This window comes from Tiliqua scincoides, chromosome 7 (assembly GCF_035046505.1).
Source record: "Tiliqua scincoides isolate rTilSci1 chromosome 7, rTilSci1.hap2, whole genome shotgun sequence".
Classification (NCBI taxonomy): Eukaryota; Metazoa; Chordata; class Lepidosauria; order Squamata; family Scincidae; genus Tiliqua; species Tiliqua scincoides.
In genome coordinates, this window is record NC_089827.1 from 40,059,788 (window position 1) to 40,130,926 (window position 71,139).

The 71,139-nt window shown below is 45.8% G+C and overlaps 3 protein-coding genes and 1 pseudogene across 4 annotated transcripts in view; 2 read left to right on the top strand and 2 right to left on the bottom strand.

Annotated features, from left to right (window-relative positions):
- Positions 1-10,024: 10,024 nt before the first annotated feature.
- On the bottom strand, positions 10,025-16,413 carry LOC136657143 (perilipin-3-like). Its single transcript, XM_066633794.1, has 7 exons — positions 16,402-16,413; positions 14,750-14,945; positions 13,503-13,585; positions 12,384-12,567; positions 11,751-11,968; positions 10,532-10,591; positions 10,025-10,414 (listed from the first exon to the last, which is right to left on the bottom strand). Exons 1-7 carry the CDS (start codon positions 16,411-16,413, stop codon positions 10,025-10,027), a joined length of 1,143 nt encoding a protein of 380 aa, XP_066489891.1.
- Positions 16,414-30,028: 13,615 nt separating this feature from the next.
- On the top strand, positions 30,029-52,002 carry LOC136656812 (perilipin-3-like). The gene is made up of 8 exons (XM_066633136.1): positions 30,029-30,095; positions 31,300-31,386; positions 36,388-36,467; positions 37,906-38,101; positions 42,033-42,115; positions 44,173-44,437; positions 49,285-49,481; positions 51,580-52,002. Exons 1-8 carry the CDS (start codon positions 30,029-30,031, stop codon positions 52,000-52,002), a joined length of 1,398 nt encoding a protein of 465 aa, XP_066489233.1.
- On the bottom strand, positions 50,158-50,275 carry LOC136658256 (5S ribosomal RNA; annotated as a pseudogene).
- An 11,701-nt stretch (positions 52,003-63,703) lies between the features above and the next one.
- Positions 63,704-71,139, top strand: part of LOC136656944 (aldo-keto reductase family 1 member B1-like) — a 13,457-nt gene continuing 6,021 nt past the window's right edge. Inside the window, exons 1-7 of one of the 2 annotated variants that reach the window (XM_066633456.1) lie at positions 63,706-63,837; positions 65,228-65,395; positions 66,872-66,988; positions 68,092-68,169; positions 68,819-68,941; positions 70,247-70,344; positions 70,814-70,895. In XM_066633456.1, coding sequence (XP_066489553.1) covers positions 63,772-63,837; positions 65,228-65,395; positions 66,872-66,988; positions 68,092-68,169; positions 68,819-68,941; positions 70,247-70,344; positions 70,814-70,895 — 732 coding nt within the window. In that variant the 5' untranslated portion in view covers positions 63,706-63,771. Of the gene's footprint in view, positions 63,838-65,227; positions 65,396-66,871; positions 66,989-68,091; positions 68,170-68,818; positions 68,942-70,246; positions 70,345-70,813; positions 70,896-71,139 lie in introns of both variants that reach the window. The other variant, XM_066633457.1, reaches the window with a different exon arrangement.

Below are 71,139 nucleotides of genomic sequence, written 5' to 3' on the forward strand. Positions count from 1 at the left end.
TGATTGCAAGGCCAGGAGGCTACTAGAGTTCAAGGCTGGGATCCCGAGCATGGCTTGGCTCCTGAAATCTCACTGATGGCAGCGGACCACAAGCCAGACCACTGCAAGAACAGTGGATTTCATTTGGCAAACATGATGAGCCAAGCCTTAACCTAAACTTGGAGCTGGTGGAAAATAAAACAAGGCTCAGCCCTGCAGCTGCACTGAACTTCTGAGCACCCACCAAATGCAACATAACTCCACAAACAATTCCTCCATTTTCTTCTCCAGCTTCAAGCATGTTGAAGGCACAGCACCCAGTCAGGAACAAAACTCTAGGGCAGGGCAAGGTTCTTGGTGATCACAGTTGGGTTTGCTAAAGTGCCAACCCTGGCCCTCCAGTCAGTGGGATTTCAGAAGTGCAACTATGTGCAGGACTGTTGCCCTAACCAGTCCTGACCTCCATTCATGGAAAGTAGTTTACAGCCAAAGGGGAAACTGGTTCTGCCCTTGGGGTCCCTGATGATACAGTTTGAGGCATGAGCCAGAATTGAAGGAGCGGCTTCACCAGGCAAAGATTTCTAGCAGGGCTAGCCCCAGGATGGAGGGTCCTTAGGAAAGTTATTTTTGAATGATGTTTATATGGGGGGGAATGGCAGCCTCCACTGGCATCTGACATTTCCCCCCTACAGGGCCTAAGAACAATACTTCATTGATGGTTCTGTAGAGAGAAAAATGACAGTTGCCAATGAAGTGTCAGTTTGATCTTCACCAAGGGGACCAAGAGCAGTGGACTCAGCGATGGACCCAGCCAGGGCACCAAGGCTCTGGCAGTTCCCTAAGGGTACTGCACACTGTTGCCAGACCCAAGTTAAACTACCTCAGAGGCTACTTACTGCCTACCAAGCACAGTTAGGCAGTACTAAGGGAGTGCTAAGTTACACTCCCCTATTCCATTCTGCTTCTGAATGGTGCTTAGGCCTGAGCACATACATTCCATAGGTCATTTAGGATATGCCCCAGTCCCAGGTCCTTAGTTCTAACCTGGGCATCCCTGACACAAACAGCATCTAGCACTTCTTCATTAGCTTGCGAGGACCTTGACTAGACTTCTCCACTTGGAATCCTCCAGAACTCTCCCATTCCCCCTGGAATAAATGGAGTCTTGCATTCATTCTAAGGGAGAAAGACAACACTGTTCCATCCATTGCAGTGAATGAGGAAGTGGTGTGTCTGCACACACAGGGTCTCCTTGCATGCATCCAGATCTGAAGGTGGTCTTTGAGCTGCAGGAATAAAGATCAAATCAAAGTCTAAACAGCCAGGGCAACACAGTGTACATTTGTCCTATATATATATATATATATATATATATATATATATATAAATAAATAAAAGGAATAAGCTGGGAGATTTGGTGGATTTTTATACACATACAAGAGTTCTCAATGATCGCAATGTTTTGACAGGATTTTGCGACAACAGCCACACATATGGTAACAGTTTGCGGTTCTTCCTGAGTACAGACACTTGGTGAGCAAACCGTCAGATATTAAGTTTGTTATTTCAGAAAGGTGCCAGCTAAAATCTTTGGCAGTGGGTGCTAGGCTTGAAGTCCATATAATATAGTAGACATTCAGCTCTGCTCCCCCCTCTTTTCCTTAAAAGAGCAACAAGTTGCAGATCAACACATGCAGTTCCCAAAAAACATACAGATGAATTTTTAAAACTAACAAGGAAATGCACAAGTCTCTTCTGCAAAGGAAAAAAAAGAACCACAAATATTCACAGAAAGATGATTGGAATTGGCAGCTTGAGGGCAAGAGATTTCATTTGGGGGAACAGAATGACTTAATTTAAAAGGCTTTGCAAACAGACACTAGCAGAAGGATGTAACGGACGCTCCAAAGAGATATTTTTTCCTACTCGAAGGGCTTGTGCTCATTGGTAGAATTTTTGACATCTTTGCTCAAAGTGGCAAGCTCTCTCTGCAACTGTTTCTTCAACTTCCTTTTGTTTCTCAAGTCGTTTGCCATATGGATCAGGCAAGCAGCAGCTCAAGAAACACAGGTCCAAATAGTCCTGGGTACACTAAACTTGGGTTCCAGCCCCTATGTATTAACCACAGGGCTCACAAATCCTTTCTTTGGGCTTGGTACAAAGACATAACTTGAGTCTGTTTCCGGTCCCAGGGGTGTCAGGCTCAATGGGGTCCATGAGAGGTCATGGCTGTGAGGCAAAGGGGGCAGCTCCCCTTTTACAGATCCAGAGTGATAGGCCTCAGGCTATGGAGGAAGGGGGCTGCTTCACCCTTATCCCCACTCGTACGTAGCTCCTTATAAGTTCACATGCCAGCCAGCCTCCTCACCTCCACCGACCTTCATCTCTGGCCTGCTCCTGCTTTATGAAGGGTTTACCAGCCCCCTCTGGATCCTGCCTTTCCTCCCTGGTATAAGGTCTGTTGCAGGATCCTGCCCCCCTTCTCCTCCTTGCTCCCTCAGTGCCTCTATTCCTCCTTATACTCTCCCCATGTAGCTTCTCTTCCAAAGCCTCAACCCCAGTTATGGCTCTTTCGCCATGCTCAGCCTCTACGGGCTGTGGACCCTGTTGCAGGGGCTCTGCAGACTTGTCAGAGGGGCCACCAGCCAGGAGGGAATCGCTGCCCCCTGGGACGCCTCCAACCAGATAGGTGCCCAGCCAGGACCCAGACAGTCTGCACTGTCACCCTCCCCAAAAGGCCCTACTTCCTCCAAAGAACTTAGGGTGGTGTACATAGTTTTAGTTCCCTTTGCTATGCTGCTTACAAAAGCAGACAGCCGGAAATGTATTTATCACCAGACACAGCAATATTACCCATGTGCACAGACAAGGGTTCATCAAATGCTGTTCCCTATCTCAAGGATTTAGTGTCATTTCTTCTAGAACAATCTGCTGCACACTCATTTCCTCAATATATAGTTGAGGGCTATTAATCCTCAGGACCACTGACTCTCAGCAATCCTCAGATCTCAATACCTTTGAATACTTTGGTGCTTGTCTCTCCCTCCTTCTACCTATGCACAGGAATTACAAGCAGGAATAGGGAGACTGATGGATCCAGGGAGAGTATGGCAAGTTAGAGTGGCCAATTTTCTCTGCAATGTAAACATTAAACACTAATGGGCTTAATTTTTTCCCCCTAAAGAGCAGCTGGATGAACCCTACCATGCTGCTGTAGTCCTGATCAAGTGCTCCCCACCCTCACTGCTATTTACCCAAGAAAAAAAATGTTCTTATGAGCATTATTCCAGTATCATGTGAGGGGAACTTCTTTCTAGCCACTGTTTCTCTACTATGCATAATTTTATACTACACAGCTATACAAGGCTATGACATTCATCCATTTTTGACTTTCTTCCATGCTCTGGTCCCTAACCAAACAAAAGTGCAAGGTATTCCTCATATACCCCCACCCTTGGGCTGCAATCCTATACAGATTTACAAGAGTAGGTTACTTCTAAGTAGACACACATAGATTTGGGTTGTTCACATTTTCTAACACTTCAGCCCTTCCTTGTGTCACAGTCCATTTGGGTTACCTTTTTCTGAGGCATGGCTGCATAGAGAGTGATTGACCAACCATACACCTGATGCAGAGATGTGGCAGAAACACCTCTCCCCCCCCCCCACCAGCTGCTTGAAAGTGGGCAAAGACAGAAATCCATCACACAAAGATGCCACAAGCAGCTTCCACTAGGGGTTGGTTTGGCTGGCTCACCAGAGCCTGTAATTAACTCATTTCTCATGGTATACTAACTGCCCTCCCATGGCAAATGACTGTGACTTGGCAAACAGTTTGGAAATTACAGCCACAAACAAAAATATAAGACATTTCTGTGAGATTGGCTCTAATGGGTTGCTCTTTTTGCCAAGAAAGTGCCTCTCTCAATATCAAGATGTAAATGCATTTGGAATGCAATTTAAAATACAAGACAGCATCAGAGCAACAACCCATGGCTGGCTAGGTTACATTTCTTCAAATCAGTTTTCTCCCAGTGGGGAAACATTGTTCTAACATACATTCAGAACATTTAGAATTTTACTTTGTAATCTACCAACAAGATTTCCAAGAACTTCAGTGGAATTCCTCAGTACATTGTGTAGGTGGGTTTTTGTTATCTTTTCCCACAGGGATGCTGCACATTTAATACAAACAACCACTTCTGCCTGTCATGTAGCTTTAAAGGCATACGAATTTGCCAGGAAAGGATAGAAACTGTATGGGCTGGCAGCAGGAAGCAGTACCCTCAGACCGTGGAAGGCAAACTACCTAGGCCCAAGGTGCACTGCATCATGGCACCAGTAGTATCACTCTCTTTTCCACTTCCTTCCTACCATCCCATCCAAAGAAGCACTCTCTCTCCCAGAGGTCCCTGTAGCTCTGCTGGGCCACACTCCCATTTGTTGGTAGTCAATACCACCAACTTCCTCCTTTCCATCCAGAAATGGGAGCTTCCACTAGACCGGTTGAGTGAGGGCAACCATCCCTGCAGGACGAACCCACAGAGGGCAATTTGCCAAGGGCCTCTTCAGACTTTAAGCCTGTTCTCTGTGTAGCTCAGCATTTTTAAAACTTCCTTCAGGAAACCTTTTCCGCATTGACCTGTCTGTTGAGGAATACCTTAGCCATCCAGAGGATTCTGGGGCACCTTCTAAAAGTATGTACCCCATTCACGCCTGGTACTGCTAACCAGGCCTTTGAGACATTCGTTGAGCACGGCTTCAGGTTGAGTTGCACAGAAAAAAATGGGCCACATGGAACATGCAAGTCTGTTTCCAAAATACTTCTCTGAATTTCTCCAAGGCCAATACAGCTGGCTTATACTGGCCCAGAACTATCACTCTTACACAAAAGCCCATCCTGCTCCCTGTGCAAAAGTGACATTTATAACTCACAGAGCCATTTTTACATTCCCCCCATTGCAAAGAAAGCTAAGTAATGCTGAGCAAAAATATCTTGCAGGGACACTTATTTGCCATTACTGGTCTTCTCATTTATGAACCTTCAAGGAGTTTCTGAAGAAGCCATGATTTTCCCAAGAACAGTTTGAAATCCCACTGGCGTCAGCAATCAACAAAAATGTGCTCAACAGCTGTATCGGTGTATTAGACCAGTCACACCTGCTTATCAACATAATATCTCCAATTCATGGCTTTCTATGTCACGTACTCTATGTTTTGTCCATCACTGCAATTGTCAGTGATGGACAATTGCAGGTGCAGTCTGATGATTCCAGGTGCCTTGAGATTTTACAGGAAAACTACTCACCATGAGAAGCAGAGATACTAGTCATCATCAAAAGATAACCCTGCATATTTGAACCTACAAGTGTGTAGACCACAGAAAACATAACATCCAGGCTCAGCTTGCCTTCTAGGATTTTCAGTGGGCATGTCATTCAAAGGCTATATCAATGTACCGATAACTGCACCCACTCAGTGACAGTTCTTGGATAAGGTTGAAGTATAGAGTTAACTCAGTTCTTTAGTTTTCATTAATACAATGGGAGTGTAATAAAATTACTGACTTAAAAAAACATGGTTTGGACTTCATGCACATGGCACAGACATTTTATGATGAACATACATAAGCCTTGCATAGGCTATTTTTCTGAATGTATGCAATCACTAAAGGGATAATCTTAAAATTAAATGCTATGTCTCCAATAGCTCTGTCTGAACTACAAGGCCTGCATGCCCTTGCCCAGAACCCAGGTGAGGAAAACAATTATACAGTTGCTCAGCAATCACAGAGTAGAACACTTAAGGCTGAATCCTATCTAACTTTGCAGCACTGATGCAGCTGCGCCAACAGCTGTCTTCTGCATCCTGCAGTGGGGTGGCAATCACTAAGGCCTCCTCAAGCTTGGGGAATATTTGTCCCCTTATCTCAGGACTACTCTGTGGTTGCACCGAGGCAAGAAACTTGGATAATTTGGGGCCTTAGTCACTACTGGTCCAAAATCCCTATGAGCCATTTTCCTGTTCATTGAACAGCATTGTGTCAGCTAACTCGACCCCCAAAACTATCCATATTCATTAAAGCAACACATCAACAGTCAAGCATGAACTGTGAAGAGCGCTCTGTGCCCATGGTTGGGAACTCTGAGGAAAGCAGGGCTGGGTGTGGCCCACAACTCTTTTTAGACAATACAATGAACGTGTCTTGCTGAATATCTGCTTCTACAAACTTCTCATCACTCCTTCTGTGGGTCAAAAGATATCCTATTGCAATTTCAGTAATAGAAGTAGCTGCTCAGATCTTTTAAAATTCTTGCTAACATTAGCAGAGAAGTCATCCTGAACTTACAGACCCAAGCCGTTTTTCAAATGCTAATGTATGAACATGGCTATCACACCAGTGCCCCTTAAAGGAGACAGCCCCAGTTCATATATTCAGCACAGACTAGGGTTAAAACAGTATAGAGATACAAGCCACCCCTACAAAGATGCCTCTAGTGCAGTGGTTCTCAAATTCAGTTTGTGTAATGATGCCCTGTTCCCTTTAAGGGGCAGAGGCAGCCAAGCTATCCCCAGGATCATGCCCCTGCAGGGGAAGGGGGGGCTATTTTTCAACTACCCATACATGCCCCCAGCATCCAGGGGGTGTGGAGAGCCCTGTGGAGCATTTGCAGGGTCCCCCTGCGGTTTCTAACCTGTGAAAGTTCCAAGCACAACGAAACCAGAAGTTCCACTGGGAACTAGAAAACCAGAAGGATCCTGGGAGCACCTATGGGTAGTTGAAAAATAGCCCCCTTCCCCCGCAAGGGTGCAATCCCGGGGATCACTTTACTGCCTCTGCCCCTGTAGAGACTTACCCTGGGAGTAAATCTCCCAGGAAGTTTGAGAAACACTGCTCTTGATAACAGCATCCATCAGGTAAATGCTTGATCTCCTGGAACCATTCTCCATCAGATGTCTAGTACACATGATTCTTCCATATCCTGGTCTAAACCACCTTAGCACAAGCGTGCCAGCTTTAAAATCTTCTAGATTCAACACTACAAGTGGCAGAAATGCCTTTTTCCAGCTTTAGTTTAGTCCAGCTTTAGTTTAATGTGCCAATTGTGTTCTTGTGAGAAGAGCACTGATCCGATTAATGGCTGGCAACCTTCAGTCTCAAAAGACTATGGTAAAAGCCTACAGCACCCAGTATTCCCAGGCGGTCTCCCATCCAAGTACTAACCACACCTGACCCTGCTTAGCTTGCAAGATCAGGCATCTGCAGGGTAACAGTTGCTGCCGATCCAATTACAGCTTTACATACTGTGGTAACACCCAAATTAGATTGCATTAAATACCATTGGCAACTCAGCCCGAGCCTCACTGTTGAGTGCTTCCACAGCCCTTACTTGCCCAAGCCATGTGTTTAAATTCAAATAAAGTTTGAGGTTTATTTTACACACTTTCCCTTAAAGTTACAGCCCAGTTTCATGTTCAATACTAATTAACTCCACATCCATCATAGAATTGCTGCATTCCAAAAAATGGGGCTTGGTGACAGCAGTTGGGATGGGAAAGTTTATCTTCAGCTCTTGAATTAGTTTACTTGTACAATATACAACCTTCTGTCTCCCTCTAGTGGTCACTTGACCAGCAAGTCAGAATCTAATAGCCAAGGAGCAACACTTGGTCCTTACTTAACTGGATGGATTATAGCTAGTGGAAGATACTTGCTTTACCTATGAACAAGCACTGCCAACTTCCATCTCATACTTTTTCCAATCTGAGGCTTAGAATGAAGACTCCATATGCAACATTGGAGTATTGAGAGTTCAGCACTTACAGAAGCTGTCACGCCTGTGACCAGTTAAAATATCTTGCCACTCAAGAAATTTATAGCACTATAAACCTTACCTCACAGATAGACATTTGTTTAGGCTGTGATCAGGCAACTAGCTCATGCTGCTTTAGGGCCACATTTTTCAGAGCAGGTTGCAATTCAGAGGCTGTTTGCCTTGAACAGACCCCCTTTGACAGATCAAGTGTCCCATCAGGTGCAACCTTAGATTGCCCACATTTACAATATGATGCCTAGTTTGGTGTCAACCCTTTCTTCAAATCAGTCACTGACTGTAGAGGTGCATATGACTGGGCTTTATAGCTACAACAATACTATATTTCAGTGTTGTAAGGAGAAGGATTCCAGTGCTCCTGAGGTAGTAATCCTCATCTCCAAGGCTTCATTCAGTACTTCGGGCTAGTGACCATTGCTCAAGGTCAACCCATTGACTTTTCTGAAAGAAAGTGTTAATTGCCCTGAACAGTTAGTCACACCCATCAATTCCTTTGTCTCCCACCCACTGAACAGACCACTAACTTGGCTGAAAAGTAGTGCCATTGTCCCAGTAGCAAGAAATGCTTTCTGACTCCTTGAGTTCCAAGTAGTGGTGCCAGCTTTCCTCTCTAGCTCTCCAGACCCCTAAACAATGAGGAAGCCCAACAATTTCCATAATTGGAAGGGCAGCCAGTGTCCTTTTGTCATGAGTCAGAGTACAGTTTTCATGTTTGCAAAGTTTCTATCAAGTGCTCTGCTTTCAGGAGCCAAATCAGCTACTCCTACACCTAGCAACAGAATTAGCAACTTTCTTCCTAGCAGGCATCAGCTGTTTCTAGCCTGCTCCAGTTTGGATTATGCTGATGCATAATCTCCCAAATTTGGAAAGTTGAGAACAGCTGCATTTAAGAGACTTCGCCAATTTACTTTTCTAAGTGCATTGAACCAAGCCACCAAATCTGACAAGAAATGCTTTCACTTATTCAGCCCCTAGCTGGGGGAACCAAAGATCTGTTTGTCTAGCAGCAATTCAGATTTATACCCAAGTAGTTACAGGAATGTAAATTTTAAACCATAGTCTGTATTATCCCAAACTACTTGCATGCTTTTACATCTTTACAATAAACCTTCCCTCTCCAAAATTATATTCAGTTCTAAATTCCCATTCAGTGCTCCAGGTCCTTTAAGACAGCAATTTTCAACCTCTCTCATCTCACAGCACATTGACAAGATACTAAAATTTATCAAGGCACACCATCAGATTTTTTGACAATGGACAAGGCACACCATGCTGTTGGTGGAAAGCGCACATCCCCAATGTCCCTAGTAATTAATGACCCTCCCTCAAACTCCCATGGCACAGCTGCAAACCATTCATGGCACACCAGTGTGCCACAGCACAGTGGTTGAAAGTGGTTGCTTTAAGGAAACAGCACAATTGGACCACAGCTAAGTTGTTTTGGTTGCCCCTGTCTAGATAGCAACCACCTTTTCAGATCCTGAGTGAGAAAAAAGTTAAACTAGTCAACATTCTCTAGTCTGAATGCTTCTTTGATGTGGTTCCATTGTGCATTGCACCTACATATTAATCCAAGGGATACTTTTCCATCCAGTGGCTGGAAATGGAACAGCCCCCAAGAATGCCATTGTCAGGACTAGCCTTGCATGTTTAGATTTCCAGGCTTACGTTTTCAGGCTAGAGAAGCCCCATTTTCTTCCTTGTGGGAAAAACTTTGCATTTGTGAGAGAGGGACAATGCACTTCTCTTCCCTGCCAGTTGACTTTGGTAGAAACAGTTGTGGCGTCTAATATTACACAAGTTAGAACTTGCACTAACAAGCCCATTTGCAGCTACCACCATGTCACAAGCTCTGAGCAGCCACCATTTCCAATTAAATTTCAAGAAGGAAAACTTGAGTGCAACAATGTTTATTCCAAGTCATAGTCAAGTCACAAGTTTTTCAATATATGTAGCAGATACACATGCTAGCAACAGAAACCAATGACTGTACAGACAATGCAGTTTTACTGGGTACATCTGAAGCCCCTGGGGGAGAGGCATTAGAGTTTTCTATAATGGGCAAGTCACCCACTTTAAAGCCATTCAGAAGTGAATTCTCATCTTCTGTTGCTCAGCATTCACGGCAAGAACAGAAGCCAACATGACCAAGCCAACTCTTGGATGCCCTTTAAAGACTCTGGATTCTATTCTCTGGAACAAGAGCCAGGTCACTGATCTGGCACTGATGCTTCCGAGCCTTCCTCTTCCACAGCTTCTTCCACATCAGGTTTTGCAGGCGGAGATTTTACTGCAGGAAGAAGTGGCCCCACAAGCCAGGATAGTGGAGTATTCTGCAATACATACTCCAGGATGTCATCCACGTACTGCTGGGCTTTGACAGCCCTCTCTTTGGCTTGCCTTAGAATACTGCTAGAAATATCTTTGAAAGACTGAGCATTGGTAAAGTAACTATGAAGCTCCTCCATGTGATGACATGCCTGCTGCATGTTTTGCTGAAAAGCAACAGGCAGGCCTTGAATGCCAGCAGTCAGCTTCTTGTAAGCCATCTGCAACTGTTGGGTTATTTGGGAAGACATGGCCAAGGTCTGAGATTCTACCTGCAAGGAGAAGAGCATTACCAAGTAGTAGGTTTCATCCTCAGCCAAATCCCATACTAGGCATGGCAGCCTCCCCCTGAAATTTCTGCAAGTTCTTGGACAGCAGTCCAGCCATACCTCATGGAGTTCCTCCTCTTCTTCTTGAGGCTTTTCATCACTTTGTTTCGTGTCCTCTATCTAGGCAGCAAGATAATTAGTCACTAAAATAGTGAATGACTAAGATGTCTTCAGTTATTGCTGCAGTGCAGGAATGTTTGTTGGCTCCATAGTTCAGAGCCTATTCTAAATTTTCACCCCATCTTTGTGGCTCCCCTCAATTGACCAATGGGAACTCATTACTCCGAGTTCAGGTATGTAGCACAAGGCTATCCCAATGGTGCTGTGTTTAGTCCACCCAGTGCATATTAATCCAATTCTGCCTACAGTTCCATTTCAGTATTCTTGTTTTGGTACTGTTCACTTCTAGTATGCCCAGTCATATAGTCTAGTTTCTGGCATTCAGTTTACCTTGCTAGTTGTGAAAAGAAAGTGCCACACAACTGGCATGGAGTTAGCCCAATGTTAGATTTCTAGTGAACACTCTAGATCAGGGGTGCCCAAGCCCCAGCCCAGGGGCCACTTGTGGCCCTTGGAGACTCCCCATCCAGCCCTTAGGGGCCCCCCAGTCTCCAGTGAGTCTCTGGCCCTCTAGATACTTGCTGGAGCCTATGCCAGCCCAATGCAACTACTCTCAGCATGTGGGTGACCATTCACCTCTTGTGTGAGCTGTGGGACAAGGGCTCCCTCCACTGCTTGCCATTTCCATTCTGTGATGCAGCAGTGGCAGTGAAGGAAAGGCCGGCCTTGCTTTAAGGCCTTAAGCTATTGCAAAACCTTCATTTATTCATACAAGTTTCATATCTAATATTCATTTATGTAAATTTATTCAAATTTTAAAAGTTATTTTCCCCAGCCCTCCCCCAGCCCAGTGTCAGAGAAATGATGTGGCCCTCCTGCCAAGAAGTCTGGACACCCTGCTCTAGAACAATGATTTCCAACCTCTCTCATCTAATGGCACACTGAGGTGGTAGTAAATTTCAGGGCACACCAGTTTGACAACAAGGCATACCATGCTGCCACTGGGAACTTACATCTCCAAAGGCCCAACAAACAAGTTACACTCCCCCAACCCCTGTAGCACACCTATGGATCACTTTAATATCTGTAAAATGGTCAGTAACCCATTTTTGCCTGGCCCACAGGTTTACACATTTGGCCCCTGTTGCATATATGCAACATTGGGGAGAAATGGCTTAAGGGTACATATACAGCAACAGTTAGAAAGTTAAGCCCCTACCTGTCCAATGGTGCCATGCAGCTGACAGAAAGCCTCTTTGATGTTATCCCTAGCCATCTTCAACTTAGCTACAGCATACTGGTAGGCACGGTGACGAAGCTTAGTTGACAGGGAGCCAAGACGTACAAAGTAGCCCAGCTTCTCAGATGCTGCTGCAGCTGTATCTGCCCCCTCTGGAGTAGATTCTGCCCCTTCTGGTGCAGATTCTGCAACTTCGGCTACAGAGAACAAGTGTTATACATCCTCATCATCCAGGTGCCCTAGGCAGTTTGTGTTTATCATGCACCTTCCAAGTCCAACAAAATCAGACAGGCAAGAAACTGGCTTACATGACTATTTACAATTTCAGACAAGATTTACTTTGCAGGGAAACCATGTCAACTGGACCTCTGGAGACTTCAAAGGTAGGATACAACCACTGATAAAGCCCCACCTAGGTTCAGAAGTTAGGGACAGCCAAAGCCAGCTTCAGTCAACGGGTAGAACACGGTACTCCCCCCATGATCACATTGCATGTTGCTCAAAGCGCAGTTTTACTGACAAGCAGTAGGCCCTTGACTTGAGAGCAAGGTAAAGCAGAAGCCTAGCAGATCAAGGATGCAAGCATATCATAGCAAAGAGTGCAGTTCTTACCTAGCTCTTCATCCGTCATAGGAAGGTAGTAGTCCAGCAGCTGTTCAGATTTGTCTAGTACTGCCTCTGCTCCACTGAAGGCTGTTTCTACAACCATCTCTTTGCCACCCTGCACAGTCTTGGCTACTACTTCTTTTGCTTCTGCTACTTTAGATGACACCAGCTCTTGTGCATCAGAAATCACCTAGAAGGCAAAGATATATATTGATGTCCCAGAGTTTACCTTGGGACAAGTTGTACCACCCTATGCAACAGATTCTCTCAAGAACACAAGTCCCACTATTTGCTTATATTTGTGTACAGGCAGGAGGAGCCAACAGGCATGACAACTGGTGGGAAAGACAAGCACCAACGTTCCAGGGCAGTGGTGTCAATACCTTGACTAGGATTTAGAGGATCCAGAACATGTAGACAGATGCTTTTGGTCTCCTGACCAAAGAGAACTAGCCCCCAACATTAAACAGTGTTCCTGCCCCTAGAATTTAGAGGACAATTGTCTAACAAAGGGTTCTCCAGATTCTGCCCTGCGGGCCAGATCCAATACCCCACCTCTTCCCTCCATGAACAGTGCTTCCTGTTCCATGGGGAAGCCATCCTTCCATACTCCTGATCCCCTGAGCTCTGAACCACCGCTTCTGGGTTTTGTTGCCCCAACAGCCACTGCGCCCAAATTTCTGGGCATGGCAGGATAGAGCTCAGTTTGGGGGAGATTGGTGGCAGGGAAGGATGGCTCCCTGACAGAATGGGACACCTTTCCCACTGCACAGCAGTCTCCAGTTTGGAAACCACTGATATAACTTATCTATGCCACCTCAATAAGGAGATATCAGGGAGCTAGAGGGGCAATGAGCTCGGATGACAGGCAATTATGCAAGGAGCATGTTAAAAGTTAGTACTAGAACCAATGCTTGCAGTGTGCAAGTTCAGTTTGGTTGTTAATACACACCAGTGCCATCTGTTCCACTGAGCCATATGTTCTTCGCAATCCAACCATGGTCTAAACACATCTAGATTCTTCTGCAACATGCATGGGTCCAAGACACAAGTTCCCAGAGAAAGTGTCACCAACAATTAGATGTTGAGGAGCATGAGCAAGACAGAACAATTAGGTGCAAGTACCTCATCTGCTGTCTGATGAAGGATTGGCAGCTTCTCCTCCAACTTGTCCAGGCCCATGGAGGCATAGTGACTTGCAGCTGCAACTAAAGGGGTTTCCCTTTGTTCAGTGCATACATATGTATTAACATGGACTACTTAAGAGTCTGTACTATAAGCATCCGAATCATATTCACCAAATCCTGAAAGCCTCTCAAGTCCTAGTTATTATGGAACCCTTCAACACTGGTCTTCTAAAATTGTTTCATACAGTTTCTGCAAGGTTTGCTTTCCTTTCACTTGGAAAGTTTCTATATAGGGACAGCCAAATTGGCTCTCCTGCTACCACCACCACAAGCCCAAGAGACAGATAGCCATTTATCATACAGTCTTTCAGCATAATACGGGCAAGGGCATGTGGTCACACTAGAACTCCCAGCATGTCTTGCACTTTAAATAGAGTGGCTGTTTAACCACTTGAAGCTTAAACATTTAAAGGACTGTGCAAGAAGAAAAGGTTTAGTGGGTAGGAAAGCAGACCAATGTTGCCCTACCCAAAGCAAGCTGGAGGGAGGGAGGCAGTAGCCACCTATGGTGAAAGACTGCCACTCCCCAGTAGTGACATCGTGTCATGGTCCAGCCCTGTTTTGTGGCCAGTCCCAAAGAGGTAGCCATAATTATCTGCTACAATATGCACTGTAGCACCTCAGAGACCAGGTCCAATTAGCAATAATTAAGCAGTCTACTGAAGTCTTGAATTAAGCAGACTACAAGTTATTCATGATCTTTTAGATATCCATGTGGCAAAGTCATGTCTGTCAAGACAAAGACAAGCACCACCTTCCCCATATAATCCTGCATGTTGCCTTTAATCAGGGGGTCCTTCTTAGGTTACTACTGCAATCTGAAGCCAAGGTGATGGCAGCAAGGTGCAGGGCCTTCTCTGTTGTGGCACCACATCTCTGGAATCAATTACCAGAAAACTCAATGACAGCCCCCTCAGCACATGGCTTCCAGCAGGGTTAAAGACCAATTTTTTTCCCCACTAGGCTTTTCAGACGAGGGGAACTTCTCAAGACCCCTTTAATTCCTGTTGCTGCTTTTATGTTACATAAGAGCAGGGTAAAATGTCTCATTTTTTTGCTGTTTTAATATTTCTATTTTAATGCTTTTTATTCCAATATTTTATTTCTGTGTAGTACACCAATTTTGAACACTAATAAAGCAATATACAAATATTTTAATAAGAGTATCCAAGGCAGCCTACTCACTTTGTGGTTCCAGTTTACTCAAAAGAGGTTGGGCACTACCAGCTGCAACATCAGAGACTTGCTTCACACCTTTCTCTGCCAAATCCAGGACTGCTTTGATATAAGGGTGGTTCTCTTTGGTTGAGGCATAAGCAGCAGCCGCCATGTCATAGGTAGAGCTTACCAGGGGTATATTGGATGCTCTTGTAAGCACATTCTTTACATGTGATAAGAGAAGAATCAGCCAGTTATACCAATTGGTAGCATCTACCTCCAATCCATTTCATTCCCCAATAGCTAAGCTTCAGGTATAATAGACTCAGCCACAGTAATTCAGCACCAGGTTATTTAGCACAAGAATTAGGACCCAACGGTGCAACAGATTTGCTGTTATCCTGCACCCAGAGCTCTTGGAACAGTCCAGGCAGACATAGCTCAGCAATAGAGTACAAGTACTTGTGTGGCCAATATTACAAAGTCAGCTTATACAGAGACAGGCCACCAATTTAACTATCTTTTCTACTGCGACAGAGGGTCTCCAAGGTCTCAAGCAAAAAAAAAATCTCCCAATAGTATCCAAAATCTTTTGGCTGGTGGTGACAGAGACTGAACATCTCTGTACCAAATACCAGTTTTAAGAATTAGAAATGCCAATCTCATGTAGCAGAGCTGAAGCCTTAGGAGAATGGCTCCTAGCTGGAGCAGAAGCACTAGCCTACAAAGCTCTTTACAATCATGAGCCTCTCATTTTTACTTTATCAGCAATCTAAAGTGCTATGAAAGTGTCTGATTATTCCAAACTGGTTTTCAGGAGACTTATCTACAGTAGTCAATAATCATCTACTCATGATGCCAAGAAGGTTTTCTAGGTCAGTGGTTCTCATACATTTAGCACCAGGACCCACTTTTTAGAATGAGACTCTGTCAGGAGTAAGTCCCATTGACTATCATTGTTAAAAGAATATTCATAGTAACTTGTTAGAAGTGCAGGTCTAACATTAGCTCCAAAGCAATCACATACCATACATCAAGTCTAATATATAATAAAAACAAAATATTGAAACAAATGGGGCCCACTGTAATTGGCTCACAACTCACCTAGTGGGTCCTGACTCAGTTTGAGAAACAATACAACCCAGGGTTAAGTTAGTTCACAGTTCAAACATTCTTTGTCACTATTCCTATTAACCAGGTAGGGGATTTCTGGTATGCCTACTCATTTACTATATTCTAAAGATCATGGGATCACAACAGCCTCTCACCTACATCAGGGATGGACAACATTTCAACATTAAGGCTCCTGGACCTTTAGTTGTGTAGACCAGGGGTGGGCAAACTTTCAGTTTTAGGGATCCTGGTCCTTTAACAATTGTATAGAAGAGGGAATTTCAGCAGGTGCAGCTCATTATCTGGTAGATGACAAGCTGCATCTGCTGAAATTCCCTCTACTACACAATTAAAGATCCAGGAGATCAATTCCCACATCAGCATATTCCTTCAAAACTGAGATTTTTGAAACAGACTTGCTTTTTCACTGCCAAAAGATCCCCCTGTTCCAGAAAGGAGAAGGGAACAGAGTTCATTAGGCAGGAATAAGGAGCTTTTTATTCCAGTTGCTTTCCCCCTTGCCATTCTATTCCCCTTCCAGTGAGTTTACAGGTACCTATTCATACCTTATCATTCATGCAACATTTTGGATAAAAAAAAAGCATAACTCTTGTACCTCTCCTGTAGTCTCAAGGATGGAAGTGTTTCCCTCTTCTATGGTATCAGGGGTGGGAAGGCTTTCCTCTTGGCCTTCAGAGGTCACTGTATGTTCTGCCCTGGAAGTATATTGCAATAGATACAGCCATTTCACTGAAGTTTGCAATGTTAGCAGGCAGTTACCAGGTTTAGATCAAACCGAGGTATGTATCCTCTTTGGCTTCCATAGGAGACACTGAAATCGGTGCAAGCCTTTGAGAATCAGCAAGGAATGTTTCAAGTAGTATATATAGCTTTTGTCCCTTTCCCAAGATTCTCATATTTACTCCCCTAGCAGTAGAACCTCACTGCTACAGAACTGGTCAGCTTCTCAGGACAGTGATGACAGCTCCACCTGTTGGACATTACATTTGTTTCACTGGTGACAAACTCACAATCCAGAAGCTAATGGACCTTTTTTGGTAGGCCAAGGCAGTATTAGCCATTCATTGCAAGTGCGCAAGTGTCCAGATGGGCATCTATACCCTTCATAGACAGAAACACTTGTAGAACTTCAAGTGTTACCCAAATACCTTGCAAGTCTGAAAACTTAAGTCTTCTGGAAAAGCAGCAATTGTTAAGCCAGGATTTTAAAAAGAGTTATTGAAAAAATGCAATCAGATCACAGCTTCCGTGAACAAGATGGTAGGCCAGGCATTGCACAGCACCTTGAAACTTGTGCTTATACATTTTGTAAATACAACTTCTAGGTAAGCCTGGGAAGAGACAGTCAAACATTAGTAAATGTTTTCACAGGACATTTTCAAACAATAGGTCAGGGGAAAAAAAAAAAAAAGAGGGCCATGTGAGCTTGATAGGGACAATTGGAACACAAGCATTTCTAGACAGTGGAACTAGATCTTATGCTCTTCCAAGTTTTATCCTACCTGTGAAAGCACTTCTCCTTTACTCCCTGTTCAGGACTTGTTGGTTCTTCAGCACCATGTTTTTGTTTAGGTACATTACTACAGCAGCTAGGATGTAGTCCTGGCACACCAAGGTATCAACAGTAGTGTGTTTCCAAACCCTCCATCTTGGATCTAAACACATTTATGCCTTTTGGGGCAAGTAGTTACAGCAGGGGTGGCCAACCTTTCAACTTTAGGGCTCCTATATCTTTAACAGATCCAGGTGGGATAATTTCAGCAGGTGCTGCTAATCATCTGTAAGCTTATGAACTGCACCTGCTGAAATTCCCTCCCCTGCACAATTGTTAAAGGTCCAGGAGCCCTGAAGTTGAAAGGTTGGCCACCCTCATGTTACAGTAGCCTGATTTTTCTCAAATGGTATTAATGACACTTACATGAGCAAGGAGGCTCCCTGCTCCTAAGGATGCCTTACAATTTGGATACCAACAAGTAGGAAAGCAGCAGCAAAGTGGAAATGGGGCAAGATAAAACCAAGGATGTATATGCAATTGTTACACATGCCTAAACTTTACAATACAGAGTTTGCAGTTTAGCAAGAAGAGTACCAAGAGGGGGTCACTACAGGAGACTCAAGTTCCCAGATCACCCTCATTGAATGATTACTATACTAGTTTAAGTGTAATAATAGAAATAAGAGTCAGGATTCAGAAGCTATGGGAACATTAGAAATAGCAGTAAAGCCCCCCAGAAGATCTTTCAGTCTCAGACTCACTATGAGTATCTGCTAGGTGGTCATCCAGTTCCTACAAGGTCACAAATCCTTCACAGCTTTACAAGTTTTATCATTACAACAACCTCAACAGCTGTAAAGACAAGACACCAGGAGCCTTCCTCAACCTCTTCCAAGGTCAGTGCCAGCAGCAGGTTGCTGGTACAAAGCCCCACCTAGGCCCTCATTACCTACCTTCAGTAGGTTGTTCTGAGTACTCTAGGGACAAGCTGAGAAAGATGGAACAGACAGGTTGACATGATTGCAAGGTCATATTCAGGGGAATAAAACCTTCACAGCAAACTGGATTTCCAGAAACAAGCTAAATCAGAGTCTTATACTATCTAAAGCTTTCTTAGTGAAGTGGACCATCAAGCAAGAGCCAGGCAAATCTTAACATCCTCCCTCAGCATCATAGCACCCAACACCACAACCAAAGTGTACACATACCCTTATTAGCAGTGCAAATACATGTTACAAAAGCAAACCCAACATTTGTTAAATACAGTACTCACATTTTTTTTCTTTCCCAGCAAGCAGCTCAAGCCAAATCCAGTTGTATGAGAACCCTGGTAAGAATTCCTCAAACTACTACTATTCCCTCACCTTTGTTCAGCATATTTATACACCAGGTGGTACCCCTAATGGTCAAACCATCCCACTGACAAGGAGGAGAACCAATGAGAGCAATGCATGTTCTTGTCTAGCCAATGAGAGAGCACAGGGGGAACTGCAACATTTGCCAATGTTACTAATTACTTCTCCAGTGCAGGACAAACTCAGGGATAGGTGCCACAGACTAGCTGATATAGGTCAAAACAGTGGTGTATGTTTGAGCCTGATCCTGTAAACACTTAGCAGGCCTCTGTGGTAAACAACTAGAGGACTTTCTGAATGTATGTGGCAGTGCACCCATGGCACAGAGTGAGGTGCTAAACTGAAGTGGGAGAATTCTGGACTGTTCCACTTCAGACTGCATGTGTGGAAAGTTGTATTTTTGAAGCCTGCCCAATGCTAGAATATCCTGCATGTAGTAATTCAGCAAATTAGGTAGAGGTCTGTACTAAACCATCCCTCCAATGCACTCATATGACCCCACACCTTCCATCTGAAGCAGAGCAGTCCAGAATTCTACCACCTTATGCTGCGTGATGTCTATAGTGGGTCCATATGAAAGAACTAGTTGTTCCTGGCATATTTAGGAATTGCCAACTGAAAAGAAGCCTGGTTGGTCCCTGGGCCTTTAATAGTAGCTTGAAGTGCAGAAATCAGCAGGTGGAACTTTTAACAGTATTGAAATGTGTGAGGTATATGCTCTTAGAGGTACAACTGTAAGATCCAATTCAAAAATTGGTAATCCCACTAATATTTACCAGTCTTTCCTAATCACATCATCTTTACATGAGGGAAAGTTTCACCTTCTGGATGTCTGCGGTGAAACAGACTGTGAGCCCAATCCTATCCAATTTTCCAGTGCCAGTGCAGCCGTGCCAATGGGGCATGCACTGCATCCTGTGGTGGGGAGGCAGTCCCAGAGGCCTCCTTAATGTAAGGGAACATTTGTTCCCTTACCTTGGGGTTGCATTGGAGCTGCACCAGTGCTTGAAAATTGGATAGGATTGGGCCCTGTGCCAGTAAAAGAAGTTGGCAATCTTAGTTTTTCAAAACCTTCCAAAACTAGTTAAAACCAAGGGAAACATCTATTATTCAAATCGAGTTGTGGGGGTTTATTTTTGCACAGTCTGATTATACTGAGAAAATACTGAAAGAAGTCTGATAAGACTGAGAAAGTGCGTACCTTTGCCCACTGAAAGTACCCTGCTCAGTTGCTAAACTGGGACCACTTATATAACTGCTTGGAGAGAAAATGCAGTTCTCGGATCCTCATAAGCAGCTTTTGGCAAATGTCAAGGTCATTAGTAGCTTAACAAAGGGAAGTGATTTTGCATGCCTTTGATACAGCAGTAAGTGGAAATCTCCCCAACTGCAAAGGAAGATGATAACCATCTTCTCTGAATTTGGTCCTGAAGTACCAATTCTAAGGTTTCTTGGAAAAGAAGCTGAGATAGAGAAGAAACCTTGAAAGAGTTTTAATATTTGCATTGCTTCATACAAAGAGTACTGCTGTATTTTTTTTCAACCTTGAAATATAAAAGGATGCATGAAAAAGGGATTTAGTCAACTGTCAGACATTATTTTATTTGAATGTTTGACTGTCAGAGTGGGGTCATGTACCAGCCTGTGTTTTTAAAAAAATGCAAAATGCAAGGGGAAATTAGGGTGCCCAGATGCACAGGGGAAGGAATGACATTAGTCGTTTGAAGGCAAGAGAACTTCAACAGTGGACGTATTTTTCAGGCCTGTATGCAAAGCAAGATTTGCTGAAATTTTCCTCATTTACAAGAACTGTTCCATGCTATAGAAATGCACACATGAAGTGCACAAAGTCAGACCACTGGTCCATCTGTGACCCAGTCAGTACTCTGCAAATGTAGTTGCTCTCCAACTCCTGGGCAGAGCTGGGTTTTCCAACCCTGAGCATTCACTGGCTGTGCTGAAGACTGAACCTGGGGCCTTCTGTATACAAAGAATCTAGTTTACCAGTGAACTACAGACCCTCCTTTCAATGCCTCTGTGCTGCCTATGTGGGTAGCCAGAAGTTGAAATATGCCAAGACTTCACTGAAACAACCAAAGGCATAGTGACATCTTCTGAGGCCTATTCTGTGGGTGTCATGATATGCCTTATGATACTTTTGCAACACCTTCCACCAGCTCAGGGACTGCTGGGCTGGTTGACCTTCAGTTTAGGATTGGACTCTCATCAGACCAGCTTCATTAGCAAACAGAAAGAAATAACAGGCATTGCTGGGAATTGACAGAGACTCCTTGGGCCCCTTAAAAAGAAACAACCCAGGATCCCTCTGGACTAATGCGAAAGTTCCAAAGATCCCCAATTCAAAATTGCTACTTGACTTTTTTCCCTGACTGCTGCGGTTTTCAAACTCTCTGGGAGTTTGAAACCCACAGTAAGTCTTTGTGGGGGCAGGGGGAAGGCAGCAAGGTGATCCCCAGGATTGTGTCACTCAGGGGGCTGCAGGGATCACCCCACTCTCCCTTTCCCTGACCTGGGGCGCCCTGCAGGCGCTCACGCATGGCTCCCCACACACAGGGACGGCTGCTTCAGGGACTGGAGGGTGCCCCACCGTCCCTGCAGCTCTGTCAGAAGGGAAAGCAGAGCAATCATGCTCCGCTTCCGGTTTTGCGGAGTGGGGCGCGATCGCTCCGCTTTCACTTTTCCTGACCTGGGGAGCCCTGCTGAAGGTTGCACAGGGCTCCCCGCACCCCTGGGAGGCTGCAGGAGGCTTGGGCAAGTGCACCCAAGCCCCTGCAGCGCCACTGCCTTCCCCCTGTCTCCTGGCTGCCCCCACCCTTTAAGGGGGCAGAGGCCAGGACCCACAGGCTGGGGTATTGCAACGCCCCAGTTTGAATACCACTGCCTTACTGGGTGGATGTTTTCATACACAAAGCTTTAATTACCTTTGAGACTCTGCAGCTGTTATTTACAGAGCCAGGTATACTAACAGGTGACCTGGGCAGCTGCCTTGAGAGTTGCCTGGCTTCTGAGTTATTCTTCAAACTGAAATGTTTTTGTAAGATTCCTGAGGAAGCACATTTGCTTTTTATTTGCTTATATGTGACATGAATAAGTATAGGCTTCCAGAGACGTGTGAAAATATAGCTTCTTATGCACAGGGATAAATCATGCATGCAAATTGTGCTTCAAAGCTGTGGAAGAGGCAACAAATGCAATAAAAAAAAAATCCCAAGGCATTTAAAAATGGAAGATGCCCAATTGAATCCTGCCAAGGTGCCATTTGGTCAAAGCCTAGGCTTGGCTGTTTACTATTTGATCACTCTTCATGCAGAAGTAAAAGCAGAAGAGAGCCCTGTGTAACGTGAAGGAGCTTTCTGATCAATATAGGTTTTGCATTCATGGAACTCCTACATGAACAAAGTGGCAAGAGCCACTTGAGCCTCACCTGTGAAAAATGCCCTGTTTTTTCATACTCTGAGCAGGCTTTCAGAGACTAATATGTATCTGAAGATTGTGTGGCTTGTATCTGGCTTGTATCTGAGGCTAATATCCCCCTTTAAGGGTTATTTAAGGGGGCAACACCACATCCAGTTGCTAAGCGACTGGAGGATCCAAACTCTGAAACTCAGGAGTAGCATCTGGAAGCTTGTACTGGAATATAGCACTTCTGGATGCCAACCATTTCCAATTCAGGCTGCAGTCCTATCCACACTATCTGGAATTAAGTCCCATTGATTACAATGGGACTTACTTCTTAGTAGACTTGCACAGAATTGGGCTCTCAGCCCCCAAAGTACACCAGGGTAATCCTGAAACAAAACTGAATTCTACCTATCTATCAATTAAAGGAATTGTTTGTAATTTAAAGGTGTCCTGTTGCAGCACACAACTGCAGAGGTGATATGGGTAAGAAGGAATATTTTCTGCTCAGCACTTGTAATTCTAACTGACTACTTGTATTACTTTTACTCCTCTGGAAAGCAGGGAGGTGAGGTGGGTGGGAGGCAGGTGAGGCAGAGCCTCCCCACCAGAGTCTTTTTAAAAGTGCTGCCACTGTGAGGCGCCCAAGCATCCACAACCCACACGCAGCGCATTTCGAAGGACTCTGGTGCGGAGGCTGCATCTCACCTGCTTCCCCACACATCCCACATCCCTGCTGAAAAGCAACATTCTGTATACCTCCATGCTGGTGCTGCTGCAGGGTTATTTTCTTTCTTTCTTTCCCCTCAGTAATCTAAGTGGATGACTCAGAGCCTAATGTAGGCTGCAGAATGACCTGTGAAGATGACTGAGGAGCTGAAATTGTGCTGATACGAGCCCCCATTGAAAATGCTCAGGACTAAAGAACATACTGACTTGCTGAAGGAACTGGAGTGAAGCAGACAAACAGCAATTACTTTCTCAGGACCGATTTGTGCCACTCCAAAAACCAGTTTTCAGCCTTAGGTCTGTATGACAGAATGTTTGGTGGAATAATGATAAAGCAAAGAACTTCTAAGCATGCACAGAATGCCCATCCTCCAACTGCCTGCCTGCTTATGTGAGTTCTGATGTAAGCATATAAGGGCCCAGTCCTAACCCACTTTCCAGCACCGACACAGGGACAATGCAGCTCCCAGGTAAAGGAACAAATATTCCCTTACTTTGAGTGCCACCCAATTGCAGGACGAGGCACACGTCCCACTGGCACAACTATGCCAGTGCTGGAAAGTTGGTTAGAATTTGGGCCTAAGTGTTCTGTGAGTGGTTAAATGGAGGGAAGCAGTTCTATGAAACATTGAAATATCACACCTGTGCAGAAGACCTGATTAACATTTAAAGGCTAGGGACAAGGCTAGCAAGCACAGTGCCTCTCCCCTGGATAATTACCCCTGGGTTTTTTTGTTGTCTGCTCAGTTCTATAGTGAGGAACATAAATTTAGAGCTGTGGCCATTTTAGAAACATTGGTAAACAATTGCAAGTCAGGTTCAGGGTAGGTTTTTGGTTGTATATTCTAATTTCCTTTCTGCAGCACATTTGCAGCAGGGATTCCAGGGCAGATGATGTACCCTCCTCCCCTAGATTCTCTTAAGCCTAGCACCTCTCTTTTTCACAATGAAGCACCTGCATGTTTTGTTTCTTTTTTAAAGTATGTCCTTATGGAACAAATTTATATCTGCCCTTCCACTGTTTCTGTCTTTAAAATGGCTTTCAAAAGTATTTACATCAAGTTTGTAGTTTTGGCAGGGGTGGATTTTCACAGGCAGCTCTTTCATGGATCGTGGAACAACAAACCAGCTGATTCCTACCCTGTTATGAGCTGCCTCTTTTTAAGCAAGGCCTCAGGGTGAGAAGGCCTTGTGTGAGAACCGGGGAATGGTGTCAGTTTTGTAGCAGGAATCTGAATCAGTGGTTGGGGCTATACAGTGGCGTCTCCAGGGGGGTACAGGGGTGCAGACTGTACCAGTTGATGCATTCAGAGATGTGTGTTACACCACTACTGCCAAAATTGTGAAACTCTTGGTATTTTTGAATAATACCAACATGTTCTATATCATTCAATGCATACATTAATGTAGAATTAAATGAAATAACCACATTGAAATATCTGTATTCCATCAGAAGTTATAGCAAAAAGACCAGAAACAGAAAACACAACTGCCTTATGTAACAAAAAGTGGATTTTCATAATTAGAAACTAATGAGACTGACTGTTCCAAGAGCCAATGAGGTGTTTTTATGACACAGTAGGGAACCAATGAAGTGTTAGGATAAGTCAGCTCTCATTTCTGTGTATCAGAACAAATACTAGAACCCTTATTCAGTTGTGTGCCATCAAGTTGTCCACTTGATGGTTTTTTGTTGCTTACTGATTTGTTGGGTAACTTGTACTGTTATCTATTAAAATAAATAAATAAAGTTAATGAGGGTTACACCAGTCCTAGCGATGCCACTGCATTAGGGCTGTATGTATGATATTGTAATTTATTCTGTATGGTCTTGTTGCAGGGTCCAAAAAGCAAGACTCAATACTCAAGGGTGATCTTTGGAAGCTTTTACTTCATTGCCAGCAATGGGCATCTCATGGGACTAATGTCCAAAGCATTGAGAGAACAAACCTGCACCAATCCCTCTAAACATACATTTCTCCATTTCAGTTGCAATTCAAACAAAGAGACTTTAAAAGCAGAAGTTTGTGTTGTCCTCTGTCTTCTAGAATTCATCCCTTGCAGGTGCCTGTGGTTAGCTAGCTAGACACTTTGTTAGCCAAGAAGCATTGCCAACTGATAAGCCTTATGTTGAAACTTTTGTCTAATTTTAAGGCTTTTCTAAAATCAAGCAGTCGAAACTTACTTCTAATAACTACAATGTTTCCATATATGTGTTTTCTCAGCATTGTGATGTCCTTGGTAAGATGTGTGCTTCTGCCAAGATGAAGCCTGTCTCCTTTGCCTTAGATACGACTCCCTTTTCCAGATTCCAAAGTGTATCAACATAGCCTTTGAGGCCCCAAAATCCCAGCTTCTGTGAAACTTCTGTGAAACTAGCAAAACAGCTTTTAAATAACCTTATTAACACAGCCTTTTCTGTGAGACTAACTATGATTTTTAGATGAAAACAGCTTTTACTATTCTGTATGCTTTTCATACTTAAAAGCAATGTGGCTTTTAAGCTTTTGCCCCAATGGCATATTTCCCTGGTTATTTTGTCACCTTCCATCAGTCTGGTATGGAAAAAGGTCCATCATGGGGGTGACGCAGTGAGGGTGATACAAACCCTAGTGATGCTTCTGGAGCTATACACCAGGGGTGTTGAACTCATTTCATTCCAGGGGCCACATTGGATTCATGGCACCTGCTGAAGGCCAGTGTTGTACATCGTATTTGTACAACATGAGACACTGACTGTAGAGCGGGCTATCGCTATTCACAGCCATTATATATTATAGCTATATCCACCTACCCTTACAGTGCTGTAACTCACAACTAAACAATTTTGAAACAATAGAAATAAATAAAAAAGCATCACTGTTGTACCATGATGTAATTGCTGTTTATGTTGCTATTTGCACATGACTGCAACCTTCAAAACAGCATTCAAACTGAGCTGAGAACAATACTTTGCCCATTCGTATGAATACAGAAAACAGCAGTTAACAAGAGTAAGTTGTGCCAAACATGGACATAAATTCTTGCAGCAAAGGCTGCCAACTGGGGGTATTTTGAACTTGCATAGCAGTAAAATGCTCCCACATCAACCACACTGAATTTACCCCTCAGTACAGAATTCTGGCACCTCATTCACCTGGGCAGAAAATGGGTTTAGCAACATAAAAATGTACATTGCTACTTTCTTCCTGATGCTTGACACCTCTAGCTCAGACCATGGCATCAAAGTTGGCAGCAAGTGACTGAGCGGTGGCAACCTTCAGAACAGCTTTCAAATCTCTATCAGAACTGAGAATGATATTTGGACTTATTTATATTCATTACAGAAAACAAGTGTTCACAAGTGTACGTTGTCCCAAACATGGACATAATTCTTGCGGCAAAAGTTGTCAACTTGGGGTATTCTGAACTTGCCTATCAATAAAATGTTCCAACATCAACTACACTGAATTAACCCTTCATTACAGAATCATATGGCATATTTAGCCCATGGATCTGATGGCCATACTCTACAACCCCGCTCCAGAACATAAAACACAGATTGAGTCATTAATTATCACATCTGGGTAAGGGGGTGGGAACAGTGAACAGGAAAAAGCACAACACACATATAGAGATTAATTGTTCAGAGGCAGTGATGCACACATAATTTGACACATAAGCATCATCAAAGTGGGAGGGTTATAATAAAATTAAAGCTACTGCTTTGCTGTGTATTTTGGAACAAGCACAGACACACATGCACATGGCCTGAATATATATATATATATAGCGTCGGTGTGGGGGCAAAGCCCAAGGGGGAGGCAGAAGCATAGCAGTTGGGCGCACAAACTCCAAGGGCGGGCAGAAACATTGGTTGGCGCACAAATCCCAAGGGGGGGAGGCAGGAGCGCTGGTGGGGGGGCAAAGCTCAACTGGGAGGCAGTAGCGCTGGCAGTTGGGTGCACAAACCCCAGGGGGAGATGCAGGAGTGCTGGTGGGGGGGCAAAGCTCAAGGAGGAGGCAGGAGCGTGGCGGTTGGGTGCACAAACCCCAATGAGAGGAGGCAGGAGCATTGGTGGGGGGGGGGCAAAGCCCAAGGGGGAGGCAGGAGCATTGGTGGGGGGAAGCAGCAAAGCCAGGCGTGACCTAAAGGCCTTCATAGGCCTCAGAACGTCATGCTGAGGGCAGCGATGCCTCCTGCAGCATCTGTGGCCCTCTGAATTCTCCTCCAGAGGGGACCTTCGGGTCAGCTGTAGGGGTGGGGTGGCCCTAGAACTCCCCAGGAGCACAGGGGCTGCCTGTAAAGGCTCTGCAGACTGTACTATACACTCCCTAACAGACTTGGGACAGAAACTAGAGACAATCTGCAGAAAAGTTGCAGTACTTGAATGACCTTTCCCTTCCCCGTAGGGTAGAGTTTCTCTCAGATTTAGCACCGGGACACACTTTTTAGAATGAGAATCTGTTGGAACTCACCGGAAGTGATGTCATGACCGGAAGTGACATCATCAAGCAGGACCATTTTTAACAATCCTAGGCTTCAGTCCTACCCACATTTACCCAGCAGTAAGTCCCATTGACTACCACTGTTAAAAGCAAATACATACTAGCCTGCTAAAAGTACAGGTCTGTACAACCCACCTAGTGGGTCCCGACCCACAGTTTGAGAAACACTGCTGTAGGGAATTGCAGTACGGAAAGTGGAACATTCCTTGGGCAATGATTCCTCTGTCTGCCCCCATGACAGTGCTGTAATCCTGAAATCCTGAAATCCTGTCTTCACGGCAAAAGACCTCTGGTAAATACCACTGCCCGAACGGCCCCTCCTGACCAAGGAATTAAGTCAGATAGAGGTTAAAAGAGAAGATGTTTCAGACCTCTTTGAAAAATTAAAGATCAATAAGTCACTGGGCCCTGATGGCATCCACCCAAGAGTTATTAAGGAATTAAAGAATGAAGTTGCTGATCTCTTGATTAAAATATGCAACTTGTCCCTCAAAACAGCCACAGTGCCAGAGGATTGGAGGATAGCAAATGTCATATGATATTTAAAAAGGGAAAGAGGGGGGACCCAGGAAACTATAGGCCGATCAGCCTAACATCTATACCAGGTAAGATGGTGGAATGCCTCATCAAAGATAGAATCTCAAAACACATAGACGAACAGGCCTTGCTGAGGGAGAATCAGCATGGCTTCTGTAAGGGTAAGTCTTGCCTCACAAACCTTTTAGAATTCTTTGAAAAGGTCAACAGGCATGTGGATGCTGGAGAACCCATGGACATTATATATCTGGACTTTCAGAAGGCGTTCGACATGGTCCCTCACCAAAGGCTACTGAGAAAACTCCACAGTCAGGGAATTAGAGGGCAGGTCCTCTCCTGGATTGAGACCTGGTTGAAGACCAGGAAACAGAGAGTGGGTGTCAATGGGCTATTTTCATAATGGAGAGAAGTGAAAAGCGGTGTGCCCCAAGGATCTGTCCTGGGACCGGTGCTTTTCAACCTCTTCATAAATGACCTGGAGACAGGGTTGAGCAGTGAGGTGGCTAAATTTGCAGCCGACACCAAACTTTTCCAAGTGGTGAAGACCAGAAGTGATTGTGAGGTGCTCCAGAAGGATCTCTCCAAACTGGGAGAATGGGCCACAAAATGGCAGGTGCATTTCAATGTAAGTAAGTGTAAAGTCATGCACATTGGGGCAAAAAATCAAAACTTCACATATAGGCTAATGGGTTCTGAGCTGTCTGTGACAGATCAGGAGAGGGATCTTGGGGTGGTGGTGGACAGGTCGATGGAAGTGTCGACCCAATGTGCGGTGGCAGTAAAGAAGGCCTATTCTATGCTTGGGATCATTAGAAAAGGTATTGAGAACAAAACGGCTAATATTATAGTGCTGTTGTACAAATCGATGGTAAGGCCACACCTGGAGTATTGTGTCCAATTCTGGTCGCCACATCTCAAAAAGGACATAGTGGAAATGGAAAAGGTGCAAAAGGGAGCGACTAAGATGATTACCGGGCTGGGGTACCTTCCTTATGAGGAAAGGCTTCGCGTTTGGGCCTCTTCAGCCTAGAAAAGAGGCACCTGAGGCATACAAAATTATGCATGGGAAGGATAAAGTGGATAGAGAGATGCTCTTTACACTCTCACATAACACCAGAACCAGGGGAATCCACTAAAGTTGAGTGTTGGGAGGGTTAGGACAGACAAAAGAAAATATTTCTTTACTCAGCGTGTGGTCATTCTGTGGAACTCTTTGCCGCAGGATGTGGTGACGGCAGCTGGCCTGGATGCCTTTAAAAGGGAATTGGACAAGTTTCTGGAGGAAAAATCCATTACGGGTTACAAGTCATGATGTGTATATGCAACCTCCTGATTTTTGAAATGGGCTATGTATCAGAATGCCAGATGCAAGGGAGGGCACCAGGATGAGGTCTCTTGATATCTGGTGTGCTCCCTGGGGCATTTGGTGGGCCGCTGTGAGATACAGGAAGCTGGACTAGATGGCCTATGGCCTGATCCAGTGGGGCTGTTCTTATGTTCTTAAGAAAAGCATAAGGGCTTTGGATGAGTGTTGGCCTGCAGTAGCAATAACCAGAGTACCTGGCATTCACCAAGAGGAATCAGGCAGTCACTACTATTAGGTGTTTCCAGAAAAAAGAGAATTGATAATACAGTTTATAGCAAAGACACATTTGAGGGAGGGGGGTGGGTCAGGCAGAGCAGCTCCGCTGGATCCTGGTGTTGGACTGAAAAGCCTGACACTGAGGATGCAATCCTAACCACACTTTCCTAAGAGTAAGCCCCATTGAACAAAATAAGACTTACTTCTGAGCAGACGTGGTTAAGATTGTGCCCTGAGTCTCTCAAGTCTGCACCGGCAAAATAGCCAGCATAGACTTGAGAAGCCCATTGCATGGCTTGGGGCTTTCCCCAAGGGAAGGGGACAAAAGTCCCCTTCCCCTGAGACGACTCCCGGCAGCTTCCGAGTGCCACTTTGGCACTGCTGCTCCAGCAGACACTGGGAAGCTCAGGATTGGCTGTTATAGAATGTTGTCTTTGTATAGAAGAGCCTTTGTATTCTAAGCAGTTGGGGGATTGTTGATGCGTTCTTGTGTGGGGGTGGGAGAGAAGAGGGAGGGTTCAAAATTCTATAAATGACAATGTTTTCCTCCATCTGTTTAAATGGAAATGCCACTTCTGGGGTGCGGAAAGGAGAGAGACATCTCTGAGAAGCTACAGAACTTCTGGAAAAAAAGTGAGACCAAATTTATAAAACTGTTGCTGGGTATCCATCCTACACATCTTGTAAGCTGCACTGCAAAAATTCTCTTCTCCCAATGTCAGGAGTGAGAGGAAGAATCTTGAATTTGGATGCTCCATTTTGTTTGAGAGATCTGTGGGTGTGCGAATGTTTTGCAAAGTTTTTGTCGGGGTTGGGCCCAGCCACCCTCCCCCAATCCGCTCCAGATGGGCCCAAGGGGGGAGGGGGTGCAGCAGGTTAGCCCAGGGGGTGACTGGGCAAGCTCCCAGACAGGGTGGGAGCCCCAAGGAGAGACTGGCTGCAGGCACAGGTCGTCTAGAGCAGGGGTGTCCAAACATTTTGGCAGGAGGGCTACATCATCTCTCTGACACTGTGTCAGGGGCAGAGAAAAAAAGAATTAATTTAAATTTAAAATTACAATAAATTTACATAAATGAATTCATTAGAGATGGAATTTAAATGAATGAATGAAGGTCTTGCAGTACCTCAAGGCCTATAAAAGGCCTTGCACAAAGCAAGGCAAGCCTTTCCTTTGCTGCCACTGCTGCATCACAGACGTGAAACAGCAGTAGTGGAGGGAGCCCTCATCCCACAGCTCAGATGAGAGGTTGAACAGTCATCCTCATATTGAGAGCAGTTGCGTCCCACTGGCTCCAGCAAGTCTCTGGAGGGCGAGAGTCCATTGGAGACTGGGGACTGCCTGCAGGCTGGATTGGGAGCCCCTGAGGCACCCCTGGGCACCCCTGCTCTAGAGTTACAAAGGAATGGGAGGATGGGCTGAAGGCCCCGCTCCCTCTTGAGCCTGCCAGGGAGGAAGGGGTGGAGCAGGGTGGGGCAGCCAGGCTTCCTCAAAAGGGAGAGGGTCTGTGATGACAGAGGAGAGACACCACTGGGAGTTGGGAGACACCACTTGAGAGCTGGAAGCTCTATCCCAACACTTAGGAGGAAGTACAGGGTGAAGTGAACCCACTCCCCCTGTGGCAATCTTGAGGCCCTACTCTGCAGGACCAGCCCCAGGAGGAGAACCACAAAGGCAACCCCACGCTGAACCCACCAAGCTCTACAGGTGCTTCAGTATCCTCCCAGCAGGGGTGCTTGCCCCTAGTAGATGGGGTGTGACAGTTTTCAACTCAAAATATTCAACATATTTTCAACATATGCATAACCGATTTACCCCTCATATATTCTTTAAATCTAGAAAAGAAGCTACATAAACTACATCAAGTTATTGCCATGGTGATTTCACCCCAGAATTCTGCTATCTCTAATGATTCTTCGTCAGTAGGTAAAATGAGATTCCTTTTGTTTTATTTTATTAAATTATTTTATGACTATGTTAATTATTTTCAGGAAATAGAAATTTATTTATATGAATATAACCAGAACCATGTAAAAATAGATACATTTGAAAAGAATATTAGGAAAAATATTAAATCACATTTGGCACAAATAAACTATAAAATGCACTTAAGACATTAATCAGAGACAAAACTTCATTTGATATTTTCATTAGAAGTATAGTTTGATTCCAATATGTAATTAACAATTCCAGTCCTGCCTACAGATGTGTATGTGATGTTAGTTTATAGATAAGCATACTATTCCAAAGCCTTCATTTCCAGATACCTATTACTAGTAGCTGAGACTTTATTCATTGCAAAGGCTTATGTTTATAATCCCTTCGGGATTCCCACTGCTAGGGCAGCTAATACAGCATGTAAGATAGATAATGAAATCCAGTGGCATAGCTAAGACATCTAGTATCCAGGGTCAAAGAAGATTTTGAAGCCCCCCATGATGAAATCAAATCTAACTGATTGATTCAATGTATTAATTTATTGATTAAATGAAACTGGTAGTCTTCCTGGGACCACTACTGGAGGCTGGACAGAGTTCCACTTAGGGCCACTGCAGCCCCCAAGAAGGAAAGGTGAGGAACTATGGCTCCATGCTCACATACCCCACAGCATCACTGCATGAACACACCTCTGTAGCACCACCTCCCTCATAAACATTGACTATGCAGTTCTGTCCAGGAAATAGGTTTCACCCATGTTCACATCAATCACTTGTCTCTCTCTCTCTCTCCCTCCCTCCCTTGCTCCCTGCAGGCAGCTATCACACAGGTGAAGACAGTGTAAGCCTCCCAAGCGAGGAGACAGGTGAGACTGATTATGTTACCTATGCCTTGCTATTCCTCCACACTGCTGGGGGTAACTACGCAGCCTCCCTATGACCCAGAAGAGCTCTTGCAGCCTTTAAACAGGGACTTCTAATTTTTGCTAAAACAGGACATCCCTGTTTAAAGTCTCCAGCAGGCATTCTGAGTCATGGGCTCACCTGCAGCCTGGAGCCTGGAGCAATTGCCTCCCAGCGCCCCTTAGCAACGCCACAGATAAAATTACATATAATCAATATAAATTGTAGGACAGTTAAAGTATGAAATCATTGCAGCAGCATGAAACCAATTCCACTAGAGTTTTAAAAGTCCACTTGAGAATTGAGAGCAGGTGCCAGGCAAGCTTCCTTGAGGACAGAATTCCAAAGACAGAGTACCAGGTAGCTGTTCAGCTGACCTCAGAGGGTGGGGCCCCAGTGTAAGGCCTTTGTGGATGGCCTTTACGGTCCAATCCAACTGGGCCAGAGGAACACTATTCTATTGGACACTATTCTAATAGAACACTGTTCTAATGGCAGCAACTGTTGCATAAGCACCTTCCAGCAGCACGCTGAGTAGCGCACTGCCAGGATGCCAGCAGGAAGGCCAGAGCCTTCCTGCACATGTTGTCAGCTTTCCTGCCTCTCACCAGAGCAGGTAAGCCAACGAAAGAAGTGTGAGGGTGTGAGGAAAGGTGTAACAGGGTGGGGATGTGAAACTGGGCAGAAAGGGGTGAAACAGGAGCGGGGAGGCTGCAGAAGGGGGTGGATCCGGCAGTGATGGCATGTGCCAGATCCTGTCCCTTCTGGCAGCAGCCTGCCTGGTCCTGTTTTCTCCTTGGACTTGTGCTAGTGAAATTGCTAGCGCAAATCTGAAGAGACCCATTGCAGAACTTACCCACAGGCAGGGGGCTTTAAATTCCCTTTCCCTACTGAAACTTCCTGATCCATCTTCCCCCTCACTAGTTACAGCATACCCATTTCTGGTGTGGCTGCATCACTGCGAGTGGTGGTAGGACTGGGCAGTTGGTATGCAGGGCAGTTTCTTGTGGGAATAGACATCCTTTCAAAAGTCCAGGCCCTAAATGGTACATTTTGCTGGTGAACACTAGCACTGTGAATTCCGGTCAGAAACTGGCTGACAGCCAGTGAAGTTGTTGAAGAACCAATGAGAGATGCCCCCATAAGGAAGTCCCAATTACTAACATGCTCTCCATCAACCACATAAGCAGCCAACACTGGTACAGTGACCTTACAGTGCATGAGGAACATGATGGTATCAGACCTGTATTACTGGACAAAAAATTCCTACAGCAACCAGTCAGAAGCTCACAAGGAAGACATGGAGAAGGCAGCTTTCTCTGTTAATTGTCTCTCGCTTCTAGTACACATAGGAGCATGGCTGCTAAATATGCAGTTTCCATTTCATTATCAGGCCTAGCATCCTAGATCTATGGATCCATCTCATTCTTTTCTGATACCCTCTAAACGTGTGGTCCTCAGTCATCACCCCCACATCAGATGACAGTGGGTTTCATAAGGCAAAAGGTAGCTTTTTATGGAAAAGAACTCTGAGACTGAGGCTTTGTTGACATCATGAGCCCATGTGATTGAAAGCCAATCAAAACACATTTGGGTTGCATCTGAAGCTGAACAAAAGAAAAGTCAGTGGATACAAGAAGCCACTTGGTCAGGTAAGTGGGAATTAACGCTTCTAAGGAGTTTCTGGAAGGGGCATCTGGGTCAACAGCAGACTGGAGTAGCTGTGGAAAGGACACTGTGTGCACAGGGAGAACAAAGGATGACCGGGTGTGACAGACTGACAGCTTCAGGTTAGCTCTCATGACTTCAAGAGAATTATCCAAGTTAATGGACCAAGTATGCATTTTCATCCCAGACATGCTCCTTCTTGATCCCAATGGAGAAGTCTACAGATTAAAATTCACCACACAATAATCCCTCATCCACATCTCCAGGTTTGGAAGCGAACAATGCTCCTTGCTCCTTCAGTGGCATTTTATAAATCACAACGTGTTGCATAAATAGGTTGGTGGGCAAAGTGCATAGCAAGGCTTCGACTGCCCTGATTGAATGCCAGATCCAGTAATGAAGAAATATGTACAGACATCCCTGCAGGCACATGCCTGACTTGAGAATAAAGCTAGTTGCAATGGTGGGTCTGAGGTGAATATTAATAAGCAATTCTCCTCCTCCTCTCATGTAAATAGGTGACTCACTCCAGTCTGAAATAACTAGGTGTGGCTCATAAACTTTATTAAAGTCCTAGTAATAAAAGGGGATTTTATCTCATCTAAGGTGCTGGCGATGAGAAGAATGTATCCTGTAGCAATATCATTTGAAGAGGTCAGACAGATGCAATCTCTCAAACAAATATGAGAATCTCTCAAACAAATCTCTCAATACAAAGCCCGTATCGAGAATAAGCAACATACTTTTAACCTGCATTTTGTAAGAGCATGTTTTGGTTTTAGATCAAGAGTTGTATTTAAAGTTGCTCGGAGAGTCGCTGAGAGTTCTGTTTTTAATGGAATTTTCTAAGCAAGCAAACCAGGGTTTGACGGGGCTCAACCCCCAAACCCAGTGGTTCTCAAACTCTCTGGGCACACTCAAACTCACTGGCACACTCAAACTCTGTGGTTCTCAAACTCTGGGCACTCTCAAACTCTCTGGGCACACTCTCTGGGCAGCGGGGGCGGGGGAAGGCAGCGGCGCGATCCCCAGGATCATGCTGCTCTTGGGGGCTGCAGGGGCTTGGGTGCACTTACCCAAGCCTCCTGCAGCCTCCCCAGGCTGCGTGGAGCCCGGCGTGAACTGCAGCAGGGCTCCCTGCAGCAGTGAAAGTAAATGCGGAGCAATTGCGCCCCGCCTCCGCTGAAGCGGAAGTGGAGCGTGACTGCAAAGTGCAATGTCAGCACTTTCTAACCCCTCTCCTAACAATCCTAACCCCTTATGTTAGCACTTTCCAGCACTGACATAAGGGCAATGCAGCTCTGAGGTAAGGGAACAAACATTCCCTTACTTTGAGGAGGCCTCCGTGAGTGACACCCAACAGCAGGACGCAGCACACAGCCCATTGGAAAACACTGACATAAGGGGTTAGGATTCCACCCCTTGTTGCCCATTTTACTGTTGGGAAGGGAAGCTTTGCCAAAAACTAAGTGAGTATATGATGGTGGAAGGCCAGGTCTGCCAGGTTCAAGCCTATTCATTGTTCCTCAGAAATAAGTTGCTCCTAATTCAGTGGAGAAGAATCCCCTAGCAAAAGGATTTCCATCAGCTGCTACTGAACAGTCACAATGAAACCAATTTGCATATGTAGCATGATTGGTTGGCATTGCTTCCTACTTCAGTGCTTTCCAGACTGAAGGAATAATGGGATGGAGCATCATGACTTGTCATTGGTGGTTTTTTCCATGACTGTTTCAGCCAATGGGAAAACAATTGCCATAAAAACCCTGTGGATGAAGTTTTGAAATGTGCCTCTGAAAGGGACTTCCTCAGTGCCAATGTAGCTCTCTATTCATGAGAAATGCCCACAATGAAGTCCTAGCAAGCCACTGAAAGGAAGAACAGTGCTGATGGAATCATTCAAACATCTTCCTGCCATTCTAAACTCAGTGCTGTTCTACAAAAGGTAATGAGATTTGCTGCTTTTGAGGCTGGCTGCGCTTTGGAAGACACCCGTTCCATAGGAAAGACAATCTTGGGTTTTAGACCCCTTCGCCAGCTAGTTTTGCACTCATGGAGGGCCACTTTGAGTAGGAGATGGTGAATAGTGGGCTACTAATACTTTACTACTAGAAAAGAGAAATTTTGTGCAGCAGTTAACAGAAACCTAGTTCGAGACCATGCAGACTTTTCAAGCCTTCCCTAATAACTGATTTATAACTGGGGATGATGCTCCATTCTTTGCAATTTGTCATTTACCAAAGGCACACCTTGAGATATCTTGATCCATGGAAGTAGATTTCCACTTGAGAAGGAACAATCCCGTTGGTCACCCACCTTCTGCTCCTCCAGTCACACACAGCTGTTGGACCCTTTTGTGGCCATTAGACCATAGCTGTCCTTTTGACATAACCATCTTCTTCTTCACTGTGTCCAGGAGCCAGTGAAACCAACATGTCTTCCAAGAAGCTAGAAAGTAACATGTCCATGGAGGCCTCTGACGAAAGCACTGAAGATGAGGTAGACACGTACTCCAGTTTATTTGCATATTATGTTTCTATCTGGAAAATTCCTGGCAAATATTTTCTCCTAAAGTTTTCCCATATGGCCTAGGAATCGGGATCACCCATGTCTGCTCCCCACCACTTGCGCAGGGGAGAGGTGACTTGCTCATGATTTGCACAGGCATTTAAAAACAAGAATTCCATTAAATGAAACTCAACTGGAAGAATTTGGGCAGAACTCAGAGTTTCAAAATCCTTAAGAAAATCTTCCAACAAAGGGAAAGGTTGTGTGGCAGGGTAGAAAAAAATCTGATGTGCCTCCATAGTAGAGCCCTTTAGCACTGATAGCCACAAAGCTTCCTGGGTGACCTTGGGCCAGTCACTTTCTCTCAGTCTCACCTACCTCACAGGGTTGTTGTGAGGACAAGAAAGAGGGGAGGAGCAGCTGTGTAAACCGCCCTGAGCTCTTTGGAGGGAGGGCGGTATAAAAATGTGAAAAATAAATAAAATAAATAAATTCCACAGTGAGCTGCAAGTCAAATTGAAACAGGGATTCCACATAATAATAATAATACAGGTATTTCTATCCTGCCTTTCTTGGTCCTCAGATTTCTCCTTAGACTTTATTCAAGGCGGTTTACATAGGCAGGCAAATTAAATCCCCGTAGGGATTTTTACAGTTTGAAAGAAGGTTTCTATCTTTCAAGAAACCACAACACTCAGATGTTTCTTACTTGATCTGGTCACGCATTCTGGCCTCCAGCCTCCCACGCTCAGAGCAGATGGAATAGCCCGGCTCAGCTTGTCAGCTGCTTCAAGGTCGCACGTTGCCGGTGGCCTCGAACTGGCGACCTTCGGATATTATCTTCAGGCAAATGGAGGCTCAACCCTCTAGACCAGACCTCCTGCCCATGGCATTTCATGTAGCACTGCATTTACCAGTAATATCCCTTCCCATGACTAATATCCTTCTAGAATGTCTACTCACAAATCAGCTCCATTCAACTACAGGCCTTGGCAATATCCAATAAACATTTTTGCTTGAAGGTTTTATTCATTTTATTGCTTCCATGAGTCCCAGCTGGGGAATTAATACATGTATTACATGTATGTAATTGTTCCCTGAATTCCCCCTCTGTGAATTGCCTCGGATCAATTTCGGTTCACACATATGTAGGGATCTTGATTATTAATTCCCTTTCATGTTTTCTTTTCTTTTTTAAATTAGCAAAATAGTGCTATATGCCATTTTCCTTATAAAAAAGCCTAAAATAGTGAGAGGTGACTGCTTCAGTTGGCCTCATGGGTGGGCTTGCTCTGTCTGCAAGCCTGAAATATGCCCCCCCCCCATGAGAGGAAAAGTCCAGCTGAAGTCAGTGCAACTTATTTCTGAGTCAACAGAACCATCCAGTGACTATTGAGCTGATGCATCTTTTCTGGGTTTTATCTGTCAGAATATCTTGAAGAGAGTCAGCAGCCTGCCCTTGGTGAGCTCTGTCTGTGACTTGGTGTCTTCAAACTATACCTGCCTCAAAAGGAAAAGCTCTTGCCTTCAGATAGTGTGTGATGGGGCAGAGAAAGGCGTGAAGACCCTAACTGGTGCTGCAGTCAACAGGGCACAACCAATATTGAATACGCTGGAAGTTCAGTGTGAGTAAAATGGAAACAAAGGGCATGGTGGTTCATGTGTGTATCATTCAGAGCAAGATGCTGCAATTGCAACGAACACTTACAGCTAACAAGTGAGCCCATAAGCTTCCTCAAATTTCTGCTCCCACCACACAATCATATACACACGCACACACACATGCATGTAATGACTTCATAAGCATGCACTGAGATCAAAAGTCCTCTGTACATTTGTGGTAATGACTAGTGCAGCATGTTCATTTGCTGGAATCTCATAGAATGAGATCTCGTAGAACTGGCTGTAGAATACACCAAGATAAGACCTGGAATCCACTCCAGATTGTGTTGGTAACCCTGCCACAAAGCTTGAGCCATAATTGTCAAAGGTGGGGAATATGTGTCCTGTTGGCCACAAGTTTTTCCTCAGAGGCACTAACCTGTCTGACTGCCCAATCCTATTCAGACACCACACCACCGTCACATGGATGCTGGTGCAGGACCCATCATATCCTAAGCCTGTCCTGACAACGCCACACTGACAGTACATTTATGCTGATGCAAAAAGGGCCAAATGCTAAATCTGTCCTGGCAAAGCAACATTGGTGCATCCCTTCCCAGTGTGACCAAAATGGCTATGGGCGCAATCCTAACCCCTTATGTCAGTGCTTTCCAGCACTGATATAAGGGCAAACAATCCCTTACTTTGAGGAGGCCTCCGTGAGTGGCCTCTTCACCCCTTATGTCAGCACTTTCTAACCCCTATCCTAACAACCCTAACCCCTTATGTTAGCACTTTCCATCACTGACATAAGGGCAATGCAGCTCTGAGGTAAGGGAACAAACATTCCCTTACTTTGAGGAGGCCTCCGTGAGTGACACCCAACTGCAGGATGCAGCACATGTCCCATTGGCTGGAAAGCACTGACATAAGGGGTTAGGATTGCACCCTAAGTTAGTTAACAGCAGTGTAGGCCTTGCCTGAAGCCATCTTAGCCCTAGCTGGGTGTACTCTGCGTACTGTGAGGAACTGCCTCACTAAAATGTATTGAGAAAGACTTTGTTCTGGGGATGTGGTAACCGTAGGCTGTGCCAGCCTCTCTAGATAACAGACCTTTTCTCACATAGCTGCCTAATTGGCCAATCATACATCTTGACTGCATGATGCAGTACAGCTATGGGTCCAGGCAGGGTGGGGGAACTACACCATGAGCAAGTGGCTACCAGTCACATTGCCTTCTGGAGGCAGGTTCCAACTCCTGATTAGCTGCTGACAGAGAGCCAGGTATAAAGAAGTACCATTTTGGTACGTGTGTGCCTTTTGCCACCTCTTCTCAACATGGACATTCGCTGCACTAGCCAGGGAAGTGTTGGTTGAAGAGATGTAAGCCATACATTTGGTCCAGGAGATGTAAGCCATACATTTGATGAGAGAGAGTCCAGTAGTTTAGGAGTTAGTTTTTATTGTTTTTATGCTACTATTTATTGTTTATGCTCTGTTACTTTTATTACTGTCTCAGGGCCCCATCCTATCCAACAATTCAGCCCTGAGGTAAGGGAACAAATGTCCCCATATCTTGAGGAGGCCTCTGTGACTGCCTCCCCACCACAGGATGCAGTGCACACCCCATTGGCACAGCTGCACCGGCACAGGAAAATTGGATAGGATTTGGCCCTAAGTACCTGTCCTTTATAGCTGTGTAACTATATTAAATTTCTAAAATAAAAAACCTATATTTACGGATCTGTCTTATTGAGTATAGGAGGGATGTTTGAATGTATCTGAGTCCAGAGTTGGCTGGTTAGCTGTGTTTAAGTTAGCTATTTCCACCTTGGGCTTTGGACAGAGCTGAGTCCAGGGCAGAATAAAGAGTTGTGCTTGGTTGTGCAACAAACCCCTGCTAATTGGGTAAGAGGCACTTTTTCAAGTGGGTGCTCCTCTTTTTTTTAGCAAGGGGAGAGTAACTGGCCCACCTCACCCCAGCAGTGTCTGTTCTGGTGGCTGTCTGCTGGTATTCTTTTGCATCTTTTTAGATTGTGGGCCCTTTTGGGACAGGGAGCCATTTAGTTATTTGATTTTTCTCTGTAAACAGCTTTGTGAACTTCTAGCTGAAAAGCGGTATATAAATACTGTTAATAATAATAATTTTAATTTGAAGTAGCAGGAGCTGTTCACTTATGAAACCCAGGTCCATTTGATTGTTGGCCTCTGAAATAATCAGTGCACCCGAGTGATAACCTGTACTTTACGTATCTTATCAAAGAACTGTGCATGACTTGTCTGAGGGGTTGTTTGTTCTTTGATAGGTTGTGGATAGTGAGACATGACTAACTGGAAATTGCTTGCCTCTTTCACTGAGTTGCTAAACGGAGAATTAGGCTGGTGCCATAAAACGCTCAGGGGTAGTCAGAGTTAACGGGTTTATGACCTTGGCTAGCCCTTGGTTTTCATACCCACTAACATCGCTCAGTGCCCATGGAAACACCAACAAAGCCTGTTGCTCATGGGATGCCATCCTCAAGGCAGCATGTCATCCCCATGACATCAACACCATCATCCATGCATTATTGCCATGAAGTTGGTGCCTCATCTATGTGTTATGCTCCAAGGAACCAATCACTGCATCCAATCAGCCCCAACTCTGGCAGCCAGAGAAGCACTGCCAAGATGAACTGAGCAGGGAGTGCAGGAAGATGCAGGACCAATGAGCAGCCAGTACTATGCCAGCCAGCAGGAATGATCAACACAGCACCAGGTTTTCCCTTCCCCATTGTTCTTTATAGGGTTACTTCTACCTATATTAGCTCTGTAGGTGAACTCTTCCTAGTCCCTCCCATGTCCCTCCATCCCACATCACACCCCACCTCCTCCCTGTTTTGACTTTTCTGCTGACAGAGTTGTGTCGGAGTGAGGTCCGAGCTACATCAGTCCTGCATTTTTCCAGCATTGCTTCAGAATCTACGGTGCAGCTGTCCGCAAACAGGCTTCTGCACTGGTGGGGCTGTAGTTGCATCAGCATATGTGGAGATATTCTGGAAGATCTCAAGGAAAGGATTGGACCTTTAAAATATATCTAAGATGCCATGGCCTTTGATAATACCATCTGTTGGCCATTCTGTGCACCCACCTACTCTGTTGTACAGAATTTTAAAAACAAATAATGCCACAGTCTTAGGGTACCAATAATAAAATTTTACAAACCTCAATCAGTTCTTTCTTAACTTACTGAAAAAAAGGTTTTAATTTCCTTAAAATTGTGTCCCCATCCAAAGGGAGCCTGGTGATTTTCTCTGTAGCTCCTCTAGAGGGAGGCATTTACCTTTTTCTGGTACTTCACATAGTGAAGAGATGTCATGACTCCCACCTTCTAAGGATGGAGAAAGGCAATAAAGTTTGGGAGTCATCACTTCTCTGTGTGCAAGCACACATCCCTTTGTTTTGCCCAATAGTTGTCTCTGTTCCAACAACATTTGCAGTTTCTTGAAATGATACCCAAACCCACAACTGCTGTTTTCCAGAAGTGAGTGCATACACTATGAGCTGCTATCTCTCTTTCAATTCATATTCTGTTTCTTGATCATGCTTGCAACACTCTGTTGTCACACTTGCTACCAAGTGTAGAGATCTGCTGGGTTAGATAGCCAGGTGGATACTATCTGTATTCATATATTTGGAATCAATGAATAATCAAGATACAGTCCCTTCCCTTTTGGATGTGAGGCTGGTTAGGATAGAGGGCAGAGCCATTTTTGTTAAGATCCTTGCCTGGTAGAATCAATTACCATCTAAAACTGCTGCTACTCTAATCCTGAAGGTGTTTCATAAGCACAGCCATCATTCTTATGGGACCTCTTGACATAGGTATGTTTCGATACCACAGACCATAAATGTAACGAACTATTTTAATGAGAATGAAAACGACTCCTGACAAAAATTCTTCTTATCTCTTTCTAGTTGCAACAGCAAACAGGTATGCTTGTCAGGGCCTAGACACAGTGGAGGAGAAGCTGCCCATCCTTCAACAAACAGCGGATCAGGTGGTTATTGTGCATTTTTTTTAGAAATTATTAAAAAGTGTGAGGCAAGCATGATGAAGCTCAAATGTCGCTTGGACCAACTGTACCCTAGACTTTGCCTCCTGATGACATTGGCAAAAGTGGAAGCAATTAGAACATCTTTTTTTGTAGGAGCTTTTGGCCTGGCCAGCAGGCAAGTAAACAGGCCACTGGCTTTTCAGGTCTTCAGGCAATCTGTGAGCATGTTAGCCTACACAGAGCCACAAGTTGCATAGAGAACCCAGGTCACAGCCAGCAGTTATGTAAGGTCAGATGGGTTCCTATTGGTTCATTAGGTCATATGTTCCTTGCTGAGCTGAAAGGTTCAGTACACATTCTGGCCTTATGCAGTGGTGGCACTGCAGTGCCACAAAATTCAGGCCTTGGTGAAACAGGAAATAGGTACCTTGGCCTTGCTGCCTGAATCTCTGGGTCAAGAACCCCAGTGTCTTCTAGTAGTCTTGATGCATCTTTAATCACTCTGTGGAATACCTTTAATTACTGCTTCTCTGCTAATGCTCCCCCCCCTGCTGATTCTCAGTAAAGCAAGTAAATCATCAGCTGAACTGTGTGCACATCCATTAGGCAAGGTAATGTGAATTTCATTTGACTGAAGGGGGTGAAAAAGCAGTAGATCTGGGGTACCCATTACCCCGACTCTTGCTTCAGCACTGCCTTCCTCCAACCTGCTGTGGATGCAACCTGATCCATTTTCCACCTGCTAAAAGCGAGCAGAAAGTGGATCACCTGTCTCCTTACCTTGCTCCATGGACAGTTTCTTGAAAGAGCTCCTTCATGGGAGCTGTCCCTTGAAACCAACCCAAAAGTCCTCTCCTCTGCACGTGAAGAAAGGAGTGCAGGAAGTGGCTGCATTTTTTTGTGTTGTTTTTTTTATAATTGTGTAGAGGCAGCAGACCTGAGGCCGCATTGAGAGATGTGTCTGCCTTTGCTTTCTCTTAGCTATGTTCAAATGAGGCTTATTTTTCTTTGCTTGGGCAAGCTCACCATGATATGTTTTGAGAGAGATTCCCAGGAGGGCTGGAATAGCTGAAGGCGGCACCATTAAGAACCAATATGCGGAGGAAGAGGAATACTCCTTTGGGGGTGCTTAGAAGCATTGCTAGTCATTTCATACAACAACAGCCAATCACCAAACTTGCCTAGATCTGGAGAAGCAATTTGGGTTTCATTCTTGAAAAACCCAGCTCTGCTTTAAGCTGAGTTGAATTTTGGGAACAAAATAATCTGAGTATGAGGAATTGTGTTGCTTACCACCAGTGAATGCAAGCTCATAGACCCCTGTGAAACTCATGCAACCACCTTCAAAGCGATACAAACTGTTCCAATAGGCACTCTGCTGGGCACAGAATGAGAAACACATTTTCCCAGGAATTAACTGTTCTCCTCCTCAGTATCCTGCAAGCTGGCAACTCACACCAGGAGCAGGAGCAAGTGCCCTGCATTGGTACTTGGGCAGAAATGGGTTCTGGATATCTCAAGGGAAGGAACAAAGGGCCTCAGGTCGCCATGTGTGGTAATCCATCACTAGACATGGCTGCAACATGGCAGAGGGTGGTATTTTATATTACTGCTATTAGAAATCCATCCCCAATTTGTTTTCAGGATCACATTGCTGAGAAAAGATGTATGAACTCCTAAAATCACTTCTGTAACAGTGGTAAATGTATTGCGCAACCACCACCTGCTATCACACTAGTTCATAATAAAATATAATTACTTAACTGCTTCCACACTCTGACATTACTCTGGGACAGCATCTCTCTCCCCCCTCCCTCCAAAAAAATCCTCTTTACACAGCCCCCTTCATCCCATTGCATTCTCCCAGGAGTTGGCCACTGGGTTGTCCACTGGGTTGTCCACAGGGAAGCCTGTGTCGTCTTTACTCCCTCCCCCCCCCAAGATAGCGAAGGACCAAAAAGAGTCTCAATCTACAAGTTGCAGCTCATAGTAGGTCCTGGGTCTGTGAAGTTTGAAGACTGCCACTTTAATTCCAACCACCTTTCTTCTGACTCCTGCAGATCGCCTTTGATACCAAGGAGCTGATGTCTTCTAAAGTCTCCAGTGCCAAAAACGCAGTGACCCGCAGCTTATCTAGGATGGTCTGTAGGACCAAAGATGCCATGCAGGGCGGTGTGAAGACAACCACGTCCATGGTGAACAATAGCATGAGCATGGTGATGGGGACCAGGATGGGCCAGATAGCCAAGAACAGTGTGGAAGCAGCACTGGTCAAGTCTCACGCATTTGTGGATCATTATTTCTACATTGCAGATGACGATTCAGGTCAGAATTCAGCAGGTGGCTTGCCCATACTGCTGCATTAGTGCATTAGTGACATTCAAATACAAGATGCCCGGCAGGGTCATGTTTCCTGTATTCAGGCCTGTTATTCCTGCCTGAACTGTGGTCTTGTGTATCTCCTTCATTAAGAAATTTTGCTCACCTTATTAAATCCCTTTTGACTTCCCTGCTTTGCACCCTTGCTTCAGCTGTTACAAAGGCACACTGATGTTCCCGTTACTGCCACATTACAAAAATACAGCCCACCTTCTCCATCCCCTTGGTGAAAATGGTAGGTCATGCTCTGGTCATTTCTTGCTTTGACTATTGCAAACTCTCCTCTTCTCTGGCCTTCATAGTTGCATCTTGAACCCTGCAGCTTTTGATGAAACTTTAAAGCAGTGGTTCCTAAACTTTTTCATCTGGCAGCTCCCTTGACCTACTGGGCCATAGGCCGTGGCTCCCCATTAGGGCGACAACCCTATTCATAGTATAGTGGGTTTTTTGTGAGGATTCCACAGCTTCCCTGACTGGTTTGCACAGCTCCCCGGGGAACCACAGCTCACAGTTTGGGAACCACTGCTTTAAAGGGTTAGTCTCTATCTGGGCAGCCTGCCCATAAGGCACATTGAAGTGGTTGCCTCGTGCAGATTAGGGGGAACAGAAACCAGAGAGCAACCACTCTAGCCACACTCTGTGGGATCAACTGCCTGCAGCTGCCCTCAGAAGAGTAGTCCTCACATAGAAGGCAAGCCCTCCTCCTCTTTCCTCCCTCTCCTTCCCTTGCAGAATTTAAAAGGGCATGGGGAGAGTAAGAGAGCTGCCAGCAGCCTCCCTTGCTTCCTTTGCATCCCCTTCTGCAAGAGATGAGGTGACCTCTTTTTGTAGCCTTCTCTTCAAGATCATGAATGATAACAGAAATATACATTACAAATTGCTTAGTTGGACTTAATAACCAAGCAGTTGTGTTTAAGGCTTTCGACCTGGTCAGCAGAGACGGCCTCTTCAAGATTCTCCCCAAGATTGGATGTCCACCCAGGCTCCTCAGCATCATCAGATCTTTCCACAAGGACATGAAGGGCACTGTTGTCTTCGATGGCTCCACATCAGACCCTTTTGACATCCGAAGCGGAGTGAAGCAGGGCTGTGTTCTTGCACCAACCTTGTTTGGGATTTTCTTCGCTGTCCTGCTGAAGCAGGCCTTTGGAACTGCAACAGAAGGCATCTATCTCCGGACCAGATCAGACGGAAAGCTCTTCAACCTCTCCAGACTGAGAGCAAAATCCAAAGTCCAGCTGAAATGTCTGCGTGACTTCCTCTTTGCCGACGATGCAGCTGTCACTACCCACTCTGCCAAAGATCTCCAGCAGCTCATGGATCGTTTTAGCAAGGCCTGCCAAGATTTTGGACTGACAATCAGCCTGAAGAAAACACAGGTCATGGTTCAGGATGTGGACTCACCTCCCTGCATTACAATCTCTGAGCATGAACTGGAGGTTGTCCATGACTTTGTGTACCTTGGCTCAACGATCTCCGACACTCATTCTCTCGATACCGAGCTAAACAAGCGCATCGGTAAAGCAGCTACCACGTTTTCCAGACTCACAAAGAGAGTCTGGTCCAACAAGAAGCTGACGGAACATACCAAGATCCAGGTCTACAGAGCTTGCGTCCTGAGTACACTTCTGTACTGCAGCGAGTCATGGACTCTTCGCTCACAACAGGAGAGGAAACTGAGCGCTTTCCACATGCGCTGCCTCCGACACATCCTCGGCATCACCTGGCAGGACAAAGTTCCAAACAACACAGTCCTGGAACGTGCTGGAATCCCTAGCATGTATTCACTGCTGAAACAGAGACGCCTGCGTTGGCTTGGTCATGTCGTGAGAATGGATGATGGCCGGATCCCAAAGGATCTCCTCTATGGAGAACTCGTGCAAGGAAAGCGCCCTACAGGTAGACCACAGCTGCGATACAGGGACATCTGCAAGAGGGATCTGAAGGCCTTAGGGATGGACCTCAACAAGTGGGAAACCCTGGCCTCTGAGCGGCCCGCTTGGAGGCAGGCTGTGCAGCATGGCCTTTCCCAGTTTGAAGAGACACTTTGCCAACAGTCTGAGGCTAAGAGGCAAAGAAGGAAGGCCCATAGCCAGGGAGACAGACCAGGGACAGACTGCACTTGCTCCCGGTGTGGAAGGGATTGTCACTCCCGGATTGGCCTTTTCAGCCACACTAGACGCTGTGCCAGAACCACCTTTCAGAGCGTGATACCATAGTCTTTCGAGACTGAAGGTTGCCAATACAATGTGTTTAAGAAACACCTCTCCAATCATCACAAAGGAAAACATAGTACTGGAAGTGACATCTTCCTCAACACCTCTATTCATGTCTCAGCCATCCCATTCACATCTCAAAGTCATTGCTCTGCTCACAGAATGTGCCACCTCAGATCCATACACTGGCTTCCTGTCCACTCACTTATTCAGCACAAATTTCTTCAGTTTACTCTCAAAGTTCTCTATGGCTTTGCCCCACACCGCTCTTTCTGCTTTCATTTCCTGATATTTATTTATTTATTAGATTTGTATTCCGCCTTTCTCCCCGAAGGGCACCCAAGGCGCCCTTTCTGATGACCTCCCATTTCCTGATGAAATGGCCATCCATTTCCTGATGACCTCCCCTTCTCCAGATTTCCTTCTGAAAGCCTCAGATTATCTTAAACAACTCCACCCTGTATCCCTCAAAATGCCTGAGATGTTTTGCTAGAGAAGGAATGACCAAATAGAGCATATTTGCTTCCAAGCTTTTATCCCCTGCTCTTTCTTCTATCAGAGAACTCAAAATGGCTAGGGGTTCTCAAGTGGCTAACCATTCAGACATTCGTCAGACCTAGATGTACTTACCTTCCATAAGGTGGCTGTGCCATTACCCTCAGGCTATGCACTTCTTTGTCTTATGCGTAAGGGAAAATGACCAGCTCATGGCCCATGGCCAGATCCTGCTCACATTTATCTGATCCTTGGCAAACTTGTCAAATTTGAGAGGCCAAGAAAGACTATGAGGTACACATGACCAGCAACATTAAGGGAAATAATAAAAGCTTCTTCAAATATGTTAGAAGCAGGAAACCTGCCAGAGAAGCGGTTGGCCCTCTGGATGGTGAGGGAAGAAAAGGAAATAAAAGGAGAAATAAAAGGAGACTGAGAGATGGCAGAGAAATTAAATTGGTTCTTTCCATCTATCTTCATGGCAGAAGACCTCGGCTAGATACTGCTGCCTAAACGGCCCCTCGTGACTAATGAGAGGTTAAAAGAGAAGATGTTTCAAACCTAATTGACAAATTAAAAATCAGTAAGTCACTGGGACCAGATGGCATCCACGCAAGAGTTATTAAGGAACTAAAGTATGAAGTAGCCAATCCCTTGACTAAAATATGCAACTTGTCCCTTAAAACTGCTACAGTTCCAGAGGATTGTAGGATAGCAATTGTCACAATGATCTTTTAAAAAGGAAGGAGAGGGGACCTGGGAAACTATAGGTTAATCAGCCTAACATCTGTTCTGGGTAAGATGGACCAGTGCTTTTCAACCTGTTCATAAATGACCTGGAGACAGGGTTAAGCAGCATGGTGGCCTAGTTTGGAGATAACACCAAGCTTTTCTGAGTGGTGAAGACCAGAAGAGATTGTGAAGCGCTCCAGAAAGATCTCTTCAAACTGGGAGAATGGGCAGCAAAATGGCAGATACATTTCAATGTAAGTAAATGTAAAGTCATGCACATTGGGGCAAAGAATCAAAACTTCACATTTGGCTCATTGGTTCTGAGCTCTCTGTGACAGATCAGGAGAGAGATCTTGGGCTGCTGGTGGACAGCTCGATAAAAGTGTCAACCCAATGCGTGGTGGTGGTGAAGAAGACTAATTCCATGCTTGGGATCATTGGAAAAGGTATTGAGAATAAGACAACTAATATTATAATGCCGTTGTACAAATCGATGGTAAGGCCACACCTGGAGTATTGTGCCCAGTTCTGGTCGCTACATCTCAAAATAGATACAGTGGAAATGGAAAAGGTGCAGAAGAGAGCGATCAAAATGATTACTGGGCTGGGGCACCTCTCTTACAAGGAAAGGCTACAGCGTTTGGGGTTCTGCAGTCTAGAAAAGAGGCGCCTGACGGGGAACATGATTGAGGTGTGTATAATTATGCAGGGAATGGATAGAGTGGATAGAGAGATGCTATTTTCCTTCTCACATAACACCAGAACCAGGGGACATCCACTAAAATTGAGTGTTGGGAGAGTTAGGACAGACAAAAGAAAATATTTCTTTACCCATTGTGTAATTAGTCTGTGGAACTCCTTGCCACAGGAAATGGTGATGGCATCTCATCTTGATGCTTTTTAAGAGGGGATTAGACAAATTTCTGGAAGAGAAGTTCAGCACTGGCTACAAGTCATGATAGGCATGTGCAACCTCCTGATTCTAGAAATAGGCTACCTCAGAATGCCAGATGCAGTGGAGGGCACCAGGATACAGGTTATGTCATGTTGTCTTGTGTGCTGCCTGAAACTTTTGGTGGGCCGCAGTGAGATATAGGAAGCTGGACTAGATGGGCCTTTGGCCTGATCCAGCAGGACTCTTCTTAAGTTGTTATGAGAATACGAAAGTTGGCCATTCCTGGTGCAGGGGAACAGGGGCATGACTCGCTCAAAGCATCCAAAGAAATGGAAGTTCTGAGAATGAATTCCAAGAACTCCACAAGATCTGAAGACGTTGGATGTGTCAGACTCAAGCTGTACCCTTTCATCTTGCCTCACAATCATATTCTTTCATGTTTTGTTTTCTTTCAGCTGACCTCACACCGTACTCTGATAGCCAAGAGTCAGCTTCTGATCAGCCAGAGGAGTTAAAAATAGTGGATGAAGGCTATGTGTCTTGCTTGATTTCTCTGTTGAATAAATGTCAACGATATGCTTCCCTGAGATCTCAGCACCATCTGAGACTTGCCAACCAGAGCTTCCAAAGAGTCCTCGCAAAACGCTACCAGGTAAGGGCATGATTTCTCTTCTATCTCCATTCTGTTTTGCTTTGGACTGGAAGAAAGTAATGATGCCTCCTAGCCAAAAGTATCAAGGAAGGCTGAAATGAATCTTGGATTACCCTCAGTGCAGATTTATGTAGCTAGTCATTCAGTCAATCATATGCTATCTTTGGGCCTTCCCAGACCTTCAAGGTGCTTTTGGGATGGCTAATACTAGTTTAGCAGTCAATGGGATTAGTCAAGCCAAAAGATTTATATTTGACATGGCCTCTGTTTATCCTTTGCACCCCAAACATTCACAACTAGATGGAAACCCACCAGTCCTTTTAGGAAAGACTTGCTCAGGTGAAGGTGTACTGACTTTAACATCTGTGCATTTGGTTTTTATTTCTGTCTGACTTTCCCTTGGTAAGTGATATGAATGCTGTTGTTTAAATAGTTGCTTTCCTGGGAGCTCAACTGTTTTGAAGCTGGAGAATCTCAGGCTATCTTCAGGCACATCAGAATGCCAGCTGCTTTGGCCATTTTCTTTTGTTCATACATGCATGCAAGCATCCTACTGTATTCATCTGAAATGTATTTCAGAAATAAAAACCTAACCTGACCCATGACACCGTCAATCTGCTAATCACACCATCAGGCACACTCTAATGGTTGGCAACCTTCAGTCTCGAAAGACTATGGTATAAGCACCCAGTATTCCCATGCGGTCTCCCATCCAAGTACTAACCAGGCCTGACCCTGCTTAGCTTCTGAGATCAGATGAGATCAGGCATGTGGAGGGTAACAGTTGCTCTAATTTGGTTCAGAATTATACCTCCCTTCCTCTGTTCAATAGAACAGATATGACGTGAAAGGACTACACATGCATCCTGGAGTTTCCCATATAGCAGCACATGAAATGGTTGCTCTGTGTTCATGCATGTGTGTGTGCATGTAAGTGAGATCAGCAGCCTGAGGTCTTATTGTGTATGGATTGGGAAGGGTGGTGTCATGGGTAGGTCAGGTTGGGCACAGGGCCAAGGGTCAAAACTCAGATGTCTGGCTGATCAAACTGATCCCTGTGGAGTCGCAGTGGTGACGTGAATCGGCTGACAGGCCCATACTGCTGCCTCTGCCGCAGGATATCCCCTTCCCCAAATGGAAGCATCCCCCAGAAATCCTGGTTCATTATGGAGCATGGGGAGGCTTCCATTGACTAATGAGGAGGACAAGAGCAGGAGGGGCTGTCACACAAGTCAAGACTTGTGCTACAATTCCTCTTTCCCTCACCCTCCTCTTCAGCCAGGGGTGGGCTGTGCTTCCCTGTTGCCTGAATCCCCCCAAGGTTGCTGCCAATTCTACCCAATTCTCGGCAAACAAGGAAATTCACTCCCACACTCCAGTGCTCTGGTTAATGAGTGCAAAAGTACAAGCACTAGGCCTTTGCACACTTTAAACATGCTGTGATCTGTGGTCTGCAGGTAGACCACAGCTGCGATACAAGGACATCTGCAAGAGGGATCTGAAGGCCTTAGGAGTGGACCTCAACAGGTGGGAAACCCTGGCCTCTGAGCGGCCCGCTTGGAGGCAGGCTGTGCAGCATGGCCTTTCCCAGTTTGAAGAGACACTTGGCCAACAGTCTGAGGCAAAGAGGCAAAGAAGGAAGGCCCATAGCCAGGGAGACAGACCAGGGACAGACTGCATTTGCTCCCAGTGTGGAAGGGATTGTCACTCCCGAATCGGCCTTTTCAGCCACACTAGACGCTGTGCCAGAACCACCATCCAGAGCGCGATACCATAGTCTTCCGAGACTGAAGGTTGCCAACAACCTGATAATTGGATTTATGTTCTGGCTCTTTTGCAATGATTCTCTGCTCCTTTAGGCCTCCCACAGGGTTGCCAGCTGATCAGAAAAAAATCCTAACCTGCTCTTGAGCATTTAACAACCCCAAGATCTGCAGAAATCAGCAGATGACATTTTTCATGGCATGGAGATAAGCACTATCATCTACTGTAAATTAAGATACTGGTAAAGGCACAGGAGCAGGATGAAGTTGCCATCTCTGTAATCTCAGGAGCCATTCTAACAGATCCTACTCCCCACTGCATGCTTATCTTTCAGGAATGGAAGGCTTGGCTGGTGGCCCTGTACTGTACAATCACACTGCCTCTGAGGACCATCTACTTGATCACGCTGTTTACCTTTCAAGAATTATGCACCAAGTTTCACGAGAGTGTGCCCCAGGCCTATTATGTCCTCGAAGAACTCCAGACTGCACTCTCCACTCTAGATTGTCTTCAGGATCTCTGCAGAAGGATCTTTACCCGAGTTTGGGGGAAAATGGCTGAGGAGGAGAACTTGAACGCACTCCTGAATTATGTTGCCCAGAACCTACCCTTTTGTTTCTTTGCCAGCTACTGCAAATGCAGAACCTCCACAGACTGTACCATGAGGGCATTAAAGATAATACAGAAGATGCAGATATCAAAAGATGACTTCATGGAACTGAAGACATCTAGTAGCTATGTGGCTGTGGCCTCTTGAACCAGAGATCTTGTTTGCCTGTAGATGAGAACAACTTGCTACATGCACAGACGGGCATTTAAGGGAGTTGGCTCTTAGTTTAGATTCTACAGCAACAAGAGTCTTGCAATAAAATAAATGAATCAAGTTCTTCCCCCAAGTGTGTGTCTTTTTCCTTCTCTCCCTGTCTGCTGAAAATCCACAGAAACAGACTTATTGTAGGCTGAGAAAAAGCAAAGAAAATTATAGCAGAACCCACCTTGTTCCAAGAAGACTGGTAACCAGAAGACTGATAGCCAGAAGACCGATAACCAGAAGACTGGTACCCAGACTGGTAACATGGTAAGGATACAGAACATGTCTACTTACATGAATGCATGAAGTGACTTGATGCTGAGGAAGACCAAAGGTCCATCTAGCTTGGCGGAGGCTATTCTATGTAACACTAGGCCCAGTCCTAACCAACTTTCCAGCACCGATGTAAGGGCAATGCAGCTCTGAGGTAAGGGAACAAACATTCCCTTACCTTGACGAGACCTCCATGGCTACCAACTGCAGGATGCAGCACATGCCGCACTGGCACAGCTATGTCAGAGCTGGAAAGTTGGTTAGGATTTGAACCACTGTTACTCTTGGAGGGACTGCAATATTTTCAAGTTCATTGTGGCCCAGTGAAGAACAAAAACTGCTCACATGTACAAAACTCAAGTTGATGCTTAGTGAATCAATCAATGTATTAGTACCAACAATTTAAAAGCATATGCAGCATGTTTATACATAACCCACAAGGTTCATATGTAGGTCCAGTCCAAGATCTCCTGATGCCTGAGGTGGCATGCAACAGCTTCAGTTGGCTGCATGGATGGGCCAGTCCTGTTCATATGCCATTACTGGAGCTATTGGCCAGCCTTCTACATCCAAGAGTGGAGAGGGCTCATAGATTGCATTCCCTCAGCAGCTGGAGGGCTTAGAAAAGGTACACAACACTGTTCCTGGTTCTTGTCTGTTGCAGTAGACTGCGTGGATTAACCCAGAAGCCCAAGATCACACCATAGGCTTATAAATGGCTGTTTTTCTCACTGAGGTTTTCTGGTCCCTATGCTCTGATTTGGATGGGATTCAAGCTTAGGGTTCATTGAACAAATTCTCCATTAATTCCTATTCACATTCATAAGGGCAGGCAGAACCTATCTTTGTGACCTGTTTCACAAGTGACCAAGGCAAGCAGCTTTAGCAGATTCTGCAGTCCTAAATGTCTTAACAGTAGTTCTCACCCTTTTCAGCCCTGGACCCACGTCTAAGAATGACAATCTGACTGAAGAATAAGAAAAAGAATAAAAATAAAACAACATCTGTAAAACCACCACCAAGAAGTAGGAAGTTTTTTGTTTTTATTTGTGGTCTCCATGATCGCCTGGCTGGCAAAATGCAAGCACACAGGGGACCTGGCTCCATGCTCAGGAGAGGGAGGAGGGAGCAGGGGGCAAGCCTGCCATATGGGAGGGGTCCGTGCTGCAGCATGGTCAGCTTTGCAGAGGGAGGGAGAGGGGTGGGCTGCAAGGCTCCAAGGACCACTACCACCAGCAGCAGCAGGCAAAGGGCACCCCAGCACACCTGGTGATGGAGCAGGGACCAGCCAGGCGCCCCCCTCACTTGCCTGTGTCAGGAAGATGTGCAGGTGCTGCTGCCACCCTTGGGAGGCAGCAGCGGCAGCGCCCACACCTCCCCTGGCACACCCTCAGCCAGGCGAGAGGGAGTGCGGAGAGGCACCCTGAGGTGGAGCCCTTTGGTGGCGGCAGAGGCTGCAGCGCCTACTGCTGGCACACGCTCAGCCAGGCAGGGGAGAGGCTCAGCCAGGCGAGGTGCGGGCTCTGCAGCCTCTGTTGCCACCCACAGGCTCCACACCAGAGTGCCTCTCCACACTCCCTCCTGCCTGGCTAAGCATTTGCCAGTACAGGTGGGCGCTGCAGCCTCCGCCGCCACCCACCCACCCACCGGCTCCTCGCCACACTCCCTCTCGCCTGTCTAAGGTTAACATGGAGCCAAACACGGGGCCCTGCACCCCCCCCCCCGATGATGAGGGAGCACACACCTGATAATCTCCCAGCACGCTCTCCTCTCCTCCGCTTCCAATGGGGCTGGGCAGCAGCATGCTCACAAAGGAGAAGTGGCACGCTGCCTGTCCTGCGCATGTGCGAGCTGCTCTTTCCATTTATTTACTCTGTGTGCCTGGAAGCCTAAAATGGCGCCCCCAGGGTCTGTTTACCCTTTTTAGAAATGGCGGCCGCCAGCTTCTCACGACCCAACAGAAATTGACTCGCGATCAGTGGGTTGCGACCCACAGTTTGAGAACCTCTCAAACAAGGGTGTCCAAACTTTTTTGGCAGGAGAGCCACATCATCTCTTTGACACTGTGTCAGGGGCCAAAAAAAAAAAAAAAAGAATTAATTTACATTTCAAATCTGAATCCTTCTGTAAATGGAAGTAGAAATGGGGCCAGAAAATGGGGCCAGAAAAAAAAGAATTAATTTACATTTCAAATCAGAATCCTTCAGATAAATGGAAGTCTTGCCCTAATGAGGAGAATAAAAAGGAACATAAACTGTGGCAAAAGAAATGTAAGAAGGTGATACGGGAGGCCAAGCGAGACTATGAGGAACGTATGGCCAGCAGCATTAAGGGGAATAATAAAAGCTTCTTCAAATATGTTAGAAGCATAAAACCTGCCAGAGAAGCGGTTGGCCCTCTGGATGGTGAGGGAGGGAAAGGGGAGATAAAAGGAGACTTAGAGATGGCAGAGAAATTAAATGAGTTCTTTGCATCTGTCTTCACGGCAGAAGACCTCGGGCAGATACCGCTGCCCGAACGGCCCCTCCTGACCGAGGAGTTAAGTCAGATAGAGGTTAAAAGAGAAGATGTTTCAGACCTCATTGATAAATTAAAGATCAATAAATCACCAGGCCCTGATGGCATCCACCCAAGAGTTACTAAGGAATTGAAGAATGAAGTTGCAGATCTCTTGACTAAGATATGTAACTTGTCCCTCAAAACGGCCACGGTGCCAGAAGATTGGAGGATAGCAAATGTCATGCCTATCTTTAAAAAGGGAAAGAGGGGGGACCCGGGAAACTATAGGCTGGTCAGCCTAACATCTATACCGGGTAAGATGGTGGAATGCCTCATCAAAGATAGGATCTCAAAACACATAGATGAACAGGCCTTGCTGAGGGAGAATCAGCATGGCTTCTGTAAGGGTAAGTCTTGCCTCACAAACCTTATAGAATTATTTGAAAAGGTCAACAGGCATGTGGATGTGGGAGAACCCGTGGACATTATATATCTGGACTTTCAGAAGGCGTTTGACACGGTCCCTCACCAAAGGCTACTGAAAAAACTCCACAGTCAGGGAATTAGAGGACAGGTCTTCTCATGGATTGAGAACTGGTTGGAGGCCAGGAAGCAGAGAGTGGGTGTCAATGGGCAATTTTCACAATGGAGAGAGGTGAAAAGTGGTGTGCCCCAAGGATCTGTCCTAGGACCGGTGCTTTTCAACCTCTTCATAAATGACCTGGAGACAGGGGTGAGCAGTGAGGTTGCAAAGTTTGCAGACGACACCAAACTTTTCTGAGTGGTGAAGACCAGAAGTGATTGTGAGGAGCTCCAGAAGGATCTCTCCAGACTGGTAGAATGGGCAACAAAATGGCAGATGCGCTTCAATGTCAGTAAGTGTAAGGTCATGCACATTGGGGCAAAAAATCAAAGCTTTAGATATAGGCTGATGGGTTCTGAGCTGTCTGTGACAGATCAGGAGAGAGATCTTGGGGTGGTGGTGGACAGGTTGATGAAAGTGTCGACCCAATGTGCGGCGGCAGTAAAGAATGCTTGGGATCATTAGGAAAGGTATTGAAAACAAAACAGCTAATATTATAATGCCATTGTACAAATCTATGGTAAGGCCACACCTGGAGTATTGTGTCCAGTTCTGGTCGCCGCATCTCAAAAAAGACATAGTGGAAACGGAAAAGGTGCAAAAGAGAGCGACTAAGATGATTACTGGGCTGGGGCACCTTCCTTACGAGGAAAGGCTACGGCGTTTAGGCCTCTTCAGCCTAGAAAAGAGACGCCTGAGGGGGGACATGATTGAGACATACAAAATTATGCAGGGGATGGACAGAGTGGATAGGGAGATGCTCTTTACACTCTCACATAACACCAGAACTAGGGGACATCCACTAAAATTGAGTGTTGGAAGAGTTAGAACAGACAAGAGAAAATATTTCTTTACTCAGCGTGTGCTTGGTCTGTGGAACTCCTTGCCACAGGATGTGGTGATGGCGACTGGCCTGGACGCCTATAAAAGGGGATTGGACAAGTTTCTGGAGGAAAAATCCATTATGGGGTACAAGCCATGATGTGTATGCGCAACCTCCTGATTTTAGAAATGGGCTATGTCAGAATGCCAGATGCAAGGGAGGGCACCAGGATGAGGTCTCTTGTTATCTGGTGTGCTCCCTGGGGCATTTGGTAGGCCACTGTGAGATACAGGAAGCTGGACTAGATGGGCCTATGGCCTGATCCAGTGGGGCTGCTCTTATGTTCTTATGAATAAATCTACATAAATGAATATATTAGAGGTGGAATGTACATGAATGAATGAAGGTCTTGCAATAGCTCAAGGCCTATAAAAGGCCTTGCACAAAGCAAGGCCGACCTTTCCTTTGCTGCCACTGCTGCATCACAGAAGTGAAACAGCAAGCAGTGGAGAGAGACCTCGTCCCAGAGTTCATGCGAGAGGTTGAACAGTCTGAGAGCAGTTGTGTCAAGCCAGTGTGGGCTCCAGCAAGTCTCCGGAGGGCCAGAGGGTAATTGGAGACTAGGGTCTCCCTGTGGGCTGGATTGGGAGACCTCAAGGTCCACAAGTGGTCCCCAGGCCAGGTTTGAGCACTCCTGCTCTGAAATATTGAAATGAATGGGGACTCACCTGAAACTGGCTTGCGACTCACCTAGTGGGTCCTGACCCACAGTTTGAGAAACAGTGCTCTGGATCATTTGACTAAGTTATAACTCAGTAGGTACACAGCACTTTTGAGATATACAAAGCATTTCACATATCTTGTCTCAAGGTAATCCTCACAAGAATTATTATCCTCCCATTTTAAAATTGGACAACAGCTTGCCTCATGTAGCTCAAGAGTAAGGTGAGATTCAAACCAGCAAAGTCCTTATCTGTAGCTCACTACACAACACTACACCACTTCTTCAGCATATGAAGAGCCCCACTGGATCAGGCCAAGGGCCCATCTAGTCCAGCTTCCTGTATCTCACAGCGGACCACCAAATGCCTCAGGGAGCACACAAGACAACAGGAGACCTGCATCCTGGTGCCCTCCCTTGCAGCTGGCATTCTAAGGTAATCCACTTCTAAAATCAGGAGGTTGCACACACACATCATGGTTTGTAACCTGTTTGTAACTTTTCCTCCAGAAATTTGTCCAATCCCCTTTTAAAGGCATCTAGGCCAGATGCCATCATTACTTCCTGTGGCAAAGAGTTCCACACACTAATTACACGCTGTGTAAAGAAATACTTTCTTTTGTCTGTCCTAATTCTCCCAACACTCAATTTTTGCAGAGAGGGAAAATAGCATCTCTCTATCCACTCTATCCATCCCCTGCATAATTTTGTATGTTTCAATCGTGTCTCCCCATGTCCCTCCCTTAAATGCCTTTTTTCCAGACTGAAGAGCCCCAAATGCTGTAGCCTCTACTTGTAAGGGAGGTGCCCCAGACCAGTAATCATTTTAGGGTGCAATCCTAACCTTATCTTAGGCTGGTGCAAGGCCAGCCCAGGAGGGTCACAAACCGTAAGGCACGTTTGCGCCTCCTAGTGTGTCAGCTGGGCTAGTGCAGGGACATGCACTGGCCCACAGGGGCTGACCTAGGATGGAAAGGTTACCAACCTGGGGAGGTCCGTGCCAACCTGGGGAGGGAAGGTTGTGTCAGCCAAGCTCAGCCAATGCAAGGGTCTGGGCAGGAGGAAGCCGGAGGGAGGTGTTCCAAAGTGGGGGGAGGGCAGGCAGAGGGCATTCCAGGGGCGGGCAGGCGGGGAGCCAGAGTTATGCTGGATCCCAACCCTGTTCCCTGAGTAGCTCCAGGCCACTCTGTTCTCCTCGGACTTGTGCCACCTCCTGAGATGGTACAGGTCCAAGGAGACCCATTGGGGCTGCGGTGGCTTACCCAGGGGTAAGGAGAAGAGTTTCCCCTTGCCTCCACATATTTCTGGACCCAATCTTGCTCTGGATACAGCGCAGATCTCCTGGCCTGCCTGTTCTAGTGAAAGATAGGATTGTACTGCACGCAACTCTTTTTTGCTCCTTTTCCATTTCCATGATATCTTCCCGAGAAAACACTTCTTGCTCCATTATCTTAACACAGAGGCCTAAACCACAGCCTAGCTGAAACTTTAGGTCTTGCAGAGATGGCCTTTTGGCTGAGATCTTCTTAGGCATTATTTCAGACCAACAGGAGGAGTGAAATGAATGTGTCTTGACATCTGTTGTTGCCTAACACAGCTCCAAAGACTTTTGCCAAGTGTAGCAGCATGTGTGTGCCAACAGGAAGTGGATGATTAGAAAGGATGAGAAGTCATTCTGTCGGTAGACTAGCAAGAGTGAAGTGATAGAGAAAATAGAATCAAAGAAGAACGTCCTTGACCTGAGTTTCTTTCTATAAGTGCACATACGCAGGTAAATAAATAAAACACTAATCCATCATCTCTCTTATCCACTTTGAAAGCAACACAAGTAATTCAAGCACTTAAATCTCTTTCTTTCCTCTCTTTTGTCAGCTCTTTTGAGCCAGACATGGGAATAATTGAGGAGACCGCATAGCTTCAAATTCAGCCAACATCCATATCAAGCAGTGACTCGATAGAATAAAAAATAGCTATTAAACTATACCAGAGAAGGAGCCCAATCCTAACCCCTGCTGGAACAGGCTGGCCAGCTGGCTTGCCCCATATCCAGCACAAGGCTGGGGCTGGCTGGGGCTCGGGGAATTTTCATCCCCTTATCCTGGGCAACGCAGCAGCAGCAGCCCCAATGGGGCTATTTGGATCTGCACCACCTAAATCAGAACGCACCAGAATGCCCTCATTCCACTCTCCTCCCACCCTCCCCAGAGCCCTGCGCTGGCCTGACTCAGCCAGTGCAAACTCACTGGTCTCATGGTGCAATGGCGCCAGATTCAGCCTCCGAAAGCCAGTGCATGTCCATGTGCTGGCCTCCCAACTCCTGAGGTGGCACAATAGTACCTTATGGTACTTTTGCCACACTTCTGGACTGGCGTAAGGGACTTGCGCCAGCCCAAGGGTGATTCAGGATTGCATCCAGACTTATATAATGAAAATTAAAAGTATATATTAAAATCTAAACATCTGGGGAGGGTTGGCCTCCTCAAGAGTAACCAGATTATTCAAAGGATTCAGTGGGACACTCTACAGCTTTCTTGAAGAAATGGCTGCCCAGTTCTTGCACTTGGAAATATAATGTGGATGCATGAACTACACTGTTGTCGGAATAAGCCCCAGATCTGACTAGAACAGTGGTTCTCACACATTTAGCACCGGGACCCACCGGGACAGAATGAGAATCAGTTGGGACCCACCAGAAGTGATGTCAGACTGGAAGTGACATCATCAAGCAGGAAAAAATTTTAACTATCCTAGGCTGTAATCCTACCCACACTTACCCAGGAGTAAGTTTCCTTTACTACCATTGTTAAAAGAATATACATAGTTGTTTGTTAAAAGTACATGTCTATAACATTTCCCCAAATGCAGTCACGTATCATGGTAGCATCAAGACTAATATATTAAAAATAAAATATTGAAATGAATTGGGACCCACCTGAAATTGCCTCGCGACCCACCTAGTGGGTCCTGTCTCACAGTTTGAGAAACACTGCATTAGAAAAAAAGTAGAGATATCACTGAACTTTCTAATCTGAACCTTGGCTGAGCCTTGAATATGGCCCTTGGTGACTCATAGTCCTTGCCCCAAATACAAGATAAGTATTACAATCTCACGTTCTTCTGTGGCTTGGATTTGAACTGCTGCTATGGTTGCAGCCGCGATGGATGGGAGAAAAGGAGATATCTGTCCTCCTCACTTGGCGCTACTCCAGCAGCAAGTTAGATATCAGGAGCATTGGGAAGTTATCCTGGTATCTGACTTGCTGCCAAAACAGATCTAGGCTCTTGGGGAAGGAAAGAAAATGACCTTTCCCATTTCCTGTCAAGAGAGGAACAGCAGCAGCCATTACAAGGTATGCAAGTGGGGGGGGGGCATGGTGGAGGCTTCTGGAGGAGGAGAGGGAGTGGGGGGTGGGAGAGGGTTTTTTGTGTGAAAGTGAAAAGCAGACTTCTTTGAGAAGTTTCCTCAGATACTAGAAGGGCAGTGTAAAGTGCTAGCAGGGCTACCCCATATGGTTGTGCACTTCACAAGGGTGTCACATTTAAGGTGGTGGCATTGACATAAGGAGGAGGAGGACTGCTGGCAGAGCATCACTTCTGGCAAGAAGAAAGGGGTGCCTTTTTCTAATGCGCACAAAGGCACCATATGGGCTAGGGGCAGCCCTGAGTGCCAGGATGCATTGTGGGTAAAGGACAAAGATGCAATAAGGGTTAATACATCTGTGGATGTTGCAATTCAATATTCTGGCCTTAATATGTACTGATACCTTTGTAAAAACCGAGACAAAGTGATAGTTAGGTAACTAGCTGATTAGATGGTAGATTCGATTTCTTTTGGTTTCCTTGTTTAGTACGGGGTATGTGCATTTGTTTGTGTTCGCTCATTTCATAATCTTTAGCCACAGTCAAGCAAGCATCTGTCAATGAACACATTCTTTGTTTTTGCTGCTGAAAAGGTTCTGGAAATTTTTTTCCCCTCCAGCATTTATGGTAGATGTAAAGGCCTTCTAAGGCCTTCAGAGGGCACAAAAAGGAAATGATGTTTTTAGGCTCTCAGACTACCCTCCGAACGCAACCAGAGCACAGCTCCAGTTGTGTTCGGTCAAGTGGGCCAGAGGCTCTCAGAGAAGCAGAGGCTAGCCCTGGGCTGCAGACCACATATGGCTCCTGGGTTGGGGTTTTGAGTCCCCTGCTTTAGACTCTCTGCCACTTCCTGGGTAAGACCATCTGATGCATGCATGCACCAAGCATCAAAGGGGATCCCCCGGAGGCCAAAGCTGCAGTAATAAGTGGCAGTGAAGGGTAAATGTCAGATTTTATGACACGTTATCCTCTATTGTCCTTCTCCTTTTTAACTCTATTGCTTCAGCTACGTTTATGCATGAAACCACTATTTGCTGCATATTCAGCTTCACAATGTGTATGTTAGAGAATTTAAAGTCTTTGAACAAGTTTCTCCTCCAAGTACTGTGGGAGCATCTTGTTCAGTCATGTTGATGTACTAGTATCGCACAACACTTATTTTGTGGAAGTTAAACTTCATTTGGCTTAGGGAGCCATGTCATGTACTCTTTCCTTCATAGCTAGTCCTGTATATATTTTACATTACCATTAAAAAACTTTCTTCTTAAAAAGCAGTATATAAATATTATCAGCATCAACAATAATGACATTTGGTACTGTGTAAAGAATTCAGCATCATGAATGTCTCAACGTTTATTTTTATAAACACCGTATGATCCATGTTCTGCAGGGGCTCTCTATAGGGCTCAACCCCCTTCCCCTCCACAGCTTGGTTGGTGAACACACATTCAACACAATGTCTGCTGCTGTTTACAGTGGATGGCCAGTGCTTGCCTTGTGTATCAGGAACCCCTGCATCTCCTTCCCAGGGTCCTAGTCTGCCAGTTACTCACACAAACCAGCCTCTTAAAGAATGGCTGGGAGCTACATTGTACATGTGTTGGCAGGGAGGGGGGGAGCTCCACTGAGCTCCAAAGGGCTTCCCTCCAGCAAGGGGAGCAGGAGGTGGCTTGGTGTGCATTGGGCCTGAATGTTCTGGACATGATGACTGTGGAGATATGTTTGGAACCTGTGACAGTAATTGGTCAAATGTTAGAAGCTGGGGAAGGGCATTTCATGGATGTTGAATAGTCACAGGGCCTCAGGTTTGTTCCTTGCCTCTCATCCTAGAAAAAGCAAAATTATTAACAGTATTTATATATTGCTTTTCAACGGAAAGTTCACAAAACGGTTTACAGAGAAAATTAAACAAACAACTAATTAATTAAACAAACAACCCTGTCCCAAAAGGGCTCACAATCTAAAAGGATGCAAAAGAACACCAGCAGACAGCCACTAGAAAAGACAGTGCTGGGTTGAGGAGGGCCAGTTACTCCCCCCCCCCACTAAATAAGAGTACCCACTTAAAAAGTGCCTCTTACCCGGGTAGCAGGGGTAAATAAATTATACAATTGTGAAAGAAATTGCACACAATAAACAAGTGCATGCCATTTTGCTAAATTTGCACACAGGATACAGGCTGTGCAGTTTGACATTTGTTAGAGCAGGATTTGGGCTACCCTGGTACTTAAAACTGAATGCACCCAGCCCTATGAGGTAAGGGCAATGCAACTCCAAGGTACTGCCCCCCCCCCAACTGCAGGATGCAGCACATGCCCTACTGGCACAGGTCTGCCAGTACTGGAAGGTTGGTTATGACTGTACCCTAAGTAGGTCTATAAATTTCTAGTGTATGTCTATTTCTGATTGTATGTGTTATATACTTAATATAGATTTGCAGTTGCTTGTCATCAGGTAATGGGCATCATTCTTTGTATACAGGGGGTTGGCAGGTACAATGGGTTGGCACAAAGAGTTTGTTTATAATTGCAGACAAAGAATCCACTCAGTGAATCAAGTATTAGCTTGCAGTGGGAAGGGCTGGAGTTCAACTCCCTATATATCTATTAACACTCACATGCAGTGCAATCCACAACATTAAAATCAAAGAGACGTTTGCTGCTGCTTTTAGTTGTGAGATGGTATGCAATGGTCTAGCTTTCTCAGTCTAGCTAGCCTACCTCCCAGGGTGGTTGTTGAGCTCAAATCAGGGTGGGGAAGGGCCTGAGTTCTTTGAAGGAAATGTGGGAGAAAAATGTCAGTGCTTGTTTTCTTAAACAGGAAAAGGCCCGATAGAAATAATGGAAATCAGTGAAGACTGATGATCAACGCGGGGCCTTCGTGATGAATGAGAGAACCAGCTGGAAAAGCCCTTCTCCCTCTTTCGCTGGCATTGTAGCCTTACAGCCGAATTCTCTCCACGCTTTCCTGGGAGTAAGCCCCATTGACTAGAATGGGACTTACTTTTGAGTAGACATGCCTAGTCTTGGGCAGTCAATTAATCTCCAAAGCTAGCATTAAATGCTCTTCAGACAGCCCTAAAAGTGTCCTTTTCAGAGCAACTGCGCCCTGCCAGCCAGCCGGGGTCCAAACCCCTCCAGCCTCCACGTGCTTCCTCAGGAGTAAGTCTGCTTGTGCCACTGGCCGTGCAGCCCAAGAGTGCCAGGCGCACTTTCCTGGGAGTAAGCCCACTTAACTCAGTGGCGCTTGCTTCTTAGGAGACGTGCCTAGGACTGGGCTGCAATGCCCACTTCGCACGCGCGGAAGGGAGGGCGGCGGCGGCGGACCGCCCAGGTCAGCCCAGCCGGCTGCTTCTCCTCCTGTCCAATAACAGGCGAGGGGGCAGGGAGAGGGCTGCACGCGCGCCTGTGCCTTGGAACCGGCCGGGGCGGCGCGGGCGCGAGCAGGAGCAGGAGCATGGCCGCCTGCGTGGCGCTGAGCACCGGGGCGAGGATGCCCATCTTCGGCTTGGGCAGCTGGAAGGTGAAGGCGCGCGCGCTGCGTGCGGGCGGGCGGGCGCGCCGGGCGCGCGGCGGTGGAGGGAGGTGCGGGCTTGACGCAGCTGAGCGGGACGGGCTGGCGGGCTGCAGGGCGCGCGCAACGCGTTCCGTGCGTTGCTCTCTCCAGCTGCCTTTGCAACGGGCGAGCCCCAGTGGCAGCCCAGCCCAGCCCCGCTGAATGCAAAGGCTCCCTGCTCGGGGCCGGGCCAGTGCCCGCCTTCCCTGGTACTGCTCCTCCCCCTTTTCCAGGCCAAGGGCTGGCTGGAGGGCGCACCAAAATGCCTGCCTGCGACCATTTCGCAGCCCCAGAGCTCTCTCCTATGAGTGTCTACTCAGAAGTCAGTCTCATAGTGTTCAATGAGATTTACTCCCAGGAAAGTGTGCATAGGGCTGCAGCCTTGGAGCCCATTCCTGTGCATGTCTCCTGAGAAGTCAGTCCCATGATAGTCAGTGGGGCTTACTTACTCCCAGGAAACGGTGGCTAGGATTGCAGCCCAGTCCTATGCATGTCTACTCAGAAGTAAATCCCATCATAATCAATGGGGCTTACTCCCAGGAAAGTGTGGATAGGATTGCAGCCTCAGTGGGCCCCAGGCATGGTCTGGCCCTTCGTGTTAAGAGCACTCTCTTATGCTTGTCTACTCAGAAGTAAGTCCCATACTGTTCAGTGGGGTTTACCCTCAGGAAAGTGTGCATTTCCTGTCAGTGTCAGGATTGCAGCCTGAGTCCTCCACTGGTTATTCTGCACGCAATTGCTGTGTGGCTTTCAGGCAGTTTGACCAGTTGCAATGGAGGACACAGTGCCTCTACCTTTAACTGTGGCATGGAGAAGAAGGACTTTTGGCAGGTGCAGCTTTTTAAACCCTTCACCCCAAGTTCCCTCTTCTATACAATGATTAAAGATACAAGCACTCTGTCCTCCATTGCAGGGGTGTCCAAAGTTTTTGTCAGGAGAGCCACATCATCTCTCTGACACTGCCAGGGAGCTAGGGAAAAAGAATTAATTTACTTTTGAAATTTGAATAAATTTACATAAGTTTACATAAATGAATATATTAAGGATGAACTTATATGAATGAATGAATGAAAGTCTTGCAATAGCTCAAGGTCTATAAAAGGCCTTACACAAAGCAAGGCCAGCCTTTCCTTTGCTGCCGCTACTGCATCACAGTCGTGAAACAGCAAGCAGTGGAGGAAGCCCTCATCCCACAGCTCACACAAGAGGTCAAATAGTCACCCTCACCCTGAGAGCAGTTGCATCCAGCCAGTGTGAGCTCCAACAAATCTCCAGAGGCTCATTGGAGACTGGAGGCTCCCTGAGGGTCACACTGAGAAGTTTCAAGATGGAGCAGTAGAAAATTTTGTTGTTTCAGGCATCTCCTGGAAAAGTAGGGGAGGCTGTGAAGTATGCCATTGACCTCGGGTATCGCCACTTCGACTGTGCCCGCTATTATATGAATGAGGCTGAGATTGGGGATGCCCTTCAGGAGAAACTCCAGGCAGGAGCTGTTAAGCGGGAAGACCTCTTCATTGTCAGCAAGGTAAGCTTGATGACTTGGGCCGTTGAGCAGCTTGGAAGAATGTCATCTGAATAACAGACCCAGGATACCCAGGCCCATCTCTGGTTGTTACCAAGGAAGCTGGCATGAGGAATTTATTAATAAAGTATTTCTCTTTAAAAGATACAAGGCAATCAATCCTCACTGCATCTTCCAGGGAGAAAGTGAAGTACGTGGCTCCACTTTATTTGCCTTTTTCCTCTTCTGGTCTCCCTGGACTTTCTCCTCCTTTCCTTCCCACATGTACCTTCTTTTGTTCTCTCTCTTGCCTTTTCCTCCTTCTCCCCATTTCCTCATCTCACCTCCTTGCTTTTCCCTCCTTTTTTAAACCTCTCCACCCTGACACTCACCCCAATTTGCAAAAGCTGGCAACCTCTCATGAGGTTCTGAGACTCAGCGGTGATGTCATCACCAAGCCTCAGGCTTCTGCATGCATCATGCAGCTCCATGCGTGCTCCATGCAGCATCAGTGTGTACTGGGTATCCTGCTTCCTATTATGAACACTTCATTAAGAAATTGAGGTTCTAGCTCAGGCTACTCCTTGCTGTACTGTTTCTCTGCTTGCAGTGAATTTCTGTAGGTGAGCATTCTTCACAGACACCTGCTGTCTGAAGTAGTGCAGTTCATTCTGCCCTTTCAAAACTCTTCCTATTCTGCTGCATGTGTAAACCAGGCTGCAGCTGAAGGGCACAGAGAGGGAGACTCCTCAGTTGAGAATATAAATGCAGATCCCCTGCTGAAAAAGATCCTCATTGAATCAAATCTGCTGATGCCAGGCACACGGATAAGGAGAGCCCACTGCACTCATGCTTTTTCTGTACCAAAAATCCCTTGCTGATTGGAGGAATCTTCTTTTCCTGCACATAGAGAAATAGAATGCCAAGGATGTGGATTCTGATCCAGTTTTCTCTGTGATATGCTTGTTTACTTTCACCACTGACAGAATGCAAGCACGCAGCCACCTTTCTCCTCTTCACTATCCTTGTCCTTTTGGTAACCAGCACAATTGCATATCTAAAGGACCCAGTCCATTGGACAAGAGCTGGCTCCTGGATGAATTAGAGCAGGGCTGTGTGAACCCGGGTCTGTCGTTTGCACTGATTTGTCCACCTCAGTTTGCCCAGTCAGCCACGTTTGCCCAGACATCCTGTTGCACAGCCTTCTGGGACGCCAGGCAGACAGTGCAATTGCCCAGAGCGTCCCATCCTCTGAAAGAGGAGGGTGGCACCGAGCTGAATGCTTGGATACAGTCTGGACAGGGACCACATTCTGGGCGTGGAGTGGGCGCAAGTTTGAGCGCAGCTGGATTAGAGTCCTGTTCAATATGGATCCATCAGTGGAGGCGTCACCTAATTTGAGTTTAAAATCAAGCTTGGATAGCATTTTCTACCAAAGGACAAATTCTGCATGAGCCCAAAGGTTGACTGCGTTGGTGGCTTATTTGTTCCCATGTGCAGCTGTGGTGTACTTTCCATGAGAAATCCCTTGTGAAGAAATCTTGCCAAGACACTCTCACTGACCTGAAGCTGAGCTACTTGGACCTCTACCTAATGCACTTTCCCATGGGATTCAAGGTACAGTTGACCCCTCATCATCTCCATGCCTTTCCTCCTTGAGGGACCTTGAATGTTGCAGAAGAACCAACATTCCAGCATAAAAGACCAAACTCCTTCAAAAAGGGCTGTAAGCCGAGGTGAGCAATATCTCCTTGCCCCTGAGCTGGTTGCCAGATCCAAAGAGTTGTGTTAGCAGGAGGAACCAGAGCACATGCTTGGTATGCAGAAAATCCACTCCTTGGCATCACCAGCTTAAGAGATCTTGGGGACAACAGCAAGTTTTTAAAAGAAACACTCACTGCCCTTGCTGACTTGAAGGACTGGGCCGTTCCTGGTATTAACAGTTTCATGTAACCAGGGAGGGTTCCAAAACGGAACCCCTGCGGATACTGGGGCACGCCTGTATGAGTATTAATTGGGTGCCTCTGACAGGCTTTTTTTATAGCTCTGCTGGCAGTTTTAGAGTTTTGTGTTAGAATCTCTAATTTATTGTCACTTGTATGTAGCAGTGGTTCTCACACATTTAACACTGGGACCCACTTTTTTAGAATGAGAATCTGTCGGGACCCACCAGAAGTGATGTCATGACCAGAAGTGACATCATCAAGCAGGAAAACTCTTAACAATCCTAGGCTGCAATCCTACCCAGGATTATGTCTCATTTACTATCATTATTAAAAGAATATACATAGTAGCTTGTTAAAAGTACAAGTCTGTAACATTTCTCCAAATGCAGTCATATACCATGGTAGCATCAAGTCTAATATATTTAAAATAAAATATTGAAATGAATGGGGACCCACCTGAAATTGGCTCTCACAACCCACCTAGTGGGTCCCAACCCAGTTTGAGAAACACTGGTATGTAGGTTTTTATGTGCAGGAATTCCCACAAGATGTGGTTCATGGGATGCAGTAGGTACCAGGCTCTGTCCACAAGCCACCATTGTGTGCCTGGCTTCACTTGTTGGACCGGGACACACACCAACTGGATAATGCAGGACTGAAATGTGTCCTATCTAACCCTGGCTGTCCAGTGTGGTTTTGTTGTTGAGATGATGGTTTGCCATTATAATCACAACTTGCAAAGAAAAACACAATGATTTCACTTTCTTCTGATAGGCTGGAGAGAACTTTAGACCTCATGATGAAAAGGGCATGATCATTCCCAGTAACACAGATTTTCTGGATACGTGGGAGGTAAGTGTGACTTGAGTTTATTTTTAAAGACTTGGCTCTGAATTTCAATTTGTGGTAAGCAGAAAGGTTTGGGGCAGCAGGCGTGTCATGCTGTGCTCCATCTGACCCAACCCTGCTTGGCTGTGGTTTACCAGTCTCTCAAACTGAGACCTGTTAGCTCTGTTGCCTGCAGTCCTTTTTTGTCATGCAGTGCTAGGGATAGAATTTGTGCAAAGCATCTGCTTGTCCATCATGAATCTGTAGCCCTGCTCCACCCCACCCCACGTTATGTTATAATGTGAAATATGCATTGATTGAAACATCATCCAATTGAAGGGCACAGTTCTGTATCCTTGAGAATTGACTATTTGGAAGAACTTGGCCTATCTTTTTGACTTTGGTAGTGCCTTAGGTAGCCAAGGGCCAAGCCACACATTGGGTTAATTAAGCTTTTAATTAATGTTTTTAATGTTTAATTAAGCTTTTAGTAAAAATAGTGTACTGGGTAGGTTGATCCAGAATAAAGCCACAGGGGCTTTAAGACTTTGCCCCTGTTACAGTTCCAGAATCCCATCCCCTCAGTGCTGTTTGTGGTAGTAAATTTTTTCCCTTGGTTTCTTGTCTTAATCCTAGTGTTTTCCAGTGAAAAGCCAGTTTTCTTCTCCTTTAGGCAATGGAGGAGCTGGTGGACTGTGGGCTGGTAAAAGCCATTGGAATCTCCAACTTCAACTGCGATCAAATTGAGAGGCTCTTGAAGAAGCCTGGGTTAAAGCACAAGCCTGCAAACAACCAGGTAAGGTGGCCGGAATAACTGTTGTCCCTTGGGCACTTCATTGTGTTTCAGTAAGGTGATGTGCAGGATTTGTGCCTCCTTAGCCTCGCCCTGTCTGAGACTCACCTGACAATACATGAGCTGTCCTGCTGTCCTTGACTTCAGTCCCATAGTATTTCCATCCCTTGTGCTGTGATCTACGGGGTCACGAAGAGTCAGACACGACTTAATGACTGAACGACAACAACAATGCGATTCCAGCCTTCTGTGCAGGAATTCCAGCCTTCTGTGCACACTGCCTTCCAGAAGGCAACTTGAATAGTCCTACTGGCCTGTTTCATCCATTCTATCCCTCTATCCCCACTGTAACCAGCCTCATGGCTTTAGCAGGATAGTTTTCAAGCACTCATGTAAACCTGCCAATATTTTTCCCATCTTGGCCCTCTTCTTCACATGCAGTGGAAGGGGGGGAGGAATCTGAGCACAGAGGTGCTCTTCAGGAAGGGAGGGTAGCAAATATAAGCTTTTCCAATAAGAGAGAGATTTCAGAAGAGTGTTTGGTGTTGGGTTTTTTTCCCCTAACCATTTGGGAAATAGGCCAAACTAGGCGGCTTGACTTGTAAGCTTGTCCGTTATGGAAAAAATTGTTAAAAAGGGTTGTCATGGAAAATTGAATGGGGGAACTTGAAATAGTGATTTCTTGCAAGTAAATTAAGGGTGAACACCACCCTGTTTGGATTCAAACAAGTGCAGTCAATCAGCACTGTTCATGCCTAGTCCTGCAGACTTCCTCTTCCCATCTCCCTGCCCCAGAGTATTCAAACTGACTATGGGGCAGTGGGACAAGAATGGTGAAGGGCTCCGATGGAGTGTCTTTTCCCGGCTACAGGCTAGGACTAGATCCCCTGTGGGGAAATAATGCTCTGTGCATTCTGGAACCTGTAGTCCCAGTCCAGCCCCAGTTGGAGAAGAACACTCCACCCAGGCCTACACCACCTCCGCTATCAGTACTGTTCCTTTCCTGCTGCCCCATGGTAAGTTTCTGGGCTATTAGGGGAAGGGGAGGAGGTGGTAGTTGGGGTGGCTTGGAGTGCCTAACCCTTGCTGCCACTTCTAACATATGGCAACCTTCTCAGTGTCTTGGGATGGGGAAGGGGAGAAGCAGGGGTGCCTCAGGTGCTTTTGCAAGTGATTGCAAGTATCTCTCGATACTCTAGTATCAAGTATCTCTGCAGATTTGCTTCAAATCTATAAAATATGGAATCTGTTTTGTGCCTGGTGCCTTCTAGTTGAGTAATCTGGAGTTTGCTTGATCTTGCAACGCAGATTGAGTGTCACCCATACCTTACCCAGGAGAAACTGATCCATTATTGCCAGTCCAACGGGATTTCTGTGACTGCCTACCGACCTCTTGGTGCTCATACGTAAGTCCGTTTTGAACTTCCCTTGAAGGAATTTGGTGTCTGCCTTTGTGCCCACACCAAAGACAGGCCCTGGGGTGAGCCTGTGGCTGAGTTGCTCAAGTGATGGAAACACTCTTGGCTGTACTCAGACTTGCCACCAGGAAGTCTTGCAAGAAGAGAGGGCCTTCTGGAAATGTGCATAGTATTTTCTGCTATGTTGATTATAGGGAGGGAGAAAGGCGGCAGCTACTTAACTTTGCTTCTAAGGCAAGGCGGATGTGGGATGAAAGAGGGAGAGGAAGTAGTTGAAAATTCCATCCCCTTCCAAGTCTGAGGCTTGGGGAAAGCAGGAAGGGAGCAGTGCATTTCTCCCTGAGAGTGGAAAGATGGGGCTGGCACAGTCCCACACAGTGATATGATTGGATTGGTCTGAGAAAAGGTGTGTGATTTGATCTGATTTATCACTGTGTGATTTGATCTGATTTCCTAGTCTCAAGCCAGGGGACCCAGTCCTTTTGGAAGACCTCAAGGTTAAGGAGATTGCTGCGCGGCACAACAAAACCCCAGCTCAGGTAAACGTTGTGAATAAGATTGGTGCGTAATAGGACAGGGAAGAGAGGCTGGGAATTGACGTATCCCCATTTGTTGCATTCACACAGTTCTACAGAAACTTTGGGCACAGCACTGATCAACTTGGAGACTTTTTGGTTGCACTTACAGTGCTATGTGATAATTTGGGGGTTGGATGGGCTGATGAACACCTGAAGCGTCATGACAATAGTGTCTGTTGTTGCATTTATGCCTGCAAATCCATGC

What these genes read in the sequence shown, in the direction of transcription:
- LOC136657143 (XM_066633794.1), bottom strand. An exon ending in TATGACGGATGAAGAGCTAG is followed by an intron (nt 11,969 to 12,383) that starts GTAAGAACTGCA and finishes TGTTCTCTGTAG; the next exon opens with CCGAAGTTGCAGAATCTGCA. An exon ending in AAGAGGAGGAACTCCATGAG is followed by an intron (nt 10,415 to 10,531) that starts GTATGGCTGGAC and finishes TTCTCCTTGCAG; the next exon opens with GTAGAATCTCAGACCTTGGC.
- LOC136656812 (XM_066633136.1), top strand. Translation starts at nt 30,029, where the DNA reads ATGCCACTTCTGGGGTGCGGAAAGGAGAGAGACATCTCTGAGAAGCTA. An exon ending in ACGAAAGCACTGAAGATGAG is followed by an intron (nt 36,468 to 37,905) that starts GTAGACACGTAC and finishes TTTATCTGTCAG; the next exon opens with AATATCTTGAAGAGAGTCAG. An exon ending in TTCAACAAACAGCGGATCAG is followed by an intron (nt 42,116 to 44,172) that starts GTGGTTATTGTG and finishes TGACTCCTGCAG; the next exon opens with ATCGCCTTTGATACCAAGGA.